Here is a 72089-nt window from a genome sequence, read left to right as displayed (position 1 = left end):
ACGATTGCTGGCTCTTTATAAAAATGCAAAGGTGCACAGACGCCTTCCAGACAGCATGTGAGTGACACTGATCACTGTGCTCCCAAAACCTGGAAGGAACCCACTTGAGGTGGCTTCATACCGTCCACTCTCGTTAGTTAACTTAGACTTTAAGGTACTAGGGAAGGTTTTAGCAAATAGATTGACTTTGATGGTACATACAGTGATCCACCGATATCAGAACAGGTTCATCCCAGGTAGGAACACATTTCTGAATATCCAATGTCTGTCTGGCAACATTGACTGGGCCCACAGAACAGACACTCAGGGCTGGATGACCTCTTTGGATATAGAGAAGGCATTCGATACCCTAGGTTGTAGCTACTTCCAGGGTGTACTACAGAAACTGTGATTTGGTGCTGAGTTTTGTAGATGGATCCAGATCCTTTACAATTCCCTAATGGCACAGGTGCATATGGGAGACATTATATCAAATAGTTTTCCTAATAACTTGGGACAAGGCAGGGCTACCCCCAACCCCTTTTATTTTGCCCTTGCCGTCGAACCCCTGACTTGTCTGCTGTGGACGCGAGTGCTTGCATGGGGATATGGGGTTGCAGATCATCCTCAAATAGTGTTGATTTATGGCGATCATACTCTTATTAATTTGAAAGTAGATCCATCCATTCTGCCAGCGGTCCTGACAGCTCTGAACGATTTTGGAAGGGTATCTGGACTCTGGATCAACCAGGGAAAGTCGTGCCTTTTTCCACTACTGTACTCACCTGGGACACAGTACCCTCAAGATACAAGCTCCCCTTTACCATGGGCACCTGATACCGTCAAATATTTGGGAGTCCATGTTTACCACTGGGAACAAGAGCTTACTGATGGCATCTTTGGTACAGCACTCACCTCAATTAGGCAATCATTATCCTTTTGGACACAGCTACTATTGTCCCCAGTGGGCAGAGTTTTCATTGAAAAGATGTTAGTTCTCCCTGACACCTTTACGTTTTTTGGAGCACTCCCAGGGATTCTGAGAAAACCTTTCTTCTCTGAACTCCGACGATGACTCACCTATTTGATCTGGGGCACAAAGAGGCACAGGGCAGCATTTACGATGTTAACCCCAGTTCTGCAGGCAAGAGGCTTAGGGGCTCCCAATTATGAGCTATGCTGCACTGCTGCCCAACTTCAATGGCCATTGTAATGGCTACACTATAGTTCTTTCGTGAAAGAGATACTCTGGGGCTTGAACTGAGAGAGTGCTCCCCATTAGGGTGGTTTTTGCGTTGTCCCTCCTCTAGTGCAGAACTGAACGTCTTAGTAAAAGTGGCAGTGTGGTGTTGGAGGAGGCATGTGTTTCATGGATGCAAGGGTGTTCCATATGTTCCCAGTTTACCTTTATGGAAGCCGCCACCCTGCAGAGCCTTGAAAGCACTCCACACAGTAGACACTTGGACAGAAGCAAGATACACAAAGTGAAGTAACATAGTAGATGGCAAAATATGCATGTTTGACGACCTAGTAGAGGGGGAGACTTACCCCTAGGACAGTTTCTGTTACATTCTGTCCCCGTGAGGTGGCTGGTAGAATGTGGAACTCTGAGAGATATCTTTCACGAGTAGCGGGCCCACTGGAATTAATGATGACTACCAAAACCTCGAAACGGGTAATATAAGAACTCTGAATTATAATCATTTGGATCCCTATTACAACCCCTTTAGGAGTGGTGGCAGGTTAAGGTATCCACAAAACTGACAGACGCTGGCTGGCAAAGAAGCCTTGGATCCATCAAATCGATAACTCTGAACGCCAGGTTCTGCTTTACCCAATTCAACTATTTACACCACACATATCTCTCCCTTGACAGAATAGGCAAAATGTACCCAGGAGCGAGCCCACAATGTCCCGGATCTCAATAAGAGGGGCCGACCTCCTCCATATGGTATGGGTATGCAGAGTAATCACAGAGTACTTGCACACTGTTACCCCTTGTATATTCACCATAACAAATTCTATTATACCCCCACGATCCTGCTCTTTTCATCCTACATACAGACGTGGTGATCAAAAATGCAAGTGGTGAGCTTTCAGGGTTTAGCACTTATTCTGGCGAAGCATTGCATCGCCATGACCTGGAAGGCAGCGACTGACCCCTCACTTACAGTATGGCAAATGGATATGGTACGATGAGCTTCAGCAGAGCTTTCAGTACGGGCTGATGCATGAGCCGGGGACGGGAGGTGTAGCTTAATGGGGCAGTGGGATGATTACTTGACCAAGTTGAAGGACATGATAGCCCAGAACGTTGATGCTGTGTTCACCACATGTGACAATTATGAGAATGATCAATCCTATTCTGTAAGCTACATAAATCACTTTTGTGCTGGGCAGGGGAGGTTAGGGGAGGGGGGGCAGGGTGAGGTTGAGTTAGGCCTTGTTTTTTAGGAGGACACCGTTGATTCATTGTTTGTTTTGATTCCCAGGATCAGCAACCTGGGTAGTGAAAGAACCACTGATGCACAACATTTTATATGTTTACAGCAATTGTTTGATTTCGGCTGCTTACCAAGGCCCTTTGGCACTAATATGTTGTATGTTTGCTTATATATTGTTGATGGCTTTTTGATCTTGTATATCGATGCATACAGGAGATGGTTTTCTGTAAAGCTAATAAAAAGATTTACAAAAAAAGGATCTTCTGCATCTTGAATGAGAGTGTCTGTGAGACCTTGAATGATGTTGGCGGTGGGATCTCGATCTTGACCTACAGCTGTGAGGTCTGGTGTGACAGAAGCGAGATTTAGGGTGCTTTGATGTATGTGTCACTGGGGCAATAGGCTGTGGTGGAGGAGAGAGTGGAGAAATTGGCTGTGGAGTTGCTGCTTGAGGAGAAGCTGGAGGAGAAGGATGAGGAGAGCACTGTGAAGATGGAGTAAATTCAGTTGGAATTCGAGGTGGTGTTGGTGGCTCCAGAATGGTCACTGGAGAGGTGGACGTGGATGGTGAGTGGGCCCTTGATTACTGCCAATCAGACTCTGAAGAGAGTGTGCACACTTTCATCTTCAAAAGACATTCCGCTGTCTTGGTCAGGGCTGATGTATGATGTCTCAACATTGAAGTTTTCAACATTGCATGGTATCTCAGCATAGAATTCCTCATCAGCGTCGACAGTGTTCTCCTCGACGTCGTATTTTTGACATCGAACGAGTCCTTGAGGGCGAGCAAGAAGGGGCTATAGCTCTTCTCAACATCAAAGTCCTTAACATCGAACGGGAGCGATTTCTTCCCCCTCTTTTTGGAGTTCCCGCTACGGGAGTCTTCAGAGTGTGAGTTAGGAGCACTAGTAGAGGGTGCAGTCTCCTCTTGACCATCAGAAGTCTCACCAGTCAGGGAATCTCGCCATCTGCGGTGCTGCACTTGGCCTTAGAGGCAAATCTTCTCTCTCTCTCTAAAAGTGCACTTTGAGAGGGTCTTGCAGTTGCAACATATCTTGGGTTTGATGGCTGGCAATCATAAGATACAGATCCTGTGTGGGTATGTTTTTGCCATTTTTCTGCCACAGACTAGGCAACTCGCAAAAAGGGATGGCTTTTTGTTAAAAAACATCGTTACATTTCCTGTCAGGAAATAATCTAAAAATGCTTTACTCCCTAAAGGACGTTGAGTGGTTGTGGAAAAAAAACTTTAAAAAGCCAGAGGTCTGCTCCAGGATTCTGTCAGCAGGAGCTGGAAAAAAATAACTGAGTATCCTGACACCTATAGGGCTTGATGGGGCACTGGAGGCCAGAAGACCCTTAAAGGCGCAGTGTTCTGTTTACATTGTTTCAATGCTGCAGTCTATACATGTTACATTGCAAATTAGGATTCCTTAGCTTACTTTAAAAATAAATCAAAAGCATTTCTGAAAGATGTTTTTTTTTAAATCACTTTTTATTTGCTTAAGTGATTTTTAAGGGTCTGACCCTTTTTCCTTCTAAATTGTGAAGCAATTCAACAAACATTGGCAATATAGCCTGTTTGTAAGGCTGAAAAATGTAACGTCTGTCACATATGGTTTCCTGGCCTTTCCAAAGTAATGCAAAGTAGATGTAGCTTTGAAAGAACTGTTTCAGGATCCCTGCATATGGGTGGGACTATTCAGTGTTTATGATTATCAATGGTGACCCTCCCCGCCGAGACAGAACTTCCTATTTCTAAGATTAAAAGTTTACAAGAGATAAGTGTCCTAAATATATGATCATCAGCATGATGTAAAGACCCCAAGACGAGACTACATTTGGAGCAGGCTAAGACTCAATTTTCTCCCTGATCCTCGGCATGACTACCTTTAATGAAGATGCCGTCTGTCCTTATCTTTTGAAGAACCTGTGAAAGTGTCAAATCATTCAATGACCAATAAGAATCCCACTGCAACATCAGCTTCAGACACATGCCTTTTCACCTAGTTTTGCAGGTCAGATAATAAAAATAACAAACAATGCCATCTAAATGGATGTATTTTTACCATACTGGTTTATACTAGTGTGTTTTAAGACTAGCAGATTGATGCATACAGGTTATATCACAAATTCCTTAAAAATTCCTCATGCAAGATAAGATATGTGGTCAACAGTATAAAAGGCTCATCAAGTGACCACTTTCAGAGAGGGGTCCTTCAACTAAGGTTATCACAGAGGATACTGACAGAGATCGCCAGATTGCCATACTGTGGTAGAATCCAGTCCTACGTTGAGAGCTGATACCAAAATAAGTCTGAGTGGAGTTGAACCCAGCTGCTGTTTGTTTTCCTTTCGAGGGAATAGTCTCTCCCTGCTACTGATATTTACAGCTTCTTGTTTCACAGGTATGAATTGCGCTGATTCCTTAGAAAATCTAGATGCAAGTTAAGCTACTTCATGCTCTCTTAGCATAGTGCATGGAAGCAGTCTTTAAAGTGTTAGGTTGTCAAATTACATTTGGACCATGTTAGAAATGTTCATATTATTCTCATGATTAGTGACATGCATTAGTGCTGTTTTAAATTTCTGTGTGGTAATTTTACAAGCAACAGACAGGCCTAGACTGCTGAAATAAAACACTTTTAAATATTAAAGCCCTCATTATGACCCTGGCGGTGAGTGATAAAGTGGCGGTCATACCGCTAACAGGATGGCATTAAGTACCACCATTATGACCATGGCGGTGAGAACTCCCACAGACAGCCAATGTACCACAAAATCCGCTAGGGCGGAACCACACTCACCATGGCGGTAGCCGCCAACAGCCAGGCGGAAGACAAAGTACCGCCCACCATATTAAGACACATCAATCCTCCACCTTTTCCGGGGCGGTACCAACGCCATCAAAACTCTGGCGGAAACATATCACTGAAGAGAAAGGACTCACCACCAGAGGCACAGGGAAGAACAATGCCGCCATGGAACCTGAAATGAAAGTCTTTCTGATGATCTTCTACATAATGCTCCACCTGGAACACCAACGCCGACGAAGATGACGGCGGTGATATTACAGCCACCTAGCACACAAGGGAGGGTGGGAGGAAAACAAGAGTGACACACAAACAAGCACATGCACCACACACACCATCCTCACACACACCACACACAGATCCAGCTGCACACGAAAAACAATTTCTCCCCGAAAAACGGCAGAATAATGCAAGGACAAAAGGAATTGATGAAAGTGATTGTAATCAGATCAACATCAAAATAACTAATTTGATTTGTCAATGAAACAGATGTTTACACATATACACAAAGGGATGCTGCCCAGTCCAATGTTCAAAGGGCCTACATAGCCACAGGGCACAGTCTAAGGCCCAACTCGAATCCTGACCACATAATGATAGTACACTGCAGGGGCATCAGTTTGCAAAAAGGCAGGCACCTCAAGGGGAGTGGGGGGACCTCAGCCGGATGAGGGAACACGCCCACTGGTTCTGGAGGGGGCTCAAAGCCCATTGCTCTGTCCTGGGGAGTGCAAGGCCACAGTCTCTGGAGTGGGTGACTTGCCCACTGGTTCTGGAGGGTGTAACCTGCCCATTACTCTGTCCTGGGGAGTGCAAGGCCACTGTCTCTCTGGTGGGTGACTTGCCCACTGGTTCTCGAGGGGGCAACTTGCCCATTGCTCTGTGCTGGGGAGTGCAAGGCCACAGTCTCTGGAGTGGGTGACTTTCCCACTGGTTCTGGAGGGGCAACTTGCCCATTGCTCTGTCCAAGGAGTGCAAGGCCACAGTCTCTCAGTTGGGTGACTTGCCCACTGGTTCTGGAGGGGGCAACTTGCCCATTGCTCTGTCCTGGGGAGTGCAAGGCCACAGTCTCTGGAGTCGGTGACTTTCCCACTGGTTCTGGAGGGAGCAACTCGTACAGCGGCCCCTGGAGTGTGGCCTACATGGTGTCCTCTGGCGGTGACGGCTGCAGTGTGATGGTGGATGGGGGAGCCCCCTGGTCTGCCTCTGCACTTTCGGAGGGCTGCTGTGTGGTGGTGGTGGATGGAGGAGCCTCCTGGGCAGCATCTGCACTTTCAGATGGCTGCAGTGTGGTGGTAGATGGAGGAGCCTCCTGGTCCGCCTCTGCACTTTCTGATGGCTGCAATTCATCACCCCGTGACAGCTGGTGGTGGTGGAGGTGTCACTCTGACAGCCTCCGCTGGAGTAGAGGGCTTCATCTCCTCCAGTACCTGGGGCATGGATCCCCTTCCCTTCCTGGGAGGGGTGGGCGGGCTCTTCTCCTTCCTGCCTGGTGTTGCAGGCTCCTTCCCCTTCTTGCCTGGTGGTGCAGGCTCCTTCCCCTTCTTGCTAGGTGGTGCAGCCTCCTTCCCCTTCTGCGATGGAGGTGTGGTATCCTTACCACCACAAGTAGGTGGTGCTATCACTGTCCCTGTGAACTGTTTGGCTGAGGTGCTGGGCTGTGTCCTTGGTACCCTGCTCATATGGGCAGGACAGGGGTGGGGGGGAGGGAAGAGGTCAAGTTGGGAAAGGAAAAGCTTTTTAGGGACGTTGGGGTGGGAGGAGGGAGAAGTAATGGGAGTGGATGTCGAGGGAGTGGTTGTTGGAGGTGTATGTCTGCTGGATTTCGGTGCAGGTGCATGGGCTGTATGCTGATGTGAGGTGAGGTGAGGTAGATGGCTGTTGGGTGTGTGCGGGCCTGCGTTTGTGTCCATTAGGAGGGGGGACAGGCAGGATGGGAGAGGACAGAGGGGGGACAGACAGAGTGAGGGAGCATAGAGGGAATGCGTGCATGGCTGTTGTGGAGGTGTCTGCCAGTGAGGTGTGTGTTCTGCATGGTGTGGTGATGCTGGTAGTGGATGTTGATGTAGTGCATGCAGGTATGAGTGTGGACATGAATGGGAGGGAGGTGGTGGATGAGGAGGATGAGGGGGAGACAGTGGAGGCAGTGGATGTTGTGTCTGCAACTGTATGGTGTTTGCATGAGTGCTTGTGGGATGATGTGTGGTGCTTGTGTTTGACTGTGCCACTCTTGGGTGTTGTCTTGTGTGTATGCTTGTCTGTATGTGTGCCTGGGATGGGTTGGAGTTGAGGAGAATGGGACTGGGAAGTGGAAGTTGGAGGGGGGACGGTAGAAACAGGGACAATGGCTGCCATCAGAGAGGAGGCCAGAGCCTGAATCGATCTCTGTTGGGCCGCCAATCCACTGTGAATGCCCTCCAGGAATGCAATGCATTGCTGCATCTGGGATGCCAGCCCCTGGATGGCATTCACAAAGGTTGACTACCCTACAGAGATGGATCCCCGGAGGTCAACAGTCTCCTCACTTAGGGCATCAGGGCTAACTTGGGCAGAGCCTGAGCTGCCTGGGGCGAAGGAGATGTCCACCCTCCTGGGTGAGCGGGCACGGGAAACTCGTTGAGGGGCTGCTGGGAGGGTAGTGCTGGTACAGGGGTGGCAGATGTACCTGCAGCTGGGGTGGTCACAGAGGTGACTGCCACCACCAGGGAGCTCCCATCGGAGGAGGTATCTGAGTCTGTGTTGTCTCCTCCAGTCTCCGCTGTGGTGCTCCCCTCGCCCTCCATCCCACTCGTTCCCTCAGCGTCGGTGGACTCTGTCTCCTGGGTGATGTGGGCTGCAGTTCCCTCTGTCGCTGGTGCCCCTGCTCCTCCATCAGATGATGCTAATGCACACAAGGACAGGATGACAAAACAAGAAAGTGGGGGAGAGAGACAAAGGATACACTGGGTCAATGACTGCACCAACACCACAGTTGGCATACACATCACCGTCACACACAGGAAACAGGCTTAAGCACTATGCATTGCACTACCACTGATATGGCTAGTCACTAAGGCAAGATTAGGACCACACACCGCCAACTGCAGCACTCCTGGGACCCGCGATGCCCTGGCTGAAATGGACTGCTAACAAACTAGGTTACGTCTATTTGCCATACACCCATTACCCTTCAGATGTCTCACGCTGCAATGTCTGGTCTGGTCTCAGGGGCACCCACTAACACATCCACCACCCGGATAGCACCCCACCAGCCAAAATATGTGTTGATAACCACTGTACTCACCCCCTTGTGGCTGCTGTGATGCCCCAAGAGCCCATCCAGCTCAGGGTAGGCCACCGCCAGTATGAGCGCCATCAGGGGGGTCAGTGTCCGAAGGGCACCACATCCTCGTTGGGAGGCCATCCCCAGCTGGGCCTCCGCGGTCTAACGTGCTCAGTGTCTCAGGTCCTCCCACCGTTTCCGACAGTGGGTGCTTCGCCTGCCATTGACCCCCAGGGTCCGCACGTCCTTGGCGATGGCACGCCATATCACCTTCTTTTGATGGGTGCTGACCTGCAGAGGCAATACAGACAGAAGAACACCATTAAACAAACAGTCCAAACTGTCACACAAATGGCCCACCATACCCATTTCGATCACCATTGGCACACACATAGCCCAGCGCACAACATGTACACCGCCAACAGACAATCCCCCCATCCTCCCTTACCCGAAGCTTTAACACACATCTCCATGCATCCTTGCCACATGCATCGTGGCCAAAGTGTACTCACTTTGTTGGTCTGGAGGCCCATACAGCTGTCCGTACTGGGGTAGGACCCCATTCACCAGTCGCTCCAACTCCTCCGAAGTGAAGGCAGGGGCCCCTTCCCCAGTCACACGGACCATGGTAGGTTCCAGATACAGGTTACAGCAGCACACGCAGTGTAGGTCTTCTCCTGTTGAAGGTTAGGAAACAAGTGAGGATTGAGATAGAAAATGGTGGTCACGTCTGCAGTGGTGTACACCGCCAACGCCGGTGTACATCCTCATTGGCCACTGTATTCCATAGAACCCCATATCATCCAATGAGAAATTGCACGGCGGAGCAAGATTGCCTTCCGCCACGATGCCCAACGTCAGCAGAGTTATCTCACTTCCACCTGTCCCTACATACAGGACAGGCAGTCGGCATTTCAGGGTGGAGGCGAACAGGCATATCGACAATTACTGCGTCACAGATTAGACTGGCACATACTTCGCCATTAACACTGTCACAATACATGAGTGCACCATGTGGACTGCTGTTGTGGTTTTGTTGTTCAAATTGTGACAGGCTACTCACTCTTGTGTCCCTTAGATGCCCACCGCTACGGATGAATAGTATATGGAGACATACCCCCGTGTACAGACCCTTTGTGGACTTAGCTACGCTGGATGACAGGCACATTATACTCACCTAGAGACTAGACAGGGCCCAGTTGGAGTCAGACCTGATCTTATCTATCCTTCATCCGACTGGGATCCCCCTATTGTGCAAGTGCTACCAGTGCTCCATTTCCTGGCGACAGGTTCTTTCCAAGTGACAGTGGGCTTGGCAGCAGGAATGTCACAGCCAATGTTCTCAATCGTGCTGGCAAGAGTGTTGTCTGTCCTGATAAAACACATGTGCAGCTACATTGCTTTCCCCCAGGTGGAAGATTTGGCCACTGTGAAGGCCGGATTATATGCAATGGGACATATCCCCAATAATATTGGAGCGACTGACAGGACACATATTGTGTTAGTCCCACTCCACCCCCCACCAGAATGAACAGGTGTACAGGAATCATAATAGTTTCCACTCACTAAATGGGCAGATGGTGTGCATGGCGGACCAGTACATGTCTCATGTCAATGCTAAGTATTCTGGGCCGGTGCATGATGCCTTTGTCCTCAGGAATAGCAGCATCCCAAATGTGATGGCCCAACTACAGAGGCACAGGGTGTGGCTAATAGGTGAGCCATGGTCCCCACCCACTGCATGTTAGTGTATGCCTCTGCTGTTGACCCCATAGGATTTTGTGTGGCTAAATGTTGTCTCTCAATACCTGCAGGTGACTCTGGCTACCCAAAACTATTGTGGCTGCTGACCCCTGTGAGGAATGCCAGGACAAGGGCTGAAGAACGTTATAATGAGGCACATAGGCGAACCAGATGGATCATCGAAAGGACCTTCAGCCTCCTGAAGTCCAGGTTCAGGTGCCTCCATCTGACAGGTGGATCCCTGTGCTACTTACCCGAGAAGGTCTGCCAGATGGTAGTGGCATGCTGCATGTTGCACAACCTGGCCCTCAGACGCCGTGTACATTTTCTTCAGGAGGAGAAGACTGGAGATGCCCCTGTGGCAGCAGTAGACCCTGATGACAGTGAGGATGAAGAGGCTGAGGATGAGGATAACAGAACATCAATTGACACACTGACACACAGGTGAGACAATGCAACTTCACATTTCAATGACTATTTGTGTATTCTGTGTGGCTATGGCATGATGGCATTAACTTCCTTTTACCTCTACATACTGTCACCTATGGTTTATCGTTTTACAGATGTTAGTGCTATGACAACTGTGTACTGATTTGCTGACTATAGCCAGCTACAGGTTATTATTTCTATGCACTCACAATGTACAGTTCATTTGCAATGGATATAACTGTTTCCATAAATACACATTTTCAACACATGACATACAATTAGTCGAGTTGTGTTCAAGGGTGTTTATTTTAGTGCTAACAAATTGAGGGAAATGGAATGTAGTGATGATGGAGGAAAGTCCAGGGTATTGTTCCAGTCTCTTTGTAGCACAGGTGCAGTGTCCAAGTGGCCATAGGAAGGGGAGCAACGGCTGTTCAAGGTGGACAAGGTGACTGCGTGGGACACAAGGTGGACAACCAGGAGAGTCTCATTTCCTGGCAGTGGTCTTGGCAAGCGTCTCAGGCTTCTGTCTGGGTCGCAGGATACATTTGTGGGGTGGTTCACCTTCTGCACGGGGAGGGATGCTGGTGGCCTGTGGGTCCTGTGTCTGGGCCTCCTGCCCACTAGCGGCAGCGGAAGTGGAGGGCTGACCAATGGACTGGCTAGTGGTAGGGGCCCGCTGGTGTGCTGTTGCCTCCCTCATGATGTTGGCCATGTCTGCCAGCACCACTGCTATGGAGATCAGGGTGGTGTTAATGGCCTGCAAGTCCTCCCTGAGCCCCTGATGCCGTCCCTCCTGCTGCCGCCTGTTCTCCTGCAGGTTGTCAAGGATCTGGCCCATTGTGTCCAGGGAATGTTGGTAGGATCCGCGGATCTCGGAGAGTGCCTCCTAGAGAGTCGGTTCCTTGTTCCTGTCCTCCCCTGACGCACAGCAGTCCTCCGAGTGTCCCTGTTGGCCTGTGCCTCTGTCCCCTGAACGGTGTGGCCACTGCCACTGACCCCAGGTCCCTGATTGTCTTGGGGGCTAGGTGTGGCCTGAGGTCCTTGTACCGGTGGACACACTGTGGATTGATGTGTCATGGGGACAGAGGTGTGGGTACACTGGGTGGGTGCTTTGATGTTGGATCCTGATGGGGGAGGCTCTGTGGTGGTCTGTGAGTGGGCTTGGGTGACCGGCTGTCCAGGGGTCTCTGATTGGCCAGACAGGTCATCCAGATCCAGAAGTCCAGAGTTACTGTCATCACTAGGGGCATCTTCTGTTGGGGGACTGGATAGTCGTGGCACCTCCTCTCCACTGACATTGGCTGGGGTACCTGTGGGGATGTAAGTGATGTATTATGCTTCATGTGTATGACATATTGTATATCCCTGGCATCCCCTCTATCGTTGGTGTTGTCATGCCATCTTTTGCTTGTGTATGGTGATGTAATGTGGGATTGTTAGTTTCCCTATGCTGTGCGTGCTTTAGTGATGGGTGTCCATGCAGGGCTGGGAGGGCTGTACATGCATTGGTATGGCATGCAGGGCCTGGCATAGTGGTTAGTCATATGTGTAGGTGCAGTGTGTGGGATGGAGTGGAATGATGGGAGTGAGGGTGTGAGATGGCATGCAGGTATGGGGGTGATAAGTAGTATATATTGACTTACCAGTGTCCAGTCCTCCAGCTACTCCAGCAAAGCCCTCAGGATGCTTTATTGCCAGTCCTTGCTCCTCCCATTCTGTGAGCTTGGGGGGAAGAGATGGGAGTCCACCGCTAGTCCTCTGTATGGCGAGCTGGTGGATTGCTGCAATGGAATGTACCTTCCCCCGTAGGTCGTCCCACCTCGTCCTGATGTCATCCCTTGATCTTGGATGCTGTCCCACGACGTTCACCCTGTCCACGATACTCCACCATAGCTCCATCTTCCTTGGAATGGATATCTGCTGTGCCTGTGCTCCAAATAGCTGTGGCTCTGCCCTGACAATTTCCTCCACCATGACCCTTAACTCCTCCTCAGTGAAATGGGGGAGCCTTTGTGGTGCCATGGGTGTTGTGTGGTGTGTGTTGGTAAGAGTGTGTTGAGTTATGTGGTGGGGTGTGTAATATGCAGTGTGTGAGGGATGTATGGGTGTAAGTGGTGTGTGTGTAGTTGTCACAGTGGTCTTGGTGTCAGTCTGGTGGCTATGATTTGTAATCGTAAAGGGTTGTGGGTAATGTGGGTGTGTGTTTTATAGTGGTGTGGGTGTGGTGTGTGTATGGGTGTCAGGTGTGTGTTCTTAGTATCGGCCAATGTGGTGTTGTTTTGTATGTGGGTGTCCATTCTGAGCGCAGTGGTATGTACCGCCAATGGTTTACTTTCACTGAATGTCCGCCGTGGTGATTCATGGGTCATAATGTGGTGGGTTTGTTTTGTTGGCGTAACGGTATGGGTTTTGGGACCACCAGTTTATCACCTACCTTTGGGCTGGCGGATTTGTGTATGTGGCTGTATTCTGTCGGATTGGTGTGTTTGTGTGTCATAATATGGCGAACTGATATTTGCCACTGCAGCAGTATGTTAGCGGCCATCAGCCGTGCGGTAGGCGCAATTTACCACCAATGCCATAATGAGGGCCTGAGCGTCTTTTTTTTAGTGCAGTATTTAAGTGTGATATGATAAAGTACAAAATTGGATCGGAATTACAATAAAATCCCTGACTCTTTTTAAAGTCACTGTTAGTAACCCTGAAAGCATGGACACCACATTAACTAAGGGGCGGCTCCTACGCTATGGGGCGTTGCCCCACTGGCTGTGCCAGAAGCAGAAAAATGACACAATAGTTTTCTATTGTTCTATTTTTATGCCTCTGGCACAGCAGTGCAGAGAGAGGTGAAGCTGGGCTGTGGGAGGGGGGAGGGGCGAGAGGGGAGTGTACACTTGGGTTTCTCCGGCTCAGCTGCATACACAGCCGGGCTGGAGAAACTGCACAGACCCCAGGCTTGTGTCTGAGCCGCAGTGACTGCTGCTCAGACCATTCCTGATAGAATTGCTGGGGAGCCAGTGATGGTGTCCCAGCAGTGAATGCTGGGACACCAGAAGAGAATCGAGGCAGCAGGTGGCGGCAGCGATGATGGAAAGAGGTAAATAGATTTTTTTATTTGTTTTTATTCCCTGCCAGACTAGCCCTGTCCCTCTCCCCCACCACCCCTCCCCTTGAGATTTGCGGCGGCCACTGCTGCATCATATATGTATTGAGTGGGGTTGTGGTAGGCTATGACAACCTGTATTTGGAAGCTGAAGCACTGGTGCACTGAACTAAGTGAACAGTGAGTGGGGAAACTCAAACCTGGAAGAGCTAAGCCAAAGTCTAATTTTCAACAACAAGTACTTCTCTCTATGATTAAGTACCTTAAGCTTCGTCACTAAGGTCCTCATTATGTCAGTGGCGGTAATGACCGCCTAGCGCCGCGGCGACGACCTCCAAAACACCGTTGCTGAGGCTACCTACCGTCCGCCATATTATGACCGTAGCTGGAATTCTGCCAGAAGACTGGCAGAATTCCATCTACGGTCATGGCGGCGGATGTGGGTAAGGTGGCGCTCCTGCCAGCAGCAGCACCACACCAGTAGATAGCTGCAGACCGTATCATGATCCATGAGACAACCAGGAGGTGGCAGCAGCGTCACGTCCCGCCTCCTGCCGGAGGACCTCCTGCAAGCAGGTAAGTCGGGTGCTCCGACAGGGGAGGGGGGTGGGGGTGTTGTGGGTGTGGGGGGGGTGGGTGTATGTGTCTTTGTGCGTGCATGCAGTTGTGTGGCGTGTGGAATGCGTGTGTGCATAAATGGGTGTGAGTGTGCGTGTATGTTGTGTTGTGTGAATGCGTGTGGGCTTGTATGTATGTCAGTGTGTGTGGAAGTGTGTATGAATGTATGTATGCATGCGTGGGTGAATGTGGGTATGAGTGTGTGTATGCATGTGTATGTTGGTGCATCAATGTGCATGTCGTGGGGGATTAGGAGGGGGAGACTGGGGGAGAACCCTGAGGAGGGAGAGGGGGCGGGGGAGACCCCTATCAGTGTCAGGAAGGAATTCCCTGACACTGATAGTGCCTACCGCCATGGTTTTCGTGGCGGTAGGCGGGGTCAAAATCCCATGGGTGGGACAGTGACAGTCACCTGGCTGGAGAATGAAGTCTCCAGCCCGGTGGCTGTTACCGTCCTGGCGGACGGAGGGGTACATTGGTGGTTTGGCTTGAGCCAAACCGCCAATGTCATATTTTGGGGAAAGGTACCGCCAGCCTGTTGGTAGTACCTTTCTCCAAAATACCGCCGTCCGCCAGGGTTGTAATGAGGGCCTAAATTCTTTGATTTTTATCTAACCAAATCTTATGTGCATTACTAGAACTCTCAATAACTAACACATGATCGTATACATTGCATGTATTAAATAGTTTTCTCTTAATAATTTCCCCTATTTTGAGGCAGGATAAACCTTAAGTACAATTCAACAATCTCTGCACTCTTTAGAAAAGTTCAAGTTAAATGGTTAGTACGTCTCAAAGATTGTTTTCATAACACAATTCAATTTTCAGACTACTGCTCTCTGTTCCCAAATGTCCCCCAAACAAACCCCAAAGCAAACAACTGTGTTTTGCAAAGGGAATCCTAGATCAGAGAAGCAAGCTCCTTGTAACATCAACAATGCGACACAAGTGCCTAGCAAAGACTCTGAACAATGAGGCAAGTTAGGTAATTTTAAAGTTGTTACACCAATTGTATTTGATAATACCTTCTAGGGAATTACTAAAAACTGTATCCAAACTGGAAATAATCAGGACATCAACGACAACGTCCAGTCTTTTTATTCACTCTTTTTTATATATACTCATAGTTTATTATTTTGGAGGAAATCAGTGGCAACACATTCAATACATTGCCAACATAGTAAATGCATATCAATTTAATGGCGCTGTCAAAATAAAACTAGGTATTCATTAGCCTACACCATGATGTGCCCACTATTTTCCCCTTCTTTCTTACATTTCTGAGTGAAACCCTTGGAGTAGTAGATTGGTCCTTTTAATATTGTGCCCTAGTCCATTGCCGCTTGCCAGCTAGCTAAAGTTGGTGGGGATGGGAAGTTCCATTATTTAGCCATGTCTTTTTTTGCCAGCACCATCCCAATCCTTATTTGGGTGCCATCCACTTGAGTTCCCCCAACATCCTCTATGATACCCAACAATGCAACACTTGGGGATGGCTCTACCTGTTTCCAAGCAACTGTGTGAGAGAAGCAAACACAACTTGCCAATAATGCACAATAAGAGGGCATTCCCAGACCACATGGAAAAAGTGTTCCTGCTCCTCTCGTCAGTGATAACGGACTGTTGTGGTCAATGTGTTGGCTCACTTGAATTTCATAGGTATGATAAGGCAACTTAGATTGGATAAGACGAAGTTTTGAGTGGATGACCAGCATTCTAGGGGACATATAAGGAGGACCTACCGAATCTTCTCAGCATGCCCTAAAAGCTGCAAAAAGGTCTGGAGAATTAATAACAAGAGTCAATAGCGTAGATTTGGGATAACTCTCCTTTCCCTATTGGACTTATGCTGGACTTAGGACTCTGTGCACCTTACCCCTGCTAACCAGTGCTAAAGTGCATGTGCTCACTCCTCAAAACACGGTAGTACTGACTTATCCCCAGTTGGCATATTTAATTTACCTATAAGTCTCTAAAAAGTAGCACTGCATGTGTCTAGGGCCTGTAAATTAAATGCTACTAGTGGGCCTGCAAAAGCATACAACAATCACCCTGAGTGATTGCCAGTGGCTAAGATTAATTCAAGAATTCCATCTATAACCTTATCGTTTTTGCATCAGTTGCCCTAAGTGCGTGGGGTAAGCCCAGATGTGGGTCCTGGGCTCACTGTGCCACTGAAACCAAACTATACCTGGCTGAAGAGCCCTAACTAGGGTAAAACAGGTCACAGGTTGCATGTGTTCTGGATTTGGAAGGACCTGGCCTGGCAGTTTGTGCTTTACCAGTCCCATAAAGATCAAAACTGAGTTGCATATGGCTAAGTCCAAACTAAGGCCTGCATTTTGAACACGGCGGGATTTCCAGCCGTGTTCAGGCTGGCGGTCTTTTCATCGACCGCCAGCCCCCTGGAAAACCCACCAGCCGTATAATGTTTTCCCCGCCAGGCCGGCAGGTGGAGACAGTGTCTCCGCCTGCCAGCCTGGCAGGGAACACGGCCGTAACATTGAGGGCAGCTCCATTAGGAGCCGCCGCCAATTTTGGTGTGCGGCGGGTGCAGCAGCACCCGTCGCGCATGTCACTGCTCGTAAATTGGGTAGTGACATGCGCGACGGGGCCTGCACGGGGGCAAAGTGCACGGGCAGTGCAGGTGCCCCCAGGGGTGCCCCAGGGCACCCCCTCTGCCAGCCTTTTCCTGGTGGGATATCCTGCCAGGAAAAGGCTTAGCATATCGCAGCTACCCTGGTGAATGGTGTTTCATCTTGCCACCAGGCTGCCTGGCGGCGGGAGCATGGCGGTGGGTGACAGCTGCCGCTGGCGGCCGTCAACCTGTTCATTATGTGGCGGTTTGGCCCGTCATGTTCATAATGACCGCCTAAGATGGCATGGCCAGCAAAAAACAATGGATTGGGATGCGGCCAAAGCGATTGCCAATGGCTGAGATGAATTCAGGCATTTCATTCATTACCTTGTTGTTTTTGCATCTGTCTCCCTAAGTGCACTGGGTGTGCCCAGACGTGGGTCCCTGCTCACTGTGCTACTGGAACAATGCAACACCTAGCTGAAGAGCCCTAACTAAAGCAAAACTGGTCCTAGGTTGCTTGTGTTCCAGTTCGGGGAGGACTTGGCTTGGCAGTTTGGGTTGGACTGGTCCTATGAGGAGCAGGGTCAAGACTGATATCCATATGGCTGGGTCCAAACTGCGGTAGCATGGTGGGCAAAAAATGATGGATAGGGATACAGTACCCAGCGACTGCCAGTGGCTGAGATTAATTCAAGCATTCCATCCATTACCTTCTTTTTGCTTTTGTTGCCACTAGTGGGCCTTCAGCCCTGATTGTACCACCCACTTAAGTAGCTCTTTAAACAGGTCTCAGGCCTGCCATTGCAGCCTGTGTGTGCAGTAACAAATTGCTATATTGACCTGCCAAAATAAACCTTTTGTCAGGCCAAAACCTTCCTTTTTTATATATATATATATATATATATATATATATATATATATATATATATATATATATATATGTCACCCCTAGGGTAGGCTCTGGGCAACCCAGAGGGCAGGCTGCAGTGTATTTCAAAGGTAAGGCATGTACTTTACGTTTTACATGTCCTGGTAGTTAAAAGTCTTAAATTTATTTTTCCCTGCTGCTGGACCTACCTCTCTCATAGTCTAACATTGGAGTTACTGTATTACATTTATGAAGCTGTAATTTCCAAACGGGAGCAGATACTAGAGTCATGTTTGGTGTCTTTGGAATTGTAATGAAAAACCTAACATGGTGAAATTGGATTTTAAGTGACAATTTTGAAAATACCACCTTTAACAAGTTGGCGTTTTCCTGCCTTAGCCAATTTAGTGCCTTTAGTTGAGCTTTGTGTATTTCTCCTACGCAGCCACACACAACAGAGAGCTTAGGTGTGCCTGTGTGGGTCATCAGTGGCAGGATGGGAGGGAGGAGCTGGGCACAGCCCCAATTACTCTTGACTTGGCTATTTCCAGCCTCCACAAAGAACTGCATACCCCTTGTAGTTAGTCTGGAGCCAGGACAGGGAAGAAAGGATGCCTGGGGACTTCAAGGGGAAACCTATGCAAGCTTCTCCCAACTGCAAAGGCACAGCTGGATACAAACACAGGATCTCAGACACCAGTTCTTCAGTATACTTCTGGACCTGTGGATACTCTGCCAGGAAGAAGAACTGCTGTATTGCTGATGGACTGCCACTCTGCGAAACTGCTGCCCTGCTGGACTACTGCCTTGCTGGACCTGCTGACTTGCTGTGCTGACCTTCTACCTGCTGCCCTCTGCCTGGGTGAGAAGGACTGGACCTGCATTTCTTGGATCTAGAACCCCAGAGTGACTCCAAGGGCTAGATGGCTGGTCTCCTGACTTGAGCATCAGGGACAGAAGGCTCCTGCATCTGGACTCTTCCATCTGTGAGTGTAACTTTCCAAGTGGTGCCAACCCAGTCCTAGACCTTTGGAAGTGGGACTCAGGTACTCTGCCAGCCTCTGTGGATCCAAGCGGAACCAAAGCATGTCCCTTGCTGTGTGGCACAAGCTGAGCAAAACCAATGCATTACTGCTGCTGCGTGGATCAAAACCACCACAAAGACCCACATCGCAGTCCATCAGCCCCCGCAGGCCCTCACATCACTCATCGACACTAGCCTCAAGGCCGGGCTCTGCCTCATAGCTCCTCAGAACCAAAGCATCACCCAGACAGCGCAATACATCTTTGACTCTGGACTCTGCATTTCAAGCCCTCTTCACCAGGATCTTCGGCAACGATGCAGCTGGACCACTCACTGCAGCTCACTGCATCTCAGAACGGATGCCTTGTTTCAGCTGCATGAGGCATGTTTGATGTGGATCCCCCGCAATGCTTTGCAAACCAGGAGTTAAGGTACTCTGTCCTGGTCTGGCATGACCACATATCCAGAGTTGCCACTTTACTCCTTTTGGCAGTACTTTTCTGAAATCCTTAAAAAAATTAATATCTCTAGTTCTCCGGATTAGATATTTGCAGATTTGGGTTTGTTTTATTTATTAACAATTAGTCTATTATTCTAACTCTGTGGTGGCTCTTTTTGTGGTGAGGTTTCACTGTGTTACTACTTGAAGTGTTGCACAAATACTTTACACATTGCCTCTGAGTTACACCTGACTGCTCTGTGCCAAGCTACCCGATGGTTGAGCACTGGTTAATGTAGGGTTTGTTAGTGACTTCATTCTGATAAGAATTGTAGTTTCACCCCTCCCAACCAGTACCCAAATTTCCTACAGTTGGGTATATCATTAAACGCTTCCCAATGGGAATGAAGTGCATGACTTAGTTGTAAATAGAGGTAGAACTAACATTTATGTAATGAGTATTCAGTTTAAAGGTCTTGTAAGGATTTTAAATGGGTGCCCTGCCGAATGTCTCTCACTGTAGAGGTGCCAATAAGATCCCACCTCTGGTATCTCTTGAGGGGTACCAAGGGCCAGATGTAGGAAAATCCGGCATTGCGTCTCGTAAATTGCGAGTCTGAGCGACTCGCAATTTGTGAGTCGCAATACTGGATGCAGGATGGTGTCCCTGACACCATCTGCGAGTCACAAGGGGGTTGAATAGGCCCACCTCATTAATATTAATGAGGTGGGTCACAATTTGCGACCCCCTTGCGAGTCGCAGCACTCACAGGGATGGTGGCCTGCTGAAGCCAGCAGACCTCCATGTCTGTGACTGCTTTTAAATAAAGCAGTTTTTTTTTGTAATGCAGCCAGTTTTCCTTAAAAGAAAACGAGATGCATTACAAATGAAAAAATGAAACGTGTCAGTTTCATTTTTTCAGAGCAGGCAGTGGTCCATAGGACCACTGCCTGCTCTGAAAAAATGTTTTCAAGGCCATTCACAAAGAGGAAGGGGTACCATGGGGACCCCTTCCCTTTTGCGAATGGGTTACCACCAGTGTGACACTGGTGGTAACTGCGATTGCTTTGCGACCGTGTTCGCGGTCACAAAGCCACCTTACATCGCGCTGCGATTCGCAAATGGGAAGAGGAACACCCCTTCCTATTTGCGACTCGCAATCCCATTTTGCGAGTTGGTAACCAGGTTACCGACTCGCAAAATGGGAATGGACATCGCGATGTTGGTTTTGCACCTCACAAACAGTGATTTTTGCTGTTTGTGAGGTGTAACAGCCTTGCTACATCTGTCCCCAAATGTTATTATATGCCTGTCCATAGTGGCCTTTAAAGAATAATCCTCTGATCCTATCTGATACATCTCAATGCAGATCACGTCAGTAGAGCTACTCAAGTAATGTCTGGGAAGGTTAGAGGGCTAAGCTCCTGACACATCAAACCTATGATATTATCTCATCCCATCAGTGCCACTTCCAGTTGAAGGTGTCCGCCATGCCCATTTCTTCGTTGTGTGGTGATTGTCCCCATTTCTCAAACGCCAAACGAGATGGTCCGTTTAGCCACAAAAAAGATCAAATCTTAGTGAACACCTTCTAAAACCAGATTGGAGCCGAGACGGGAGAATTTTGGAGGACATATAGCATTCGTCACAATGCTATAATTTCAAATAGGACTACTCAGCTGAGTACATTGAGAGGAAGTTTGGCCCATGTGGTGAGATCCACAATTTGGTCAATAAAGATTTCAAGTTCAGACTCAAAGTTAGATTAGATTTTAAAGCTATACGAATTCCTAGGTAATGAAAACTAACTGGCCCATTTATGTTTTGGCGGATGGCATGTTGTTTAGCCAGGGGGATGGAGTAGATTACTCTGTCCCCCTGAAGGATGGACCGCCTCTGAATTTATAAATGACCCCCATGCTGGTGGTAATTTCTAAAGCATTGTCAATAACCACTGGCACTGTGGTTCCTATCGATGCATATCGCTGCTTGGTGCAGGATTGCTTCAACATGACGCAACCTGCACCAAACAGATTAATATTTTTGTTTTGAGAAAACAAAATTCCAAAACGAGATTTTCTTTTTCAAAATAAAAAAATAGTGCTCTCCCCTCCATAGGAGTAAACTCTCATGGCAGAGGGAGCATTAGTTACATTTTACTGTCCCTCGTCGCCAGGGTTTGCCTGGCAATGATGGATAGTAAAAAATAATGGTTTTATGTCTGCCATTCTAAACTGGGCGGACATGCAGCCATTTCTCCGATAACCCTTACGCTATTGGGAGAAGATTGAGGATGGCGCTGACACAGTAGTCACCTCCTTAGCCAAACGTATGGTCTGCCTGCAATTAGATTGGGCAGGCAGACCATTATGTTGGTGGTATGTATACTTCATTGGTGTTATGATGTAGTTTACACACCACCAACATATACATTGGCCCCTATGGCTACCTGGAAACCCCAACCACCTAGGGTGTACATATCACCAGCTGTGCAGGCCACAACAGAGTAGTAGGACAGAGTCATGCTCCTCAGAGGACTCGCCACACATATCTCCCTCTTAACCCCTATTAGCAGCAATCCTTCATACCACCCCACTGCAACAGGTAATACATAACATGCCTCTCAGATAGCACAATGCAAACGAATTGGGAACCTCCTTGACAATACAGGTCTCATAGACTCCGATACAGAATAGCTACAGGATTTCAACCCGAGAAATTTGGCACTACAACCCTCTTAAGCACTGGGTCTCACAACCCGCAATTTGTCAATCTGCCAGAAGACCTCTGATGAACTACAAAAAATGGCTGATTACGAGAGTTGGAACAGATGCTTGCTCTCAGACCTCTACTCCATTCTCAATAAAGCACTCGACACCAATAATTCCTCTGCCCAATGGAGATGGGAGGCTGAACTGGAACGCTTATTCCCTCACAGAAAATGGACCAGTATTCTCCATAGGCCATGCATATCTTCATTTAGTGTAGCGGGTAAAGAGGCAATGCTTAAAATAACCCAGTCCTGGTACTATTCTCCAGCAAGGATAGCAAAGTGTAGGCATGGAAACTCCAAGGACTGATGGCACAAATGTGGCCACTCAGGCACTTTGACACATCTGCTATGCCGCTGCCCCAAAATCAAACGGGATAGAGAGGAAGTTCTGCAAGACATCAACGAGACCTTTGGAACAGATATTCCTCACCTTCCAAGTTATGTCTTGCTGAGCCTCCCAAATGTCTTCATCTATCCGCTATACTCTACCAAGGGAAGGGCCATCACTATGGCTTTATGTGCAGCCATGCAGGCTTTTACCTCCAAGTGGGGTACTATCACCCCACCAGAACAAAATGATTTGCTCCACAGACTTTGGACGACTACAGGAATAGAAAAAACTCATGCCATCACTTGACAATAAACTGCAGCAATTCGATTAAATGTGGGATCCTTGTCTTCAGTTTTTATCATGTGACTTCTGTGAACTTTACCTCCAAAAATACCTCCATGTTCTTAGGCTAACAAGGCCATCACCCACACAGGACCACAGCCATGTGGAGAGTCCCTTACCAATCTGAAACACTCCCTTTGCCAAACCAGAATATTTCAAGCAGCATAAGGGGAGGTTACTCGTGAGGTGGGGACCAATTTCCTCCATTTTGTCTTCCCTTATGGTTATGGTATTCTGTCTTCCCGTTGTACTTCCACAACCCCTCATGCCCCTCACAACTTCCTGTTCTTTTCCCTGTGTGTTACTAATTTAAATTAATAAAAAGATATAAACCATACATTGGCCCATATGTCTATAGACTGGTAACAGTGATTGCCAATCCACTACATTCCTGTCACCTTTCAGTGGAACAAGGAGGGAGTTGGACCAACAGATTTGGAGACCAGATGCTTCCCTGTAAAAAGTCAGTATCTAAATCAGGCGGGCTTGTGAGAGAGGGTTGGGAAAGGAATACAAGAACGTTATCCACATAACTGTGATCTAGTCCTCCAGGGCCACCCCCCAGTTGGATCGCCAAATCTGGGCGTCGCATCTGACCCATACTGCTAAGGGTTACAAGGTTAAGCCAAAAAAGAAGAAGGGATAGCGGACACCCCTGTCAGATGCCTCAATTCACATTTTCATTAGTACTCCCTCTATGAAAGATCAACTGAATCAAAGGCTGCCTTGATATCTATAAGCATTAAGGCAGTGGGTCTTTAAGATAATATAGATGTGCAAGGGCCATTTGGACTCTATGGATACATTGTGTAGTGGAGAAAACTACAATGGTCTGTGTGGACCAAATGTGGTAACAGTGTTGGAGTCTGTTCGTCAAGGCCTTATCATCAATCTTTATGTCAGTATTAATGAATGATATCTGTCGGTGGTATGCACAGTGATCACGAGGCATTCAGGTTTGTGTATGACAACAATGGTCTCAAAATCAAGTTGTGGGGAAAAGTGGCAGTTTATGATTGCTTCTTGATAATGTCCAGAAGGGGTCGAGGGGCATATCAAGAGAGATCGAAAGCAGCAATAGTACTCGACGGGTAGCCACCGGGCCTGGGGTTTTACTGGAGTTCAAGTCCTTGAAAGCAATTGCAACTTATTCATGTGAGAGAGGTTTTGTTAAGCTCAAGATGTTTTATAGTCATTTTAGTGATGTCTCTGGGCACGTTATTGTAGCAACTAGGCCTGCTGCTTGTGCCCTTTAGCGTACTAACATTCTGCTTCATTTTATTATTTCAGAATGAGCCACATTTGTGGTGGTGTTTTTTTTTTTGTTTTATCTAGTTGACTTTCGCCTAGGAATGCATTACATTTCCTAGCACACTATTCTTTTCACTCTGTGCTTTCTTCAAGGCTGCAGCGACATAGGATTGCCGGCACAAGTGTTAACCTGCGTCTCTAATGTTCACTGAAACACACGTATCCTTACGTAGGGAATTTTCTCAAAACATCAGCTGTTTTATTATAAAACATTTTCCCTGTCCCATGCACAGTAGAGGGATGTTCCAGCCACATGACCACTACTGCATGCTGGTTGACTTTGTTAAAGCTGCTTGCTGAGACTACCCGTTCCCTCACCTATATGGGGATGGTGTCTCTATAGACAACATGCTTCCTCCCCACTGTTATACTCAGGTATGGGGAATGATATCTTCCCAGGGGGGAATCCTGAAGAGCGGATTAAGGCTTATCCTGCTGTGCTCTAATATAGTTTAGGTAGGAATCACATATATTGTGCATAGGGGCAGTATGGTGGGACTTTTCCTGTGGTTCACTTTCCTTGTCACCATTTTGCTTCTAGTATGTTTCATCATTCTAATTATTGCAGCTTATGCCATTTTATCTAGGACGCAGCTGATTTAATAAATCTTATTAGGCCATTTTCTGCCTCTGTTTGTCTTTGCATGTGTGAGACTGATGTAACTGAGAGAAAAGGATGAGATCTGATCAACCATGATTTTCCTGAGAAGTCATCTTGTCATGCGCCTGGTTGCCACAAAACATCCCTGCTCTTAGGCAGAGATGAGGCGCTAATAGTTGGCCAGACAGTTGTCACATAGTGTGGGACTGGACTCAGTTCCCCCCACAGTTCAGGTGATCCTGCCGCCGTAACCCAGCAGCCTCATTAGGATAATGAAAGCCCACGTGACATGGCACAGCCAGTGTTTGGTCAGGAACTGATTTTTGGATCCTCCTAAGTATCTCTGTCTCTTTATGTGCTAAAGGAACCTCAATATTATATACTGAGTTGTCAGTGGTATTGAGGATTTCCTCCTCAGCTAGGTAGGTAGTACCTATTCGATGGAACCGCTGCAAGAGCAACAAAGTATCCACAAGGGATAATTTTCCTCTGCAACTTCAGCTCCAGCCAGCAACTGCAACAGTTTCCATGGTGTGCATACTCTGAGGACTCCCTGTCTTCACCCTGCACCAGAAGGACCAAAGAAATCTCCAGCTGGGTGACAGAGTCAGTCCCCTGCTCCAGCAGGCACCTTCTAAGACGACGACTGGTACCCTTGGACTCCCCTCACAGCGACGAGCGTGCTCCTAAGGATACAGAGGTTGGACCTCATCAACATAGACTGTCCTGACGTCCTGCTGATGCAATTTGGAGGAGGTAAGACCTTGCCTTCACTGACAGCGACAGTACCCCTGTGTACGGTGTCTTCTTCACTTCCTGAGGCCTCTGTGCACTATTTGCAAAATTCCTTCGTGCACAGCCTGGCCCAGGTCCCCAGCACTACATCCTGCGATGCTCAACTCGCTGAATTGTTTTCCGGCAGCTTGGGACCTTCCTTTGTTGTGCTGCACCAACCGCGTTTTGCACCTCCTTTGTCCCCATGTCCTAGGACTCCCATAGGTGCTGTCTGGCATCCTGAGGGCTCTCTAAAGTGCTGAGAGCCCCCTCTTCCTCCTCACACAGAGCTGAGGTCCTCAGGTCCCTCCTGGGTCCAGCCAGCACCATTTTGATGCAAAACGCACTTCTGTAGTAACCAAGGCTTGTTGGCGACTTCCAACACAAAATCACGTCTGCATCCACCTTCACGTTGTGGGACATCCTTTACATCATGCAGGAACCCGCTGGCATCTTCCTAGGGTGCATTCCTGCAGTCTTCGACTAACCGGGGACTCTTCTTTTGTACCCTCTTCTGGGTTGGCAGGGGCTCCTGCCCTTCCTGGAACTTCTTGCGACTTCTGGACTTGGTCCCCTTCCTTTGCAGGTCTTCAGGTCCAGGAATCCAGCATTTGTTGTTTGCAGACTTTGTTGTTACTGCAAAATCCCAATCACGAGGTGTAGTGTGTCCTAAGGAAACTTGCAGTACTTTACTCCTGCTTTTCTGGGCTCTGGGGTGGGGTCATTTACTTACCTTTTCTGTATTTTTACTCTCCCAGCGATTCTGCGCACACTACCCTTGTCTAGGGGGGAATTTGTGATTCGCATTCCACTTTCTTAGTATAAGGTTTGCTTTGCCCCTAGACCTATTTTCTCCCATTGCCTTCTATAGCATTTCCTATTGTTTGCATTGTTCTATGACTACTTACTTGTCTACTTTGGGTGTCTAGTGTATATATTGTGTATAATACTTACCTCCAGAAGGCGTATTGTCTCTAAGATATTTTCAGTACTGTGTCACCTAAATAAATACCTTTATTTTTGGTAACAATGAGTATTGTCTTTACTTGTGTATAAGTACTGTGTAACTATAAGTGGTATTGCATGAGCTTTGCATGTCTCCTAGTTCAGCCTAAGCTGCTCTGTTATAGCTACCTCTATCAGCCTAAGCTGCTAGAACACTGCTACTTCACTAACAAGGGATAACTGGACCTGGTATAAGGTGTAAGTACCCAAGGTACCCACTACAAACCAGGCCAGCCTCCTACAACATGCAACCTCCCCTCACCGCTCATTTGTTATCTAATGGCCTCACAGCCCTGGGGGGTCCTGTAACATTTTTAGTTGAGGCTCATCCAGCCTACAGAACAGAAATATTCTACTCAATGGTCACTTTTACAGCTGTCAAATGAAACACTAATACATTTCATCATTACACACCTGCTAACATACCTGCACAATACAGAGCATATGCATACTTAAACACACCTCAGTTTTATCAAGACTATAACAACTGGCTTGATGGTACCCTACCCCATAATACTACACATTAGGTTAGGTCTGAGCAATGATAGTCCTAGATGGCATTTATTGGCCACATATACACTGCATCCTTATGTAGCCACCTTAATGGTAGCTGAGGTTCACCGTTTGTACGTTGAGCTAACAGCAATATATAGACTGTTAGTACGGTTTGTAATGCAAACATTAAATACTAATACAGTACGAGCTGCCCCAGCACAACCCCCATGCAGTCTCACCAGGCATTAACCCTCCAACTGTCCATTCGATCATGAGTAAAATACCTGCCAAACGAGAAGACATTCTTTTTTGGTTAGCTCAAAAACTGACTGCTGCCAACATAATGCCGCCGCCGCGGATATCCGCTAACCATATTATGACACACACACACACAAATCCGCCAGCCCAAAGGCCAGTGATAAAGTGGCGATAGCAAAACCCACACAGAACAACGCCCATCACATCATGATCCACAAATCACCACAGTGGACATTCAGTGGCGGCCGTAAACCATTGGCGGTACATTCCGCCACGCTCAAAATACACACACACTAACAAACAGCACCACATTGGACAGTTCAAACTACACACACCTGACACCCATACACACACCACTATAAAACACACACCCACACTACCCACAAACCTTTACGACAACAAACCATTGCCAAAAGACTGACATCACAATAACTGACAAGACCAGAACAACACACACCCCTATACACCACCCACGCACCTTACAACACACACCCCAACACATCACCCTACACACCCTCACACACAACACTCACACCACACTTATGGCAGCACAACGACACCCCAGATTCTCTGAGGAGGAGCTGAGGGTCATGGTGGATAAATCATTCGGGTAGAGTTACAGCTATTTGGATCACAGGTGCAGCAGATATCCATTGCTAGGAAGATGGAGCAATGGCGGAGAATCGTGGGCAGGGTCACTGCCGTGGGACAGCACTCCAGAACAAGGGATGATATCAGGAAGAGGTGGAACGACCTACGGTGGAAGGTACGTTCCATTGCAGCAAGACACCAACTTGCTGTACAGACGGCTGGCGGTGGACCCCCACCTCCTCCCCCACAACTAACAATATGGAAGGAGCAAGTCCTAGCAATCATGCATCCTGAGGGGCTGGCAGGAGTAGCAAGAGGATTGGACTCTGGTAAGTCAACTCTATACTACTACTACCCCCCTGCCTGCATGCCATCACATACCCCCACCCTCACCCTCACTCATCCCAATGCCAAACCCTGCATGCTCTACCAATGCATGGACACCCTTCACAGCCCTGCATGGACACTCATCACTAAAGCATGCACACTAGAGACAATCAGCTAGCCCACCAAATAGCAACTCACACAAGGCAAAGCTGCCAGGGCAATAACCATAGAGGGCAACCCACCCATGCACAAGATGTCACACACAGAAACAATAACACTGCATTTACATCCCCACAGGTATCCCAGCCAGTGTCACCGGAGAAGAGGTGCAAGCAACATCCAGTCCCCTCACAGAAGAGGCCCACAGTGATGACAGCAGCTCTGGTCGCCTGGATCTGGATGACCAACCTGGCCCATCAGTGACCTCCAGACAGTCGTTACCCAGCCATAATCTCACATCACCAAAGAGCTTCCCCCTTAAGAAGCGCCACCACAGCACCCACCCAGCGGGCCAATACCTCTGTCCCCAGGACACGTCAATCAGCAATGTGTCCACCACTACAGGGACCCCAGGGCACCCCACAAACCCAGGACAATCAGGGACCTGGGGTCAGTGGCAGTGGGCCGACGGTTCAGCGGACAGAGGCACAGGACAACAGGGAAGCTGGGAGTACTGCTGTGTGACAGGGGGAGGACAGGCTCAGGGAACTCACCCTCTAGGAGGCACTCACCGCAATCCTGGGAGCATACCAACATTCCCAGGATACGCTGGGCCAGATTCTGGACAAGATGCAGAAGAACATGTGGCTGCAGGAGGGACAGTGCCTGGTGATCAGGGAGGTCTTGAAGGCCATTAACACCACCCTGGTCTCCATTGCAGGGGTGCTGGCAGACACAGCCAACAGTATGAGGGAGGCAGTGGCACACCACCGGGCCCCTGACACTAGCCTGACTACGGAACAGCCCTCCACCTCCGCTGCCACTAGTGGACAGGAGGCCCCGCCACAGGACCAACAGGCCACTAGCACCCCTCCCCGTGCAGAAGGTGAACCACCTTGCAAACGTTCTGTGTGATCCAGGCAGAAGACAGAGACTATTGCCAAGACCCCTGCAAGGAAATAAGACTCTCCTGATTGTCACCCAGTCCACCTCGAACTGCCATTGCTCCCCTTCCTATGCCCCCTTGGACACTGCACCTGTGATACAAATAGACTGGTCTTTATCCTGGACTTTCCTCCATCATCAACCCAGCCCATTGCACTACCTCCACTTCTTCAGAGCACTGCAATAAACACACTTTGAAAAAATACTAGTATGGTGTATGTCAAATGATTTAAAAATGTATTCATTTAACAAGCTTCAAACATTGCAACTCAACTGTACAGTAATGTTTACATAGGAAAGACCTGTAGTTGGCGGTACTGAACACACCAGGAGCAATAGTGGGGCACCAACATCTGCCAACAGAAATGCTAAAGGGTACAGTGAGTGGGCATAGAAGTAGGAATGCACAGCCTTCCAGTGACAATGTTACACATCAAACTGTAAATTAAATGTGAAATAACACTGTCTTACCCTTGTGTAATTGGAAGTATTGACAAATGTTGTCCTCATCCTCATCCTCTGCCTCCTCATCTTCACTGTCCACAGAGTCCACTGTTGCCACGCGGCCATCTCCAGCCTCCTCCTCCTGCAGAAAAAGCACATAGCGGCGCAAGGCAAGGTTGTGCAACATACAGCATGCCACGATGACCTGGTAGACCTTGGGTGAGTAGCAAAGGGATTCACCAGCTAGATGGAGGCACCAAAACCTGCCCTTCAGGAGGCCGAATGTGCTTTCCATTATCCTTCTTGTTTGCTCATGTAACTCACTGTAACGTTCCTCTGCCTTTGTCCTGGGGTTCCTCACAGGGGTCAGTAGCCATGAGAGGCTGGGGTAACCAGAGTCACCTGCAAATATCGAGGGACAACTGTTAGTCACACACTCACCCTTAGGGCCCACAACATACCCATACACCAACATCCACTGAGTGGGAACCAGGGCACACCTATTAGCCACACCCTGTGCCTCTGGAGTTGGCCCATCACATTTGGGATGCTGCTATTCCTCACAATAAAGGCATCATGCACAGATCCAGGATACTTAGCATTGACGTGGGAGTTGTACTGGTCCGCCAGGCACACCATCTGGACATTCATGGAGTTAAAACTCTTTCGATTTCTGAAGACCTGTTCATTCTGCCAGGGGTGCGGGGGGGGGGTAAATGCAATATGTGTTCCATCAATCGCCCCAGTGATGTTGAGGATATGTCCCATTGCATAGAAGCCAGCTTTTACTGTGGCCAAATCCCCCACCTGGGGGAAAACGATGTAGCTGCACATGTGTTTAATCAGGGCAGCCAACACTCTGGTCAGCACTATTGGCATTGGCTGTGACATTCCTGCTGCCAAGCCCACTGTCACTTGGAAAGAACCAGTTGCCAGGAAATGGAGCACAGAAAGCACTTGCACAAGAGGGGGGATCCTGGTGGGGTGACGGATAGCAGATATTAGGTCAGGCACCAATTGGGCACACAGCTCCGTGATTGTGGCCCTGTCAGGTCTATAGGTGAAGATAATGGCGGTCATTCCTACCTTGGCGGGCAGCGGTCGCCGCCCGCCTGGCGGGAACCGCCAGAAGACCGTACCGCGGTCAAAAGACCGCGGCGGTCAGTCTGTCTTTCCCGCTGGGCTGGCGGGCGACCGCCAAAAGGCCGCCCGCCCGCCCAGCGGGAAAGCACCAGCAACGAGGAAGCCGGCTCCGAATGGAGCCGGCAGAGTTGCTGGTGTGCGACGGGTGCAGTTGCACCCGTCGCGATTTTCAGTGTCTGCCAAGCAGACACTGAAAATCAATGTGGGGCCCTGTTAGGGGGCCCCTGCAGTGCCCATGCCAGTGGCATGGGCACTGCAGGGGCCCCCAGGGGCCCCACGACACCCGTTCCCGCCAGCCAGGTTCTGGTGGTGAAAACCGCCAGAACCAGGCTGGCGGGAAGGGGGTCGGAATCCCCATGGCGGCGCTGCTTGCAGCGCCGCCGTGGAGGATTCACAGGGGCAGCGGGAAGCCGGCGGGAAACCGCCAGCTTCCCTTTTCTGACCGCGGCTTTACCGCCGTGGTCAGAATAGCCCCGGAAGCACCGCCAGCCTGTTGGCGGTGCTTCCTCCGTCCCCTACCTGGCGGTCTCGGACCGCCAGGGTAGGAATGACCCCCAATGTGCCTGTCCTCCATTGTTGTCAAGTCCACCAGGGGTTTGTACACGGGGGGGATGCCTCCATCTCCTATTCATCCACAGCGGTTGCAATCTATGTGGCAAAAGAGTGAGCAGCTGGTTATTATCTGCACATAGCAACCACTACAGTTCTATGCATATTGTGATTGTTACATTATTTAGGTGGGTTGGATCCAAAATGTGAATTTGTGTAATGTGACGCAGTTAGGATTCATGGCCTATTCCTCCTCCTGAAATGGCGTCCACCTGTCCAGTGTGGAGGGACAGGTGTAAGTGAGGTAATTCCACTGAAGTTGTGTGCCGTTGCGGGAGATGGTCAAGAACCGCCATGCATCTCCACCATTGGTTGTCATTGGGCCCTATGGAGTACAATGGTCAATGGCGATGTACGCCAGCAGTGACGGGATGCACCGCCGCGGACGTGACCGCCATTTTCTATCTGTTCAGTCACTTATTATCTGTCCTTCAACAGGAGAGAACCTACACTGCATGTGCTGCTGTGACCTGTGTCTGGAACCGACCATGCCTTGTGTGACTGGGGAAAGGGCCCCTGCCTTCACCTCAGCGAATTTGGAAAGACTGGTGGATGGGGTCCTACCCAAGTACCGATTGCTGTATGGACCTCCAGACCAACAGGTGAGTGCACCATGAGTACGATGCATGGGCCATGAATGCATGGAGTGCTGTGTGTGAAGGCCTCGTGTAGGGGGAGTTGGTGGATGGGCCCTGGGCAGCGTGCAGCATGTATGCTGGGCCATGTCTGTGCTAATGGGGATGGGAAGGGGCATGGTGGGCCATAAGTGTAATAGGCAGGACGTCGGACTAGGTCAGCGCCCACTAAAAGAAGGGTATATGTCATGCCATCGCCAAGGACGGGCGGACCCTGGGGGTCTACAGCAGGCAGAGCACCCACTGTCGGAAACGGTGGGAGGACCTGAGATGCTGGGCCCGGGAGATGGCGGAGGCCCAGCTTGGGACGGCCTCCCAATGAGGAAGGGGTGCCCGTCAAACCCTGACCCCCCTGATGGCCCGCATCCTGGCAGTGGCCTATCCAGAGCTGGATGGGCGCTTGGGGGCATCACAGCAGCAACAAAGGGGTGAGTACAGTGCCCTTCATTACAAATTACACCTGGCGGGGTGGTATCCGGGTGGGGGGGTGGGCCTTGTGGGTGCCCCTAGGCCAGGCCTGACATTACAGAGTAGGTCCCATGTTGGGCAGGGTTCTGATTTGAAGGTCCTCCAAACAAGATAGCAGGCATCCACTACTGGGCAGGGATCTGTGGGTCTCGGTTATGCTGCAATTGGCGTTAGGTGTCCCTACCCATGGGTTGGTGACTAGCATTGTGACTGGTAGGGCATTGCCCAGTGCGTCGGGCTGTTCCCTGTGTGTTGTGTGCGCCAACGGTGGTGTTGGTGCCGCCACTGACCAGGTGTATCCTTTGTCTCTTCCTCCCCTTTTTTGTTTTGTCACTCTGTCCTTATGTGCATTAGCATCATCTGCAGAGGAACAGAGGCACTGGCGACGGAGGGAGCTGCATCCCACAGGACCCAGAACTGTGAGGGCACCAGTGGGACAGAGGGTGAGGGGAGCACCACAGCGGAGACTGGAGGGGACAGTTCGGACACAGATACCTCCTCTGATGGAAGCTCCCTAGTGGTGGCAGACACCTCTGTGCCCACCCCAGCTACAGGTGCCCACCACCACTCCCGTACCAGCACTGCCCTCCCAGCAACCCCTCAGCGAGTTTCCCGTGCCCGCTCAACCAGAAGGGTGGGCATATCCATCGCCCCAGGCACCTCAGGCCCTGCCCCAGTTAGCCCTGCTTCCCTCAGTGAAGAGGCTATTGACCTCCTGCGCTCAATCTCTGTTGGGCAGTCAACCACTGTGAATGCCATCCAGGGGCTGGCAGCCCAAATGCAACAGACCAATGCATTACTGGAGGACATTCACACTGGCTTGGCGGCCCAACAGAGATCAATCCAGGCTCTGGCATCCTCCCTGAAGGCAGCCATTGACCCTGTTTCCATCCTCTCCCCTCCAACTTCCTCCACCCAATCCCATTCCCCTCAACCGCAACCTATCCCAAGCTCACAGGCAGACGAGCATGCACACAGGACAATACACAAGAGTGGACATGGTAAACACAAGCATCACACTTCATCCCACGCTCACTCACACAAACACCATCCAGATGCAGACATATCAACAGCCACTGCCTCCACTGTGGCCCCCACCTCCTCCTCGTCCACCTCCGTCCCAGTAGCGTCTCCACTCACACATGCATGCACTACATCCTCATCCATCACCACCATCACCAACACACCTATCTGTTCACACCTCTCACTGGCAGTCACCACCCCCACATCCATGCACACGTCCCCTGTGTCCTCTCCCACTGTGTCTGTGCCCCGTCCTCCCAAAGTACACAAACGCAAGCACTCAGACACACAACAGCCATCCACCTCACAACAGTATCCAGCCCATGCAGCTGCACCCAAACACAGCAGACTGACACCTCCTACAACCACTCCCTCTTCCTCCACTCCCTAACCTTCTCCCTCTTCCCGCCCCAATGTCCCTAAGAAGCTTTTTCTCTCCACCACTGACATCTTCCCTACCCTTCCCCCTGCCCCTCACATCAGGCCAGGGTGGTCAAAACCCCAGCAAGCACCTCAGCCACCCAGTCCACAGGCACAGTAGTGTCCTTAGCAACTCCAGGTGGGAAAGGATCCCGGCCACCAGCCAGCAAGACGGAAAGGGTGCCTGGCCCAAGTGCTTCAAGGAAGGGCAAGGAGCCAGCCCCAGCTGCAAGAAGGAAGGGCAAGGAGCCAGCCCCTGCTGCAGGAAGGAAGGACAAGGAGACAGCCCCAGCTGCAGGAAGGAAGGGCAAGGAGCCAGCCCCAGCTGCTGGCAGGAAGGGCAGGAAGGGCAAGGGGCCGGCACAGCAGGCTGTAAGGACAAGGGGCCTGGTGCTGGGACTCAGTCGGAGCCCCCACCACCAACCATGGTGGTGCAGCCGTCTGAGGCTGCAGGGGATGGACTGGAGCCTCCCACCACCAGCAGCACCGCCACCAGAACCACCACCAGCAGCAGCCCCAGTGGGCAGCCGTACGAGGCTGCAGGGGATGGGCTGGAGCCTCCCCCCACCACTACCAGCGGCAGCACCACCACCACTGCCACCACTGAACAGCCGTCTCTGCCGGTGGTTAATGTGTAGTCCTGCCTCCATGGGTTATTGTGCGGCCTGGCCACTGCAAATCCTGTGGGTATGACACCCAGCTGAGAGACTGTGACCTTGCACTCCTCAAGATCTGCATCACTGGGCACAATGCCCCCTCCAGAACCAGTGGATAAGCCATATGTATATACTTTTTTATTGGATGCACGTATTCCTACAATATTTATCTTATTACACTCACTTTAATCTATTGGAGTTGTCCTTGCATTATTCCTGAGGGGTACGGGGTAAATATGTTTTATTACTTCATCTGATTGTGTGTATGGTGTTGGGGGTGTTGCGTGTTGCATGTGTGTCACTCGTTTCCCCCCGTGTGCTAGGCGGTTGTACTCACTGTGGTCGTCTTCGCCGTTGTTGGTGTTCGTAGTGGAGCAGCATGTAGAAGAGCATGGGGAAGACATGCAACTTGGGCTCCATGGTGGCGTGGTTCTTCCTTCAGTCTCCACAGGTGAGTTGTTTCCCTTCTGTGCAGTGTTTCCGCCAGGCTTTTGATGTAGTTGGTACCGCCCCGGAAAAGGTGTCGGATTGGTATGTTGAAGAAGATCATCTTGAAGCGAGGGTAGAGTAGAAGACTCGTTTATTTAGTCACAAAGTAACAAGGCTCAGCCATAAACGCGGAGGAGGCATTGAGAGCTCCGCTCCGACCACTTCTCTTGCTCCTTCTCCCACCACGGCGCACCTGCATTCCACGCTGATGTCAGTGTTGACATCACCGTGGAATACAGAGAATACCACACCCACCCCCCTTTATATACCAAAACAAAATATTTACATAACGATAATGACAAATGGGTGTACACGTAGCAAGGACAAAAAAACATTGACACTACTGATGGCCTTAGGGGGAGCCCCAAGAAAATGGAAACACAAGTTACATATAGGCCCTCATTACAACTCTGGCGGTCGGTGTTAAAGCGGCGGTAAGACCGCCAACAGGCCGGCGGTAAAAAAAATGGAATCACGACCATGGCGGAAACCGGCAACATAGACAGCCACTTTAACACTCCGACCACCACGGCGGTACAAACAAACACAGCGGCGGTCACCGCCAACAGACAGGCGGAAGACAATGTACCGCCCACACTATTATGACAGGCCAATCCGCCACCTTTTCCGGGGCAGATTCAATGTGAATAAAAACACGGTGGAAACAGGACTTGGAAGGGAAAACACTCACCTCTACACAAACCATGAGGAACCAGGACACCATGGAGCCTGAACTCCAAATACTCCCTGCGATAGTATTCCTCCTCCTCTACCAGGAGCACGAACGACGGCGGCGACCACCACGGTGAGTACTGCACCTACAACACAGGGGAGGCGGGAGGGAAAAGAGAGTCACACACACACGCAACACGCAACACCCCCACCCCCACCCTCACCCACAACAACATACACACCAATACATGCTGCAACATTACATTTACAGCCTCCCACCCCCCTTTCAAGAACACAAGGACAAAAGGAAATGAGTTGAACGATTGTAATCAATAAAAATCCATTAGTCAAAAGTTTATATACAGTATAAACAATTATGTACACCAACCAATCAAGTCCAGGTAGTGCACCATTCATAGCCCGTGGACCACTGGGCCCAAAATGCATATGCGAGGCCCACACTCAATACCAGACTCGAAACGGAGAGAACACTGCTGGGGCATCAGATCGAAATGAAACAGGCACCTCAGGGGGAAGGTAAGGGGAGCACCTCAGCCGGATTAGTGCACAACGCCAGCTCCACAAGGGGGCTCCATGCCCATTGATGTATCTTGGGGAGTGCAAAGCCACAGTCTCTCAAGTCTCTCCAGTGGGTGGGTTGGCCCACTGTTTTATCCTGGGGAGTGCAAAGCCACAGTCTCTCAAGTCTCTCCAGTGGGTGGGTTGCCCACTGCTTTATCCTGGGGAGTGCAACGCCAAAGTCTCTCAAGTGGATAACAGTCTCCACTGGTTCTGGAGGGGGCTTGGTGCCCAGAGTGCTTCATCCTGCCAAGGACTGAGGTAGTGGATGCCTTTCTCTACTGGTTCTGGAGGGGGCTTTGTGCCCAGAGTGCTTCATCCTGCCAAGGACTGAGGTAGTGGATGTCAATCTCCACTGGTTCTGGAGGGGGGTTTGTGCCCAGAGTGCTCCATCCTGCCAAGGACTGAGGTAGTGGATGTGAATCTCCACTGACGGTGGTGCAACATGCAAGCTGCCCAGGCCCCTGGAACTGACCACCAGCCTCGTACGAATGACAACTGGGGATGGCAGCCATGTCTGCAATGGTGCCACTGGCTCAGGATGTTGCAGGCCACTGGCAGTGCTGGCTGCAGGGTCAGTAGCGGCGATGCTTGCGGCGAGTTCTGTGGCATCGGTGCTGGTGGCAGTCATTGTGTCACGGTGCTGGTGGCGGGCTCACTGACTGCGGTTCTGGTGGCGGGCTCACTGACTGCGGTGCTGGTGGCAGGCTCACTGACTGCGGTGCTGGTGGCGGGCTCACTGACTGCGGTGCTGGTGGCGGTGTCAGTAGCGGCGGTGCTGGTGGCGGGCTCACTGACTGCGGTGCTGGTGAAGGGCACAGTGTCTGAGGTGCTGGTGAAGGGCTCAGTGTCTGGGGTGCTGGCGGCGATGCAGGTGTCGGTGGCGGTCTTGTCCGCCGTACAGGTTGGCGTCGACGTGGACTTGCCTTTCATTTTCAGGCCCTTCCCCACCTTGGATGGTGGCGCAGCTGTCTTGCCACTATCAACTTTTGTCTTGCCTGAGCCATTGGTGGCAGGTGTTTTCGCCTTCTCCCTCCGGGATGTGGGCAACTTTTTCTGTTTTGGAGGTGGCAGACTGTCCTTGCCCTTGCCCTTGCTCCTTGGGACACTGGCAGCCCTGTTGCTTGGCGCACTCCAAAATCCAGCTATTGCTGGCACCACTGTGCCCGGTGATGTGGTGGCTGAGGTGCTGGGTTGGGACCTGGAAAGGGGAAGGACGGGGGGGAGGTGCAGGGAAGAGGTCAAAATTAGATAGAAAAAGCTTTTTAGACACACTGGGACGGATAGATGGAGGGGGTTTGGGAGTGGAGGAAGAGGTAGTGGTTGTAGGAGGTGTTCGCTTGGTGACTTTAGGTGAAGGTGCATGGGCTGTAGGCTGTTGTGAGGTGGATGGCTATTGGGTGGTTGTGTGACTGCGTTTGTGTACTTTGGGAGTAGGGCTCACAGACACACTGGGAGAGGACACAGGGGATGTGTGAATGGTAGTGGGGTGGTGAGTGCACGTGAGCGGTGTGTGGTGATGGGCGTGCTGGTGATGGAGGTAGTGGCTGAGGATGTAGTGCATTCAGGTGTGAGTGGAGACGTGACAGGGAGGGAGGAGGGAGACGTGGAGGAGGGGGACACAGTGGAGGCAGTGGATATTGGTATGTGTGCATGGGCATGATGCTTGTGTGAGTGCCTGTGGGATGTGTGGTGCTTATGTTTGCCAGAGCCACCCTTGTGTGTTGAGGCGTGTGCATGTTGGTCTGATGGTGTGCTTGGGATAGGCTGAGGTACTGGGGATTGGGTCTGGGTGGAGGAACTTGGAGGGGGGAGGCTGAACACAGGGACAATGGCTGCCATCAGTGCTGAGGCCAGAGCCTGAAATGCTCGCTGTTGGGCTGCCTGGCCAGAATGAATGCCCTTCAGGTATGCATTTGTTTGTTGCAACTGCCTCTCCACACCCTGGATGGCATTCAGGAGGGTAGACTGCCCAACAGTGCGGGATCTCAGGAGGTCAATGGCCTCCTCACTGAGGGCAGCAGTACTGACTGGGGCAGGGCCTGAGGTGCCTGGGGCAAAGGAGATGCCCACCCTCCTGGGTGAGTGGCCATGGGACACACGCTGAGGGGCTGCTGGGAGGGGGATGCTGGTAGGGGGGGTGGCGGCTGTACCTGTAGATGCGGTGGGCACAGAGGGGCCCGCCACCGCAAGGGAGCTCCCATCAGAGGAGGAGTCGGTGTCGCTGGTCTCTGCTCCTGTCCCCGCCGTGGAGCTCCCCTCCGTCCCACTGGTGACTTCAGACTCCGTTGTCTCGCCCTCCAGGACCATGTGGGATGCAGCTCCCTCCTGCTCCGGTGGCAATGCTCCTCCGCCTGCTGATGCTACTGCACACAAGAACAGGGAGACCACAAAAAGGGGGAGAAGAAAGAAGAAAGACATGTTCAGTGCATGCAATACTGCTACCGTTGGCGGACGCTACAGACACAGCAGCCCTCTGCACTACGCCATGCACTTAGAGTTCCCTAATTAATCACAGGGACATGGGGTACATGGCCTATGCCTGATTGCTGCACACATGGAAGTCACAGAAGCCTGACTAGGTGTAGATGGCACTTACCACTGGTGGGGTTGGGGTGCCACTTAGCCTGTCTCACAAAGGGTCCTTGCCTACAAAGCTCACCCTAGCCTAAGGGAAACCACTGCCCACCTCCCCCAACCAGACACCTTCTAATGCGCGCAGAGTCAGATGGATGTGACGGTACTCACCCCCTTGTGGCTGCTGTGATGCCCTCATGCGCCCATCCAACTCCAGATAGGCCACCGCCAGGATCCGGAACATCAGGGGGGTCATGGTGCGACGGGAACCCCTCCCACGTTGGGAGGCCATCCCCAGATGGGCCTCCGCTGTCTTCTTGCTACAGCGGCGAATGCCCTCCCATCTTTTACGGCAGTGGGTGCTCCATCTGTGGTGGACCCCCAGGGTCCGGACGTCCTTGGCGATGGCACGCCAAATATCCTTCTTCTGGTGGGCGCTGACCTAGAGGAATAGTGCAGGGGAAAAGGAAAAACTTTAACCGTCCGGACCATCACAGTCATTGTCCCACGTTCCCACCCTTGCCCTGACGCACATACACTCACCTTCTGCTCATGCAGGCCTCATCCCCCGTATCTTCCATCCACACCACTCCAAACAGGCATTGCCCATACTGCATGCTCCCTGTGTACTCACCTGTTTGTCTGGAGGACGGTAGAGTAGCGTGTACTGGGGGAGGACCCCATCCACTAGTTTCTCCAACTCCTCCGATGTGAAGGCAGGGGCCCTTCCCCCAGACACATGAGCCATAGTCGCTTCCACACTGAGGTCACAGCAGCACTTGCAGTATAGGTCCTCTCCTGTCAAAGGTCAGGTATCAAGTGAGTGAACAGACAGAAAATGGCGGTCACGTCCGCGGCGGTGCGTACCATCACCGCCGGTGTACATCGTCATTGGCTCCTGGGAACCATAGGGCCCAATGTTAACCAATGCAGGATTGCGTCGCGGTTTTCGACCGCCTACAGCAACAGTGTACAACGCCAATGCAGTAACCTCATATCCCCTTGCCCCACATTACAGGTCAGGCAGCCGCCATTTCAGGGGGCCACATGGCATTATTTTTAAATGCGTCACACATATCTAGGCCTTGCATACACACAGAGACAGGCACATAGCGGATTGACAAATGTGTGCAATAAATTCTTTTTTCACTACCTCAGTGTTGGCTGACTCTATGCTCGCTGTTCTCGTCCATAGGGCACGTCCACTGGGGCAGGTGAGGAGATGGCGGCATCCTCCGGTGTACAGACCGCTAGTGGACCTGTCGACAATGGAAGAGAGACATGTAATAGTTACCTACAGACTTGATCGTGCCACACTCCAGGAACTGTGTGCCCAGGAATTCCCCCTCTAGTGCAGGTCCTGTCAGTACTCCATTTCCTGGCAAGTGGGTCTTTTCAAACTACAGTGGCCATAGCATCGGGATGTCCCAGCCTATGGGGGTTATTACAACTTTGAAGGAGGTGTTAATCCCTCCCAAAAGTGACGGTAAAGTGACGGATATACCACCAGCCGTATTACAAGTTCCATAGGATATAATGGACTTGTAATACGACTGGTGGTATATCCGTCACTTTACCGTCACTTTTGGGACAGATTAACACCACCTCCAAAGCTGTAATAACCCCCTATGTCTTCAAACGTGTTGTCCAGAGTGTTGTCTGCCCTGCTTAAACACATGTGCAGCTGCATCGTTTTCCCTCAGGTGGAGGATTTGCCTACAGTGAAAGGTGACTTCTATGCTCTGGGACATGTCCCCAACGTCATAGGTGCCATTGATGGGACACATGTGGCCTTGGTAACTCCCCGCAGGAGTGAACAGGTGTACAGAAACCGGAAGAGCTACCATTCTATGAATGTGCAGATGGTGTGTTTGGCCGACCAGTACATCTCCCATGTGAACGCCAAGTTTCCTGGCTCAGTGCATGACGCTTACATTCTGAGGAATAGCAGCATCCCTTATGTGATGGGGCAACTCCAGAGGCACCGTGTGTGGCTAATAGGTGAGGACAAGGACACTATACCCTGTGAACAGTTGTCTGGGTATGGGGTTGTCCCTAATGGTTAGTGTGTGTCTAACAGTTGTCCCTCGACATTTGCAGGTGACTCTGGGTACCCCAACCTGTCATGGCTACTGACCCCAGTGAGAAATCCCAGGACAAGGGCAGAGGAACGCTACAATGAGGCACATGGGCGAACTAGGAGGATTATAGAAAGAACCTTCGGCCTCCTGAAGGCCAGGTTCTGGTGCCTCCATATGACAGGTGGTTCTCTGTACCACTCACCAAAGAAGGTGTGCCAGATCATCGTGGCCTGCTGTATGCTACACAATTTGGCTTTGTGACGACAGATGCCTTTTCTGCAGGAGGATGATCCAGAAGGAGGTCTGTGGAGAGTGAAGAAGAGGAGGCAGAAGAAGAGGATATCGACAACAGAAACAACGTGATCCAGCAATACTTCCAGTGAGACACAGGTAAGAAGACATCACTGCCTTCTACATCTCATACAATTGTTAGACCTATCATATGTCTGTCACTTTCACCCAGTGTATGGACCCTGACCTGTCACTTTGCCTTTCCATTTCATAGATGTGGGTCCCACTGTGTGACCTCTGCTATGTTACCTCATGGACTAGAGCTGTGTGACATAGGTATGTTGACAATACAATGGGCATTGCTATTTTCCTCAGTTATTGCAAATACACATTTGTGAAAGCACAGACTGACTCCAGATTGTTTTGTGATTAAAGGGTGTTTATTTAAGTGCAAAATAGTGGAGGGGGTTGTAAAATGGTCAGGGGTGATGGTGGAGGAATGTCCATGGCAGAGTCCAGTTATTTGTCTCACAGGTGCATTGTCCAAAGGGGCACAGGAATTGGAGCTAGGGCAGTTTAAGGATGGACAGGCTGATGAAGTGGGACAGAAGGATGACATTCAGGGTGGTCTCATTTCTTGGCGGGATCTTGGCATTGTTCTCTGTCTTTGTCCTGGATCTCAGGGACCGTTTCTGGGGTGGTTCTCCATCTGCAGGGGTTGGGGTGGTGGTGTTGTGGTCCTGTGGCATTCCTCCTGTCCACTAGCGCCGGCGGAGGTGGTGGGCAGTTCATCGTCCAGGCTAGTGTCAGGGGCCCCTTGTTGTGCCACAGTGTCCCTCCTGGTGTTCACAAGGTCCTTCAGCACCTCTACAATGGTGACCAGGGCGATGTTGATGGACTTGAGTTCCTCCCTGATCCCCAAATAATGTTCCTCCTGCAGCCACTGGGTCTCCTGAAACTTGGCCAGTACCGTTGCCATCGTCTCCTGGAAATTATGGTACGCTCCCATGATGTTGGAGAGGCCTCGTGGAGAGTGGGTTCCCTGGGCCTATCCTCCCCCTGTCGCACAGCAGTCATCCCAGTTCCCCGGTTTTCCTGTTCCTCTGTCCCCTGAACCGTGTGCCCACTGCCCCCAGGTCCCTGCTGTTCTTGGGTTTGTGGGTTTGCCTGGGTTCCCTGTAGTGGTGGAAACACTGCTGCTTGACGTGTCCTGGGGACAGAGGGATGGGCCCGCTGGGTGGGTGCTGTGCTGGTATTTCCTGTGGGGGGAGGCTCTGTGGTGGCATGTGCCAGTGTGTGGGGAACCGACTGCACCGAGGTCCCAGATGGGCCGGGCTGGTCATCTTGATCCAGTTGGACAGAGCTGCTGTCATCACTGTGGGCCTCTTCTTGTGGGGTGGGGGGACAGGTCTGGAACCTCCTGTCCGGTGACGTTGGGTAGGGTCCTGTAGGGGTGTAAAGACATGATTATTGCATCTGTGTGTGCCATCATGTGCAATGGGTGGGTGACCCTGTACCCCAGTGCTTACATTCTTGTGTAGGACCTTGTGTGATAATTGTTTTGGGGTCTGTGTGGGTATCTGTAGTGGACATGCTTTGGTGATGGGTGTCCATGCTTTGTTGTTGCATGCAGGGCTTGGTGTTGGGATGGGTGGTTTGTGATAGTGGGACATATGTGAGGTGTTGGAGTGATGGGGGTGAGGGTGAGGGTGGGGGTATGTGATAGCATGCAGGTTGGGTGGGGGATATAATAGTAAAGAGGTGACTTACCAGAGTCCATTCCTCCTGCTACTCCAGCGAGGCCCTCAGGATGCAGTATAGCCAAGACTTGCTCCTCCCATGTTGTTAGTTGTGGGGGAGGAGGTGGGGGTCTGCCGCCAGTCCTCTGAACTGCAATCTGGTGTCTTGACACCACGGAACGCACCTTCCTCCGTAGGTCGTTCCACCTCTTCCTGATGTCATCCCGTGTTCTTGGAAGCTGTCCCACTGCGTTGACCCTGTCCACGATTCTGCGCCATAGCTCCATCTTCCTAGCTATGGAGGTGTGCTGCACCTGTGATCCGAATAGCTGTGGCTCTACCTGGATGATTTCCTCCACCATGACCCTGAGCTCCTCCTCAAAGAACCTGGGGTGTCTTTGCGGTGCCATGGGGTGGTGTGGGTGATGTGTGAGGTGGTGTGTGTTGTGATGTGTGAGGGGATGTGTTTGTGTGTGTTGTGTGAGGTGTGTGGCTGTTGTGTGAGTGATGGTGTTGTGTGCCTGTGGATGCTAGTTTGTTGATGGTGGTGTCTCTCTCTGGCCTTCTTTAGCAATTCTGGTCGTAAGGGTTTGTGGGTGATGTGGGTGTGTGTTTTATATTGGATTGGGTGTGTGGGAGGGGTGTGTGTATGTGTATCAGGTGTGTGTAGTTGGAAATTGTCCAATGTGGTTGTGTTTTGTAAAAGTGTGTGTATTTTGAGCGCGGCGGTGTGTACCACCAATGGAATACCACGGTTGAAAGACCGCAGCGTGGATTCGTGGGTCGTGATAGTGTGGGCGTATTCCTGTTGGCGTGACGGTGCAGGCTTTGTTTTCGCCAGTTTATCACTGACCTTTGGTGTGGCGGACTTGTGTGGGTGTCTAGATTTTGGCAGATTCCAAGCTGTGGGTCGTAATAGCTGTGGCGGAATTCTTCAGCCGCACAGGTGTGTTGGCGGTCTTCGGCAAGGCGGTAAGCGGGATTTACCACCAATGTTGTAATGAGGGCCATAGTCTTTTAGATAAGCAGGGCTTCGCGTTTTATGATCAGATCTTCTTAAATACCCACCAGTGGGAATGTTATCTTCTTTCATTGGTGAGTTGTCATTCTCTTCCGCATCTCGCAACTCCTTCCCTTTATACAGGACCACACATTGTTAAGATTCCATACCCAATGATCATCCGTTCTGATGGCATTGTTGAAGATTTTAACGACTTTCATTGGTTTAGATAACCTGTTACCACCAGACTAAAAACCTGGACATTTTATCATGACTCAATCACCCACATTTACCTTGGTTACTTTAACAGAATGTTTGTGATCAAAATAAATCTTGTGACTGTTCGCTTTGACATTTTCTCTTTCCTTCCTGATATTATCATCAACAGCTCAATTGTCATTCCCCAAAAACACAGTAACCCACGATGGTTCAAGTATAGTATTGGGGCGTCTACCCCTAAATAATTCAAAAGGTGAAAAACCTGTGGTAGTATGAGGCGTGAATCTGTATACACTAACTCTTTTGATTATTTCCTCCTGCCAATTCCTACCATCACCTTTCGCCAAGGAAATTGTTTCCTTCAGCCCTCTATTGAATCTCCCAATCATCCCATTGGATTGTGGATGATACAGGGCGCACTTTTTGTGCCTTATGTCACACTCAGCAAGAAACTGCTCAATTTCTTTAGAAATTAGCTGTACCCCATTATCAGTAAGCAACGTCTCAGGAATGCCCTCCCTTATGAACAGATCTTTCAAAAATGTTACAACATGTCCAGTTTCAGTACCTCCGGAGAAACAAATTTCAGGCCAACGTGAAAACATATCTATTACAACAATGACATAGTTTTCTTGCCCACCTTTCTGCATGGGCCCTAAAACGTCTAAAGCAATGTCTTTCCATTGTTTGTCCGGGCGATCATCAGTTGAACCTTAGGCTTCCTGGTTTCTCACTCATGGCACATTGCATACATTCCCTTACCAGGCGTTCAATTTGTGCATCCATACCTGGCCACCAATAGCTAGCCCGTAGCCTCTCCTTTGTCTTAGAGATACCCAAATGACCTTCATGAGCCATGTTGAGCAAGTCCAGCCTCAGTTTAACCGGAGGAATCAGCCTCGTACCACGAAGAAGTAAACCCTCCCTAGAGGCTAATTGATTCCTGACCATGCAAAAATCCTTGCACAGATCTCCTCCTTGACTCTTGTGCGACCAACCGTGACTTATTAGGTCAATTACCTTTTGTAGGGTGACATCGTCTCCGACCTCTTCAAGCCATCTATCTTTTGAAATAGTTTCATAATCAAGTTCATACACATCAATTATGTGATCCTCAAAAGTATCACTGTCAGTGTGATTAACCTTGCCCTCATCCACTAACCTGGACAAGGTATCAGCAATTACATTCTCCATACCAGGGATGTATTTTTTATCAAAGTTATACTCCTGCAAGTCAATCACCCATCTAGATATCCTAGAAGATATGGAATCAATGCCTCTCTTATTGAAAACCTCGCACAAAGACTTGTGATCAGTCTTAATTATGAATTTTGTACCCCATAGAAATATTTTAAGTTTCTTAACGGCCCAATGCACTGCAAGGGCTTCTCTTTCAATTACCGAATACCTAGATTCAGCACCTTTGAGACTTCTAGATGGAAACATAATGGTGTTATCTTGACCACACCCATCTTGCTGTAAGACCGCGCCAAGGCCTTTGAGGCTGGCATCAGTGGTAATAATTGACTTCTTCTTTGGATCAAAATGTTTAAGTTTAGGGGCTAAGGCCAACATGTTCTTGATCAATTCAAATTCCTTCTCACACTCCTCGCTCCATACAAAGTTTGCACCCTTCCGCAACAAACATCTCATATTATAAGTAACCTCAGCGAAGTTCTTAACGAATTTATGATAGTATTCCACCATCCCCAGAAAACGCATAAGTTGTTTGTTAGAGGTGGGAGGAACCATGTTTTGAATAGTGCCAACCAAATCAGCTTTGGGTATGACCCCATCACCCGTAATGATGTGGCCAAGATAGTCAATGGTTTCCATGCCAAATTTACATTTCTCAAACTTAACGGTTAAATTGTGATCACACAACCTCCTCAAAACCTGCCGGACTCTCGCATCATGTTCATTCCTGTTCCTGCCATGCACCAAAATGTCATCTTGGTATACACAAATCCCTTCTAAGGTTGTCAAAACTTTTTCCATGACCCTTTGAAAAACTGAGGCAGCTGAAATTAGCCCAAAAAGGGAGACGACTGTATCTAAATGTGCCAAAGGGGCTGATGAAGGCAGTGAGATCCATAGACTCTTCATCCAGTTGAATCTGATGATAGGCAGATGCTAGGTCAATGGTACTGAACACCTTGGCATCACCCAACACCATGAGCAATTGAGAAATGTTGGGTAGAGGGTACTTATCAACCACAAAACACTTATTTAGCTGTCTAAAGTCAATGCATAATCTAAGAGACCCATTAGGCTTTCTAGCGGTAACCACAGGGGCCAACCAAGTAGTACCTTCCACTTCCTCAATGATACCCTGATCCCTGGTTTTGTTCAGTTCAGTCTGCACTTCCTCTCGTATGTTTACCGGAACACTTCTTACCTTGCTACAAACCGGCACAGAACCTGGACAAATTTTTATTTTGTGCTTATAACCCTTTAAACAACCTAATTTACTTTTAAATACATTAGGGAACTCAAAACGCAGGGCTTGTTGTAAATCCAAATCTGTTTGCTGTGCCATTGCATTGACAGGGGTTGCCTCTTTCAACACAATGGGATTATCTGAAGTGGGATCTAACATAATTCCTAAATCCCTTTGATGCCACCAACTAATAATACTATCACCCTTCTTTGAAACATATATCTTGCCGGAGACGTGACAATCCGTATATTCAGGTAAGCCTATGAAATATCCATGCAATGGTATGAGTTCAACTACATAGGTGCAGGGCTTAATATCAGGTTTTAGTAACACAACCGTGTCTTTTAAATGAAGGTTGAAAAAATCATTAGTGATAATTGTGATCTTGGCACCAGAATCAAATAAAACTCTGGTTATTTTGCCTTCAACCTGAATAAAATCAAGGGGACCAACACATTTACCAGTTTCTATTTGGAAGACAATTTGCCCACAATCGATACCTCCTCACTATCCTTGGTACTAATCTCATATAGATTGCTTAGATTTTCTCAACTTGCAAACTGAAAAGAAGTGACCCGTTTTCTACAATAAGTACATATTGCATTAATGGCGGGACAGCTCTTATCATTTGCAAAGTGACCCGACTTGTCACACCTGAAGCATCTTTTATCTCTAGTAGATCCCTTGTTATTCTTCTGTTTAACATCCAAAGAGGTACCAGTATTTTTTGCAACCACACACACCACCTCATTAGGAACATCATTCTTGAGTGCATCCACAGCACTTCTTCAAGAGGAGGGTCATCTCTAAGCCATAGCTCCTCACGTATTTTCTCAATGTGACACCCTAACATGAATTGATCTCTAATTCTCTCATCAGTAAAAGCTCAAAATTTATAGGATGAAGCAAGACGTATGAGATCTGTAACATAATTCTCAATACATTCACCTTCTCATTGTAAGCGTTTCCCAAAGTAGTAACGTTCTAAAATTGTGCTGACCTTGGGAAGATAATGAATACCCAACTTGAGTATAAAAGTTTCATACTCATTAAGATCTATTGCCTCACTGTCAGGAATGTCCGGCAAAGGATCAAACACCTCTTGACCCTCTGAGCCCAGACAGCGAAGCAATAGAGTAGTTCTCCTTTCAGACTCAAAGAGGTTCCACAAACTTTTGCATACCGCTCAAATACTTTTTTCCACTTAGCCCATTTAATGGGCGGCTCCCCAGGAGATGACAGAAAAAACAGAGGTGCTAGTACATTTTGCACAATGGAGGGAAAATAGTATGCACGAAACGTTATAAAGTTGAAAGTGGTATCAATAAACAAAAAAAACAAAAAAGAGGTTCGCAATGTACATAACAGAGTAAGAGTGCTGCAGAAACCAATACGAAAATCAATAATGAGTTAATAGTTCAAGTGCAGTAGCTACACCCCAGAAAGCTGTGCACCTCAGTGAAATCCTTAAGCTGTGCACATCAGCGAGATCCTTAGTAACGGAACTGGTGCATAATCCACGAAGAAAACAAGTCAGAAACTGTGCCCACCAAAAAGATTATTTGTATAGCACAGTGGGAAATTGAGGTCAGCACTGCAACAATGTATGCAACCAGGCAGAAAGAAAATAATGGTGTGGTGATCTCTATAGACTGTCAAGAAGAAATTTTGGAGAAGAGACAGAGTCACCAACACACGAGAAGTGGAATAGCTCCTTCCACAGCCTCCATTTTTTTTTATTTTTTACCAGTAGTTGAGAAAAGCTAACAGCGTAGAAATCAAATTAAAGTCAATGGTTGTTGTGGTAATACTGAAACATAACCTTGAAAAGTTGAGCGTTTAGGAAGAAAACGTTCCTGGAGTCAGCTGTTAGAGAGCGCAGGGAGCACGTGGTCTGGTTTCCAAGGAGATGCTTCACGCGCCTGGGTTGAATCCAAACAAGCAGTCAACCGTGAATGGATAATGAGGCACACGCACCTGGGTTGAATTAAAATAAGCAGTCAACCGTAAAGGTATAATGCGGCCACCCAGAGCGCTAAAAACCTCGAAACAACATACTGTGTCGGAGCCGGCTTAGAAACATGCACGCATCCGGAAGAGTCCGTTCCTTTGAAAATGAGAGCGCTCACCGAATACCCGAAGAAACGTGGTTATGTTGAGCCTCTTGCATCCCACCTTCGTCGCCAGTGAACATCATCTTGAAGCGAGAGTAGAGTAGAAGACTTGTTTATTTAGTTACAAAGTAACAAGGCTAAGCCATAAACGCAGAGGAGGCGTTGAGAGCTCCGCTCCGACCACTTCGCTCGCTCCTTCTCCCACCACGACGCACCTGCATTCCACGCTGATGTCACTGTTGACATCATGGTGGAATACAGAGAATACCACACATGTCTTAATACAGTGGGCGGAACATTGTCTTAGGCCTGGCTGTAGGCGGTTACCGCCGTGGTGCCTGTTGTTTCCGCCCTGGCGGTCGGTGTATTAAAGTGGCTATCTGTCTGAGCTGTTTACGCGGTCATATTTTGCCACTAATTACCACCGGCCAATTGAGGGTATTAACGCCACTTTATCACCGACCGCCAGGGTTGTAATGAGGGCTTAAATGTGCTGGAAGCAGTTACTCCCCATATGGGACCTCAGGATAAACATAGAATTCTCACTATGTGCTTGCCATTTGGAATGGTTCCCACAGTAGATAACTGCAATACATGGGGGACGGTTTTTGCCATGTTCTATACTACCTCACACGGAACACCAACATTTGCCAATATTCCAGAAGTGTTAAAACAAATTCATGATGAATACACGGATGCCCCAGCCCTGGATTTGGGGATGCAATTAATGGGCAATTTTGCCATTGTATCTTCAATAATATGAAGCAAAGTGAAAGGGGAAGCAGTTGCACCAGCAGTGCGCATGCGGCTGCGGGATGTTCCAGTACATGTACTGTGAGCTGCCAAAGATTATCGCAGAGACCTACTCTAGTATTGGTCGAGATATTCTGTGAGCCAGACCTATTAAACCACAATTACCGGGTAAATATAATAAGGATTCTACTAAGAAGGCACCAGAAGGTTCTAAAAAACTGCTGGGATAAACAAAAACAAACATCTAAAACAGAAAGGGGAGAATCTCTGCATTCTGAGACTCCTCAAAACTGCTATAATCTTAGAAAGAGATAACATAAAAATGCCTGATAGATATCAATATACTGATACATGCCAATCTTGTTCCTTTCAGGACTCACCGGATAAACACAGTGAGAGAGGTGGGTGGTCAGAGCAGCGAACTGAGTATGTGAAACCAAGAAAGGAATCACAAAGCTCATCAGAAGTTTCTGTTAAGAAAGAAGAGAAACTTCCACAACAAAAACCTCAATTCAAAAAGAAAAAAGTGGCAGCAATTTCTATGCGAAATGCCACTCAGGATAAGAGCTTTGCTGAAGAACAGGAAGTGGGCATTGGCTCTGCTAGACAGCGCGGCAGAGGTCGCAATAAGTCGCCGGAATCTGAGGTGAAAGCAACTGATGACTTTTTACAAGCCGAGACTGCAGACTTGCGTGTCTCCACACTCGATACGGTGTTTAAACTAAAAGTACAATTAGAAGGAGTCCCCAAAGCCAGCGTTACCAATGCTAAGGCACTGCGTCCACATTGGACTCAATGGGCAACGTCTCTGACAGCCACTGATGTTGACTATGTTTTTGACCCAAAATTGCAAGCTCAAGAATTGCTACAATATGAACTTGAATACCCTGTTCCAGCAAACATATTTGCCAATTGAACAATATCAAACAATTAGGTTAGGTACACTGATGGCTCTGCCCAACCCGCAGTATGCACTAAACATCAATACTCCACCACCTGTGCGGTCGTGAGTGGCTACGTGAAAGATGGTGAATTCTATCCACAACGTACCTACATGCTGACCTTAGGGGCCTGCACTGCACAACTAGCAGAGCTCAAGGCTCTGTTAATGGCACTGGAACATACAGATACAGGACAGTTAACATTAATCGTCTGTGATTCGTATTACTGTGGCCTGTCCTTCAATGAATATCTGCATTAATGGCGCCAGAATGGGTTCAGAGATTCAAAAGATAACATCATTAAACACAAATTACTGTGGGGGGAAAGAAGGAGATCTGAAAGAAACGCTACCCAATGTCCATGTAGTTCATACATTTGGACATCAACATCACTGGCACTTCCTTGGCTGATGAAGTGGCCAAGTCAGGAGTAGCTGTGGTGTCTGTTGCTGCAATAACTCGTTCACAGAAGACGTTGGATGATGAAACACTGGCTGCCCCTGAAAGCTTTGGGTGAAGGCAAGCGGATGCCAAAGGCATATCCTGCCAAATATTCCTACAGCATATCTAGCTTCAATAATGCCCTAGTAACAATACCAGGGGTGGGTAATCGCTAACCAAGATCAAAGACCTGAGTTGATTAAATTGATGTTTGATTAAAACAGTGCATGAGGGAGCTGCTTCTGTCCATGCTGGTGTGGCAGCTACAATTTCATTGTTACAAGCGCGCTACTTGTGGCCATACAAACAGAACAAGCAGTATGTAAGACATCTGTCAGCAAATAAAAGGGTCCATCATTAAACGCCCACCGCAGACACACCTCCTAATCTCCAATAAACCTCCATAGTGTGTATGCCTGGACCACTGTGGTCCCCTGATACCTGAGGGTGAATACAAATACATCTTAGTCGCTGTTGGCTGATGCGCCATATTTCTATGGGTAAGGCCACAACGCTTGGCTGACACTCAAACATTTATTAATGATTTGCAAGTCTTAATCAGCACTTATGGAGTTTTGGCTTTCCACTCGGATCAGAGCCCTGCTTTCGCCACAAGGGCATACAAGGATACCATGGCTTTGTTAGGGGTCCAACTGTGTTATTCATCTCCATATCATCCAAAGGGAAGCAGTGTTGTGGAGTGAAGAAACTGGAATTTAAAGCAATCCTTAACAGCTAGAGTATTAGGCATGAGTCATAGTTGGCTTAATCACCTGTATGAATGTCTGTTCGGAACACAAATGTATGTTTCAGATCTTGATGGTCCTGGCGCAGATGCGGCAGATTCACCTTTTGACATAAATGAGTGTGTCACTGTCTTTCCAGGACTTACAACAGTTCAGTGACAACAACACATCTGCCAGTGCTGCCTCCTTGGGTATAGGGGATGGACCAATAACACCAACTGGCTGGATTCCAAAAGTTGGGGATTTAGTATGTGAAAAGATTGCTGTGAAAAAGGAGTTTGGGCCTTCTAATTGTGCACCAGTTCCAGTCCTGGCAATACACGTTACCAGAACGGTTATTCTACTACTGCTGCCTGGTTCCAAAGAAAATCGCTTTGTCTCCAAATGGCTTATCCTGCACAGCAGATCTAGAGGACTCCTGGGTAGTACCCGACTCCCTCTCACTACAGACCAGAATGTTCCTCTACAGGTTTTAAGCAGCAACGTTCCATCCTCTCCAAGCTTTGCCTTTCATTAGTCCCATTAACTTCTTCTGCGACAAGCAATGTCAACAATATTGAGCGATTTTACTCAAATTCAACTCAAGCGGGTGGAATATCTACTATGAACCACCAAGGGAGACTTCTGCCAGTTCTCTTCCAAACACAGCTCCAGGTTTTGCACAAACTGCTTCTGGAAATAGCAAGAGTCATGTTGTGCAAGAACATACAAAGAACAAAACCAACAACAAGTGTGTCACCCTTCCAACAAAAAATAGGTGTTAGTTTAACTAGAATCTCCCAACTTGACTCATGTAGGATCATCATAAAGAAGACAGATACATTGGTGCTGACAGGTGAATGATATCCGGTCATATCGGAAGACGCCTCCGGATCTGTGTTTTGGAGAAGCGAAGGTCATTGTAGTGAGCCAGAAGCCCAACAGTGAACAGGATTAGGATATGTGTCCTCAGACTCCTAGAATGATCGTGACTTCGAGGTCAGTTGTCTTTGAATTCAGAATTTCCAGTGGCATGTCTAGCTTTTCCCCTGTCCTGGGAGATTATGTGAAGCTGTTGATCTTTAGGAGAGAGTATGATTACTTTGGAGTGATTTTTCCTCTATCTCCCAGTCCCCTGCAGCCTCCAGGTGTTGAAGAAAGGGATTTGAAATGATAAATCGCTTCATGTTTCACTGGGTATACAAGCATGCATTGGAGTTTAAGAACAGTGAGGTTTTGCTTAATTTTGTCATATGATTTCAGTAATTGTTATACGTAACAAATGTAGTCAGGGAAAGTCATGATGTGATGTGACTGAAATGAAAGCTCACCCAATTTGTGTGCTTTCTGAATGACCACGTCTGTGTCCTTGTACTCCAGTATCTTTGCAGTGAGAGGATACAGAGGGGCCAAAGGGGTGCCCTCTGTGTAGAGGCCAGTTATGAAACAGGTGGAGAGCCGATCAGTGGGCATCCATGTTGTGATCCATCGTTCTAGGAAGCAGTCCATTGCAGAGCTCTACATCCATTCAGTGACAACCACAAATCGGATGTTATAATGTCATCTGTTGTAAGGCTCGTGCTAGATCTCCATTTTAGATTTCAGCTTTAGCTTGACACCATTTTCTAATTTTTTTAAACGTATTTTCCCATTAACACGAAAAAGTGCTGCATGCACATTTATTCTTGGTAAGCCCTGTAGTCTGCCCATTTAGTCCAGGGTTGAACAGTCAGAACACAATGCCCTTGTTTTCTCTTTCTGTACTCGTAAGAAGACGCCCTGTTTGTGCTAGCCAAACCAAAGTATCTATTTTGCACCTCTGTCACATTGTGATAAGAAAAGTGTTTTAAACACAACATCCATGCTACACTTATTGAGAGGAGCACTTCATTCTGGATTATCATGGAATCGCTGTGACTAAGATGTATCCCCGCTGACCTGACCATCATTCTGCGAATGAAGACAACCTGTAAACTTAGACTGGCTTCCCAACACCTAAAACCAAGGTATGGTGGTTAGACTATCCCAACTGATCTGGCAGATGGTATTCCTGCTATGCTCTCTTTAGTATAGCATTAGATACAGATAGGAGTTCAGCAACATTAGCAACAATTAACATGGTTGAATTGCTTATATTGTTCACCATTCTAATAATGCTGATGACAGTATCATGTCTCATGTGTCTTATAATCGCAGCGCATGCTTTCTTTACAAGAATACAATCTTTTCAACAAATGTTTTGAAAATGCATTTTCGTATCTGTCTTGTGTATACCTTGGGCATGCGAAAGTAACAAAATTAAAGGGTTAAATCTGCTTATACAAATTCCTTGAAAATCAGTGTTCGTGTTTGAGGTTACTAATAACATCTATTACCCTGGTAATGATAGGGTTAGATGGAGTACTGTGAGCTAGCCAAAACAAACCAACATTTATATGATGATATGTAGACTATGGCCTGATTTAGAGTTTGGCGGGTGGGTTACTCTGTCACTAATGTGACGGATAGCCCGTCCGCCATATTACGATGTCAGGACATAATGGACCGTAATACGGCAAACAGGATATCCGTCACATTTTTGATGGTGTAAGCCCATCCACCAAACTCTAAATCAGGCCCTAAGCCTCTGTATTGTTAAGTTCTTGTTGACATATACACAGTCCTACTAAACTTGTAGGAACAGTATAACGTGAAGCCATCAACGTTCTAGGTCAGGTACTTATTTAATGTGTCTCCTGAGTAGTTTTCTTGGATGTTCCCAAGGCTCCTTTTTCACCTCTACATCAGTGTTAAAAAAGATTTATCTTCCCCAGCTTAATAGGAAACACCTATTTATGCCTGTAGGTTGTTCAAGCTTGAACGTTTTAAAAGGATTACCCTAATATAGAGTTTCCTTTCTTTGAATTCCATTCATTAAATATAGTCCAACCAGTGAATATTGGTGTTAATTGTAAACAGGAAGTAACTGCACATTTAACTGCACATGGGCTCGCCAATGGCGTGGGAGATAATACCTTTGTGGTGGAGGCACACAAAGCTTATCAATGCAAAGTTTTTTATTCCTCGGTTAGTTTTCCTGCAGTCGATGCTAACACACAGACATTCCACACATACACTGGGGCTACAGTCCCAGCTGCCTATAGGCCATATGACTATTTAGAAATAGAATTAACATATCAGGAACATCAAAATTGGTTCTATTGCGCACTCCCACATGCTCTTCAAAATGTCAAACTTGGTCCTCTTAGCAATGAAGGAGTGACCTGGCCAGCCTTGGCACAATAAATAGAATATCCAAATACAGGACGATTAAATCAGCGTGAAATCACTTGGACTTCTTAGATGTCTATTGCACTTTATTACGCATACATTAACGACTGCTCCAGCAATGGCTCTTCAAGCTGAGCAGCCACAGTTAGCTGTGCCTGCGATTAGTCCAGTTACTATTAATGCCATGATGAGTAAAATACCCACCAAATGGGAGGAAATTCCATTTTGGATTGTACAAAAAACAAATCAGCCTGAAGCTGTGTTTCCCCGTACGAAACCCCAAGATAAATTTAGAATTCTCACTGTGTGTCTTCCCCTTAATATGGTTCCCCAGCTGAAGATTGCGCAACATGGGGGTGGAAGCTAATGGTGTCCAATAAGTTCAGAGGCAGACTGTAGAAAATGTAAGATGATTTATTGGCAAGAAGAAACTCCAACCACAGCGTCTCTAGGAGAATCCCTAGTCAACTGCCTTCAAAGTCTCCACTTTGCAAAAAACATTATTTAAAGAACGCTATGAGTGGAACAGTCCACTCATACAATACATAGTAACCATAGTAACTTTAGATGCAACATACAGAACATGTAAAGCAAATAAGATAAACTACACATTACAACATTGTAGGAAAGTACCATCTTGCCTGGCATGTTACCCCAAATTTCACTGTATGTATGTTTGTTTCTGCCTATGTGTCACTGGGATCCTGCTAGTTAGGACCCCAGTGCTCATAAAGTATGCCCTGTATGTGTTCCCTGTGTGGTGCCTAACTGTATCACTGAGGCTCTGCTAACCAGAACCTCAGTGTTTATGCTCTCTCTGCTTTTAAAATTGCCACTGCAGACTAGTGACTAATTTTACCAATTCTCATTGGCACACCGGAACACCCTTATAATTCCCTTGTATACGGTACCTAGGTACCCAGGGTATTGGGGTTCCAGGAGATCCCTATGGGCTGCAGCATTTCTTTTGCCACCCATAGGGAGCTCAGACAATGCTTACACAGGACTGCCACTGCAGCCTGAGTGAAATAACGTCCATGTTATTTCACAGCCATTTTACACTGCACTTATGTAACTTATAAGTCACCTATATGTCTATCCCTCACTTGGTGAGGGTTAGGTGCAAAGTTACTTAGTGTGTGGGCACCATGGCACTAGCCAAGGTACCCCCACATTGTTCAGGGCAAATTCCCCGGACTTTGTGAGTGCGGGGACATCATTACAGGCGTGCACTACATATAGGTCAATACCTATATGTAGCGTCACCATGGTAACTTCGAACATGGCCATGTAACATGTATAAGATCATGGAATTGTCACCCCAATACCATTCTGGTATTGGGGGGACAATTCCATGCATCCCGGGGTCTCCAGCATAGAGCCCGGGTACTGCCAAACTAACTTTCCGGGGTCTCCACTGCAGCTACCGCTGCTGCCAACCCCTCAGACAGGTTTCTGCCCCCCTGGGGCTTGGGCAGCCCAGTCCCAGGAAGGCAGAATAAAGGATTCCCTCTGAGAGAGGGTGTTACACACTCTCCCTTTGGAAATAGGTGTGAAGGGCCTGGGAGGAGTAGCCTCTCCAGGCATCTGGAAATATGCTTTAAAGGGCACAGATGGTGCCCTCCTTGCATAAGCCAGTCTACACCGGTTCAGGGATCCCCCCAGCCCTGCTCTCGGGCGAAACTGGACAAAGGAAAGGGGAGTGACCACTCCCCTGACCATACCTCCCAAGGGAGGTGCCTAGAGCTCCTCCAATGTGTCCCAGACCTCTGCCATCTTGGAAACAGAGGTGTTGGGGCACAATGGCCTGCTCTGAGTGGCCAGTGCCAGCAGGTGATGTCAGAGGACCCTCCTGATAGGTGCTTACCTCTTTCAGTAGCCAAGCCTCCTTTCTTAGTAGCCAAACCTCCTTTTCTGGCTATTTAGGGTCTCTCCTCTGGGCTATTCCTCAGATAACGAATGCAAGAGCTCACCAGAGTTCCTCTGCACGTCCCTCTTCGACTTCTGCCAAGGATCGACCGCTGACTGCTCCAGGACACCTGCAAAACCACAACAAAGTAGCAAGACGACTACCAGCAACATTGTAGCGCCTCACCCTGCCGGCTTTCTCGACTGCTTCCTGGTGGTGCATGCTCTAAGGGCTGTCTGCCTTCACCCTGCACTGGAAGCCAAGAAGAAGTCTCCTGTGGGTCGAAGGAATCTTCCCCCTGCTAACGCAGGCACCAAACTTCTGCATCACCAGTCCTCTGGGTCCCCTTTCATCTTGACGAACGTGGTCCCTGGAACACAGGAGCTGGGTCCAAGTGTCTCCCACAGTCCAGTGGCCCTTCTGTCCAAATGTGGTGGAGGTAAGTCCTTGCCTCCCCACACCAGACAGCAAACCTGTGTACTGCGTGATGTGCAGCTGCTCCGGCTTCTGTGCACTTTTCCAAGGATTCCTTTGTGCACAGGCTAGCCTGGGTCCCAGCACTCCGTCCTGCAGTGCTCAACCTGCTGAGTTGGACTCCGATGTCGTGGGACCCTCCTTTGTGACTCTGAGTTGACCGCTGTCCTCAGATCTTCCAAGTGCCTGCTCCGGTACTTCTGCGGGTGCTGCCTGCTTATGTGGGGGCTCTCTGAGGGGCTGAGCACCCCTCTGTCTCCTCCTTCAAGGGGCAACATCCTGGTCCTTCCTGGTCCCCAGCAGCACCCAAAATCCTCAACAGCGACTCTTGCAGCTAGCAAGGCTTGTTTGCGGTATTTCTGCCTAGAAACACTTCTGCAACATCCAGCACGCCGTGGGACATCTTCCATCCAAAGGAGAAGTTCCTAGCCCTTTTCGTTGTTGCAGAATCTTCGGCTTCTTCCACCCGGAGGCAGCCCTTTTGTACCTTCATCCAGGGTTTTCTGGGCTCCTGCCGCCCCTTGACACTATTGCGACTCTTGGACTTGGTCCCCTTCCTTTACAGGTCCTCAGGTCCAGGAATCCGTCTTCAGTGTTTTGCTGGTGCTTGTGGTTCTTGCAGAATCCCCTATCACGACTATTGTGTCTTTCTGGGGTAGTAGGGTAACTTTACTCCTACTTTCCAGTGTCTTGGGGTGGGGTATCTTGGACACCCTTACTGTTTTCTTACAGTCCCAGCGACCCTCTACAATCTCCCATAGGTCTGGGGTCCATTCGTGATTCGCATTCCACTTTTGGAGTATATGGTTTGTGTTGCCCCTAGACCTATGTCTACCTATTGCATCCTATTGTGATTCTACATTGTTTGCACTACTTTTCTTACTGTTACTTACCTGTTTTGGGTTTGTGTACATATAACTTGTGTATATTACTTACCTCCTAAGTGAGGGTATTCTCTGAGATACTTTTGGCATATTGTCACTAAAATAAAGAACCTTTATTTGTGTTTTCTTATGATATTGTGTTATATGATATAAGTGGTATAGTAGGAGCTTTGCATGTCTCCTAGTTCAGCCTAAGCTGCTTTGCCATAGCAACCTTCTATCAGCCTAAGCTACTAGAAACACCTCTATTCTACTAATAAGGGATAACTGGACCTGGCACAGGGTGTAAGTACCACAAAGTACCCACTATAAGCCAGGCCAGCCTCCTACACGGCCCAGGCTGCGTTGTGAGCAGGCGATGCCGGAATGCAGGGCCCACAGGTCGCGGTGCGAGCAGCGGCAAGGAGAAGTCATCTGATGACTGCGTCGGTGAGACCAGGGTCACGGTGCAAAGCGGGGCAATGCAGCTCTGTGCGGCGTCAACAGGTCACAGTGCGGCCAGCGGCTTCGTTGGTGTCGTCGCAGTGGTTTCTCCTCTTGAACAGCACAAAACACAGAGTTCCCAGTGCTGCAGGTCGAGGAAACTGAAGTCTTTGGTGTCCCTGAGACTTCCAACAGGAGGCAAGCTCTACTCCAAGCCCTTGGAGAACTTTCTCAAGCAGGACACGCAGCAAAGTTCACCCTTTGCAGTCTTTTGGGGCAGAAGCAGCAACTGCAGGACAGTCCAGCAAAGCAACACAGCAAAGGGACAGTACTCCTCCTTCAGCTCTTCAGCTCTTCTCCTGGGCAGAAGTTCCTCTTGATTCCAGAAAGATTCTAAAAGTCTGGGGTTTTGGGTCTTCTTCTTATACGCTGTTCTGCCTTTGAAGTTAGCAAACTTCAAAGCAAAGTCTCAAGTGTTTGCAAGATCCTTCCTTGTCCAGGCCAGGCCCCAGACACACACCAGGGGGTCGGTGACTACATTGTGTGAGGGCAGCCACATTCCTTTCAGGTGTGAATGAGCACTCTTCCCTCCCCTCTAGCTCAGATGGCTCATCAGGATATGCAGGCTACACCCCCACCCCCATTTGTGTCACTGTGCTGAGAAGAGGTGTGAACAGCCCTACTGTCAAACTGACCCGGACGAGGAATCCACAAACAGGCAGTCACAGAATGGTTTAAGCAAGAAAATGCCTACTGTAGGAAGTTGGCTCTGTATATACTATTTCAAAGTAAGAAATAGTGTGCACAGAGTCCAAGGCTAACCCTTAGGGATAAGATAGGGGCAAAAGTAGATAATTCCAATGCTCTATTTTGTGGTAGTGTGGACGACCAGTAGGCTTATCAGAGGGTAGTGTTAAGCATTTGTTGTACACACACAGGCAATAAATGAGGAACACACACTCAAAGTCTTATTCCAGGCCAATGGGTTTTTATATAGAAAAATATATTTTCTTAGTTTACTTTAAGAACCACAGGTTCAAGATTTACATTAAACACTTTAAATGTGAGGTACTTCACTTAGATACTTTAGGAACTTTGAATAAAAGCAATGTCATACACAGTCTTTGTAAAAATGGCAATAATCTATTTTCAAAGTGGACACAGTGCAAAAATCAACAGTTCCTGGGAATAGGTAAGTAAAGGTTAGATTAGGAGGTAAGTAAAACACTTACAAGTCTCAGTTTTGGGGCATAGGCAGCCCACCATTGGGGGTTCAAGGCAACCCCAAAGTTACTACACCAGCAGCTCAGGGCCGGTCATGTGCAGAGGTCAAGGAGGTGCCCAAAACACATAGGCGCCTAGGGGGAACAGGGGTGATCCAGTTCCAGTCTGCCAGCAGGTAATTACCTGCGTCCTCGGGGGCAGATCAGGGGGGTTTTGTAGAGCACCGGGGGGACCCGAGAAAGCACAGAAAGTACACCCTCAGCGGCACAGGGGCAGCCGGGTGCAGTGAGCAAAGCAGGTGTCGGGTTTTAGGTTCAAAACAATGGAGAGACCCGGGGGTCACTCTAGCGTTGCAGGCAGGCACAGGGGGAACGTCTCCAGACAGCCACTACCTGGGCTAGGGAGAGGGTCACCTGGGGGTTGCTCTTGCACTGAAGTTCGGTTCCTTCAGGTCCTGGGGGCTGCGGGTGCAGTGCTGGTTCCAGGCGTCAGGTCCCTTGTTACAGGCAGTCTCCGTCAGGGGGAGCCTCTGGATTCTCCCTGCAGGCGTCACTGCGGGGGCCCAGGGGGGTTGTCTCTAGCTACTCACGGGCTCGCAGTCGCCGGGGAGTCCTCCCTGTGGTGTTGGTTTTCTACAGTTCGAGCTGGAGGCATTGGGTGCAGAGTGTAGAGTCTCCCGCTTCCGGCGGGAAACGTGAAGTATTTGGAAGTTGCTTCTTTGTTGCAAAGAAGTTGCTGGTTTTGAACAGGGCCGCTGTTCACTGCAGTTTCTTGGTCCTTTAGTTCAGGGCAGTCCTCTGAGGCTTCAGAGGTCGCTGGTCCCTGTCGGATGCGTCGCTGGTGCAGGTTTTTGAAGTTGGAGACAGGCCGGTAGGGCTGGGGCCAATGCAGTTGTCGTCTTCCTCCTTCTCTGCAGGCTTGTAGGTCAGCAGTCCTTTGTGTTTCTTCAGGTTGCAGGAATCTGATTTCCTCGGTTCAGGGGTGCCCCTAAATACTAAATGTAGGGGTGTGTTTTAGGTCTGGGGGGCAGTAGCCAATGGCTACTGTCCTTAAGGGTGGCTACACCCTCCTTCTGCCTCCTCCCTGAGGGGAGGGAGGGGCACATCCCTATTCCTATTGGGGGAATCCTCCAAAATCAAGATGGAGGATTTCTAAAGGCAGGGGTCACCTCAGCTCAGGACACCTTAGGCGCTGTCCTGACTGGTGGGTGACTCCACCTTGTTTTTCTCATTATCTCCCCTGGACTTGCCGCCAAAAGTGGGGTCTGTGTCCAGGGGGCGGGCAGCTACACTAGCTGAGGTGCCCTGGGGCATTGTAACACGAAGCCTGAGCCTTTGAGGCTCACTGCTAGGTGTTAAAGTTCCTGCAGGCGGGAGGTGTGAAGCAGGCTTTTGTTTCTGTCCTCAGAGAGCATAAAGGCTCTCACCCCAGGGGGTCAGAAACTCGTCTCTCAGCAGGAGGCTGGCACAGACCAGTCAGTCCTGCACTGAAGGATTGGGTAAAATACAGGTGGCCTCTCTAAGATGCCCTCTGTGTGCATTTTGTAATAAATCCAACACTGGCATCAGGGTGGGTTTATTATTCTGAGAAGTTTGATACCAAACTTCCCAGTATTCAGTGTAGCCATAATGGAGCTGTGGAGTTCGTTTTGACAAACTCCCAGACCATATACTTAATATGGCCACACTGTACTTACAATGTCTAAGAATAGACTTAAGACACTGTAGGGGCATATTGCTCATGCCGCTATGCCCTCACCTGGGGTATAGTGCACCCTGCCTTAGGGCTGTAAGTCCTGCTAGAGGGATGACTTACCTATGCCACAGGCAGTATTTTGTGGGCATGGCATCCTGAGGGGGATGCCTTGTCGACTTTGTCTTTTTCTCCCCACCAACACACACAATCTACAATGGCAGTGTGCATGTGTTAGGTGAGGTGTCCCTTAGGGTGGCACAACATATACTGCAGCCCTTAGGGACCTTCCCTGGTCACAGGACCCTTGGTACCATTGGTACCTTTTAAAAGGGACTTATATGTGTGCCAGAGGTGTGCCAATTGTGGAAACAATGGTACATTTTAGGTGAAAGAACACTGGTGCTGTGGCCTGGTTAGCAGGGTCCCAGCACACTTCTCAGTCAAGTCAGCATCAGTATCAGGCAAAAAGAGGGGGGTAACTGCAACAGGGAGCCATTTTCTTACACCTAGTTTGTAAAAGTGTCATTTTCAAACATACAATGTAAAAATCAACTTCAATAAAAGATGTATTTTTACATTATGAGTTCAGAGACCCTAAACTCCACATTTTTATCCGCTCTCAAGAGGAATCTGCGCTTTAAGGATATTTAAAGGCAGCCTCCATGTTAACCTATGAGAGGGCTAGGCCTTGCATAGTGAAAACTGAATTTGGCAGTATTTCACTGTTAAGACATATAAAACACACTAGTATATGTCCTACTTAAACATACACTGCACCCTGCCCCTGGGGCTACGTAGGGCCTACCTTAGGGGTGCCTGAAATGTAGTAAAAGAGAAGGTTTGCCAAGTCGAATTGGCAGTTTAAAACTGCACACACAGATACTCCATTACCAGGTCTGAGCCATGGTTATAGAGCTACTAATGTGGATGGCACAATCAGTGCTGCAGGCCCACAAGTAGCATTTGATTCACAGGCCCTGGGCACCTCTAGTGCACTTTACTAGGGACTTACAGTAAATCAAATATACCAATCATGGATAAACCAATCAACAGTACAATTTCTATAGGGAGCACTTGCACTTTAGCACTGATTAGCAGTGGTAAAGTGAACAGGGACAATAAACCAGCAAAAACAGACCTGAAAAAATAGGAGGAAGAAGGTAAAAAGTTTGGGAATAACCCTGCAAAAAGGGCCATTTCCAACAGGCATGATGCATATGTGCTCACTACAATTCATGATGAAACCACTTCCCCCATCACGGTTTGGGGTCAGATGGCCGAAGTCCACACCCCCATTTGTATACTTGATTACAATAAGTACATAGGTGGAGTGGACCAGAACAACCAGGTTCTTCAACCATACAATGCACGTCATAAAACTCACACTTGGTACAAAAAACTGTTCACCTACCTGATCCAGATGGCAACATACAACGTGTATGTTGTTTACCATCATACAACCACAGGAAGACTCATGGCTTTCCCTGACTTCCAGTTGTCTGCAATTGAAAGCCTCACTGCTGTTACACATGTAGCAGCAGCCTCCACCTCATATGTGCTGGAGGGTGTGGCAAGGCTGCAGGAGTGACACTTTGCTGATAGCATTCCTAAAACACCCAAAAAGGATCGTCCATGTCGTTGCTGTAAAGTGTGCTCGAAGCAGGAGAGTCGGTATTACTGTCCCCAGTGCCCTTCTCAACCAGGCCTCTGTGTCCCTACTTGCTTTACGTTGTATCATATTAAAGTAAAGCAAAACTCTGGGAAATCGACTGAGGTGGAGCTGCCTTTGAGTAATTCTTTCAGTGGCTGTGCATGGATACTGAATGTCCATGGGCCACTGCTTCGTTAGGCAAACAGCCACAGAATTTTACTTCATCTACTTAAGGAAATAATGGACTTCTTTATGGCCTGCCTGGCACCTATATCCACCGTCATAACGTGGTAGGTGTTCTGTTCAATTAACGTGCAATATAGTTCCTATACTCCACATACTAGTGAATAGAACATTTGCCACATTGTCACGGAGTAGCCTGTGTGGCAAAATGTTAAAGGCATTACTGAATTTTGAAGTGCTTGTTAGGGAACTTATGTTTGCTACACAAGAACCATCACGATTGCCAACGAGAACCAGAGTAAGTGTAATAAGTCAAACAAATGTCCTGTCTGACATATTCACCAACATTTATACTTGTTTGAAAGTGTGCAAACTCAATTTGTAGCTTCACTTTCAAAGCAAAAGTAGGAGTGTTGGTGAATGAGTCCCACGGGATACTTGTTTGACTCTACGCTAGAGACCTTAGGATTTCTTCACCAGCATATCTGCCTTAGTTTCAACGGTAGATATGCTCGCTCAGTTCAAGGAATAGGCCTCCGAAGGCATACTCGGACTCCCCCAACTTGCATCCACAAACTAGTATAGGTTCACTTGGCAATTATACTAGAATAGTCAGGACTCTGATGAGGAGACAGACATAGTAGGAGTGCCTTCACAAGGATATTGCACAGGTAGAAGGCAGATAGTGAAGGTAGTACAGATGTACATCATCTACACCTATGGATGCAAACCCATTGGTGCCATCCCAGCACTAAAAGACACTGACACGTATGGGTCAGTGTTTGACCTGCTTTTCATGTTCATCCTCCATCAGAACTTAGTAGATGTTCAATTTGCTGTTTAAGTGCATTACAGTCACAGCACTGCACATAATGTTGGCTGGGGCATATGCTACGTTCACACGGACTACCTTGTGTGCCAAACACTACCCTTTTTCATAGCCTTTGACCTTCTCTTTAGGGAACATCGCAATAATTCCCCAGCATGTCTGCCTTAGTGTCAAAGGTAGATATGATGGGTCAGTTCGAGGAATCGCTTTGTATGGCATACTCGGACATCCCCAACTTGTATCCACAAACTGGAAGGAGTGGATTTAGCACAGTGAGTGCGCTAAAGGCGCATAAAAAACATGTCTTCCTGAGCCTCAGGTGGCTGTCATGGGAGTCATTAGTAAAGGTTCGTTACACATGCCTTCGGTAATGTTCAGAAAGAAGGAGGCGATACTTGACAGGTGGTAAAATGTAGTCAAACGTATTTCCTCCTGCGGTGTATGAATTGTGACGGGCCTTTGTCTGGCAGCAGTAAGTTAATGTGAGTTCAGTGATTGGTTGGATTGGGCCTGTGGCCGGTGGTATGAAAGGGTTGTTTGTTGTGCGTGAATGGCGTGTGAATGGACCTTAAAAAGGTTGGTGTCTGGACGCGGCTTTATGGCCCACCTTCAGAAGGCTTGGTTTCAATATCAAGATACTTTGATAAGTATTTGTGCTTTGCAACCATAATTTCTGGAGGTGCTAAAGCCAACCAGTGTGAGTGGAAGATTAACTTCACCATACTAGTACCAGGAGAGTCCCAGGGTGCAGGACTTGTGTGGCTCTCACCAGTTTTCCGTCACCCAGAATCCCCTTGAAATCACAAACTTTGCTTAAAAAACACTTTTGCCTTGCATTTCAGAGAGGGGAAGTCCTGGAATCTGTAGACAGCCACACATTTTCTACCACCCAGCATTCCACTAAGACTCCAGAGAAAAACACTGCCTCACTTTAGTGGTTGGGCAAGTGACTGCAACAGGGAAGTACCCAAAACGGATCGGGGAGACATCAAAATTACCTACCACAAAACAGCCTGGTTTTATAAGACAGTCACCTGAGTATTTGGTACTGGGCTCAGCGGCGATATAGGGAAACCTACCAAACCCAGACATTTCTGAAATCTAGACACCCTGGGCAGTCCACGGAAGTGTGGCGTGTTTGGACTTCACAAGGTTTTCATACCCAGAATACCCTGCAAAAGTGAAACGTTGATCAAAAACACTCTTTTTCCTTGCTTTTTCATCACAGAAACTACAGGAATCACAACCTCACTTGTGTGTCTTTGCCTAGTGCCTGCATCAGGAATGGATCACTCCAGTAGCCCTCATGCAAGGATTACCATTGACCCTTTGTGATGCTATTAATTGTGTTTAACCAATGACTTTGTGTTTCACCACTGCGCATATCAGTTGCTCAATGTTCACCAGTAGCACATTACGTGTTGTGTTCAGTTTAGCTGCCTATTGGCTTTGACATGGCATTAGCCGTTACATTCTGTATTCCGTTTAGCTGACTATTGGCTTTGACATGGCATTAGCCATTACATTCTGTATTCAGTTTAGCTGCCTATTGGCTTTGACATGACATTAGACATTACATTTGATATTTAGGTTAGCTGCCTATTGGCTTTAACGTGGGGTTAGACATTGCAGTTGAGACATTGCAGATGAGCTGTGTTTTTCCAAGCTGTGTTTTTCCACGTGGTAGACCAAGCAGTGTTTTTCACACCAGACCTTAGCTGATAAGAGCACGTAGATTTTGTGTTTACCTCGCAATCCAGTCTGAGAACGAGTGAGCTCGGGAGAATTGGCCACTCTCCAAGTTTCTTCGGTTCTCTCACTGAGTTTGCTTTTAAGGATGACTCTGGACTACAGCAGAGGTAGATTGAATCTGCTTGACTTCAGACAGGAACGGAGACGTCAGTTGCCTGTCTCCTGTTTGGGTAGAAAATCTCTTTCTCGCAGTTGACCGGAATCATCAACTTGCAGACCCCAGAAAGATGAAGCTGAGCTATAGGCCCTAAGGTGATGAATTTTGACTTTTATGCTTTGCTTTGAAGTTATGCTATAATATAATCACATGTATTTGCTGTGTACATTGCAACTGAGAAGTACTTTGATGTATTTTGCTTTCATTGCTGCGACTACTTTTGAACGTGTGCTTCCAATCTACTCATTTCGTCTCTCAAGAACCTCGTGGTGAAGTACTAATAACAATACGGCCCATATTTATACTTTTTGACGCTAAACTGCGCTAACGCAGTTTAGCGTCAAAAAGTTTTGCGCCGGCTAACGCCATTCTGAAGCGCCATGCGGGCGCCGTATTTATTGAATGGCGTTAGCCGGCGCAAGCAGACCGGCGCTGCCTGGTGTGCGCGAGAAAAACCACGTACACCAGACAGCGCCGGCGTAGGGGGAAAATGGCGCATGGGCGTCTTAAAATGGGGCAAGTCAGGTTACGTCGAAAAAATCGTCGTAACCCGACTTGCGCCATTTATTTTCGACGCCCATCCCCCATCAACATGACTCCTATCATTGTAAAGATAGGAGTCATGCCCCCTTGCCCAATGGCCATGCCCAGGGGACTTCTGTCCCCTGGGCATGGTCATTGGGCATAGTGGCATGTAGGGGGGCACAAATCAGGCCCCCCTATGCCAAAAAAAATCATTAAAAAAAAATAAAAAAATACTTACCTGAATGTGCCTGGGGTGGGTCCCTCCAGCCTTGGGTGTCCTCCTGGGGTGGGCAAGGGTGGCAGGGGGGGTCCCTGGGGGCAGGGGAGGGCACTCTGGGCTCATTTTGAGCCCACTTGTCCCTTAACGCCATGCCTGACCCAGGCGTTAAAAAGCGGCGCAAATGCGCCGTTTTTAGCAACGCCCACTCCCGGGCGTCTCTTTTGCCCGGGAGTATAAATACCACGTAAAGTCCTGGGAGTCATTTTTTAGACGGGAACGCCTCCCTTGCATATCATTAACGCAAGGAAGGGGTTCACGCTAAAAAATGACGCACATTCCGGGAACTTTGGCGCTATTCGCCTCTAACGCCATAGTATAAATATGGCGTTAGTTGGCGTTAGTTTAGCGTCGAATTTGCGTCGAAAAAAACGACGCAAATTCGGCGCAAACGGAGTATAAATACGGCCCTAAATGTCTTCTTTAAACTCAGAAGTGCATTCCAAAGAGGTTCTGTAAGCTCGGTTATGAGATAAGAGCAGGAAAGCAGAACATTTTGGCGTGAGTCAGCAGTCTGGGAGTCAAATTGGAGATTTCGAAGTGCACGATTTAAAAGTGTAATTGTTTTTTGTTGTTTAGAGAATGGCAGAAGCACGGCAGACCATGTTTGAAAATGCATGTGAAGTTAAACTGCCTTATGGTGCTGTGAGAAACATGTTTTCTTGTTTATCAGGACTGTGTGAGTCTTCGGATGAGTGCTCCGATAAAGCATATTTAGAAAATGTGCCTTTTGAAAAAAATAATGTTCCTTTTGTTCTTGATAGAAGGGTTTGGTTTTCTTTTATCTGCTTACAGAAAAATGCAGGAGAGATGTAGGCAGTTAGAACATGAAAATAAGAATTTACGTGAGCAAATTAGCCAGAACACATTATTGCAAGGTAATGCTGAAATCTATAAAACTGCTGTTTTAGAAGAATCTGGCTTTTCCCATTCCAGAAAATGTGCCTTTTGAAAAAATAATGTTCCTTTTGTTCTTGATAGAAGGGTTTGGTTTTCTTTTATCTGCTTACAGAAAAATGCAGGAGAGATGTAGGCAGTTAGAACATGAAAATAAGAATTTACGTGAGCAAATTAGCCAGAACACATTATTGCAAGGTAATGCTGAAATCTATAAAACTGCTGTTTTAGAAGAATCTGGCTTTTCCCATTCCAGTAATGAGGGGGTTATAACAGCTGTGGGCCAGTCTGAGCCTCCATGTGAGCAGAGCATAGAGCAAAACACCCCACAGTTTTTGGCAGTCGAAGAGCATTACTTAACAGATAATACTGAGAACAGAGCTCAGAATGTTATTTACAGACCGCTTCTGCAAAGAAAAATTAATTCGGACATGGCAGAAGTACGGTTGCAAGATGTGCAGTTACTGGCACAAGTAAAACAAAAGATTTTAGAGTTTCTTACTATTTGCACTAAGCAAGAGAAACCGAGTTTCATGAGCTTGTTTGATTTTTGGAAACAGTATAGCCCTCACCTGAGTGAAATCCTAACACTTTGGTATAAAGTAACTAGAGAAAAACATGGGCAGCTGCGCGCTTTTAATTTGGCAAATTAAATAATTCAGACTTTAGGCTTCTGCCCAGTGCAAGAAGGAAACACTGATTTACATGTAAATCAGGAACAGGGGAGGACAAGAGTGCCCCTGGAACTTTGGAGTAAGCTTTTGACTTGTTATCTGTGGGTGATGAGTTCACCTAACTCTTACAGTATAGGACAGGCACAGGAAGCTAGTATCATACACTGGATCTGGTACTTGCAAGACAGGGCTAGAGTCACTGCAGCCCTACATGAACAGGTGTCACAAGCCCCTTTTCAGGATGTGGAGAGGGTGCAGGGAGTACCACAAGTAAAAGAGTCACTAGTGAAATTGAGTGCACCATTTGAATTTGTGTCCCCTGATGATAAAAAGCATGTTTGTTTGACTATTGATTCAGATTTTTACAAAGTGTGTCAGACTTTAAAGCAAGAGCTGCTTGAGATGTGTCATTTTTACAATGATTCTTGGTACACTGCCAATGGTTTAGCCGTTTGGTTTTCCACATGGCTTGTACATAACTGGTTCAATTCCCCATGCAGATGTTAAAGAGAAAAATTAAGAGAGAGAAGTGTCCACCCAGAATTATGACTTAGTGGGGATGGCTAAGTGGGTGCACACGAAATGTGGACATCTGGGAGAAAAAGCCACTTACAGGAGGGCAGAGATTAGAGAGATGCACATTCACATAGATTTGATACAAACTGTGATTTTACCTATTTGTCAGCACACACAACAGCAATCTGTCCCACAAACAGCCAAAGATCAGTTGGGGAGAGGAAAGTTACCAGGACAGATATGGCAAATTGATCAGGTTTTAGGGGGAGTGATTGCTGCAGATTACCAAGGAGAAATCAAAATTATGCTGATATCTGGAAAAGAATCTGAATCTGATTCATTCATACAAATTGGAGACAGACTGGCCCAACTTGTCAAAAGTGCAGTGAATGGAGGATAGGTAAAGAAGGAGTCTGCCCCAGCCCTTCTGACAGTGCAAGGAAAGGGAAGCTGTGGTGCACCAGATAAAAACCTCAGTGCTAAGGTTTGGGTTGAATCCCCAAATTACCCTCCAGAACCTGCAGAAATAATAACAAAGGGCCCCAAGATTATAAATCAAGGAAAGGAAGAGTAAGGGCACATTTCAGATGACAAATGTTATTTGCAAGAAAAGTCATACTTTTTTCTTTTGCAGATCCTATCACGTTTCGCCACTAACTATGAGTGTGCTGTGTGGTCTCCCTTCGGGTGTGTGCGTGTGGGGTCGGGGAAGGGACTGAACCCCCAACCTGAACCTATTTGAGTAAAGTACCAACCCCATGGATCCATTTTGCGCAAATGGCGCCTTCAGTTCAAGATCAACTTGTTTGATTACATTCTTCCACTGGAACTAAGCAACCTTAACAGTTAACTGTCTGTGTTTTTTTGTGTAGAACTCTGACTTTCGCTTACATTCCAGCAAACCTTTCATGTGGACCGTGCACCTTTACATGAGTAGAACTCATGCTACATCAAATTGCTATTTTAGAGACACTGTTCAATCAGTTATTATCTCAATCAGAGTATATAAGTTTCAGTCTTTTCCGTGTAGATGTATCTGATGTGAAAGGTTATGAGATCAATATGTCACTTCCATTGCTTTACAGTGATTGCTTTTAATCATTCAAATCTGATTTGCTTATAATGTTTTTTTTGTGTTGATGTTTTTGTTTTTTGTTTTTGTTTGAAATAAGAGGTATGAAACAAAAATTAATTGGTCATAGGGTGGAATGTGATGCTATTAATTGTGTTTGACCAATGACTTTGTGTTTCACCACTGCGCATATTAGTTGCTCAATGTTCACCAGTAGCACATTACATGTTGTGTTCAGTTTAGCTGCTTATTGGCTTTGACATGGCATTAGCCATTACATTATGTATTCAGTTTAGCTGCCTATTGGCTTTGACAAGACATCAGACATTACATTTGATATTTAGGTTAGCTGCCTATTGGCATTAACGTGGGGTTAGACTTTGCAGTTGAGACTTTGTTGATGAGCTGCGTTTTTCCAAGCTGTATTTTTCCACATGGTAGACCAAGCAGTGTTTTTCACACCAGTCCTTAGCTGGTAAGAGCACTTAGATTTTGTGTTTACCTCGCAATCCAGTCTGAGAACGAGTGAGCTCGGGAGAATTGGCCACTCTCCAAGTTTCTTCGGTTCTCACACTGAGGCGGTCATTCTGACCGCGACCGCCGCCCGCCATGCGGTCCCCGCCGAATGACCGCCCGCGGTCAAAAGACCGCGGCGGCCATTCCAACTTTCCCGCTGGGCCGGCGGGCGACCGCCAAAAGGCCGCCCGCCGGCCCAGCGGGAAAGCCCCTGCAACGAGGAAGCCGGCTCCGAATGGAGGATTCCCTGGGCCAGGGGAAAACCAGCGGGAAACCGCCGGTTCCCCTTTTCTGACCGCGGCTTTACCGCCACGGTCAGAATAGCCCTGGAAGCACCGCCAGCCTGTTGGCGGTGCTTCCGCGGTCCGCCAGGGTCGGAATGACCCCCTGAGTTTGCTTTTAAGGATGACTCTGAACTACAGCAGAGGTAGATTGAATCTGCTTGACTTCAGACAGGAACAGAGACGTCAGTTGCCTGTCTCCCGTTTGGGTAGAAAATCTCTTTCTCGCAGTTGACCGGAGTCATCAACTTGCAGACCCCAGAAAGATGAAGCTGAGCTACAGGCCCTACGGTCATGAATTTTGACTTTTATGCTTTGCTTTGAAGTTATGAAATAATATAATCACATGTATTTGCTGTGTACATTGCAACTGAGAAGTACTTTGATTTATTTTGCTTTCATTGCTGCGACTACTTTTGAACATGTGCTTCCAATCTACTAATTTCGTCTCTCAAGAACCTCGTGGTGAAGTACTAATAACAATAAATGTCTTCTTTAAACTCATAAGTGCATTCCAGAGAGGTTCTGTAAGCTCGGTTATGAGATGAGAGCAGGAAAGCAGAACACACTTGTGTGATCCATTCCTGTCGCGGGCACTAGCCTACCCACACAAGTGAAGTACCATTTTTATCAGGAGACTTGGGGGAATGCTGGTGTGGATGGAAATTTGTGGCTCCCCTCAGATTCCAGAACTTTTCGTCACCGAAATGTGAGGAAAAAGTGTTTTTTTTTGCCAAAGTTTGAGGTTTACAAAGGATACTGGGTAACAGAATAACAGAACCAGGTGAGATCCCCACAAGTCACCCTATATTGGGTTCCCCTAGGTGTCTAGTTTTGAAACATTTGTGGGTTTGGTAGGTTTCCCTAAGTGCTACAGCCCAAAATCCACAGCTAGGTACTTTCCCAAAACCTGTCAGTTTTCAATGTAAAAAATGTGATGTGTCCATGTAGCGTTTAGGGGCGTTTCCTGTTGCAGGTACTAGGCCTACCTACACAAGTGAGGTACCATTTTTATCGGGACACTTGAGGGGAAGCTGGGTGAAAGGAAGTTTGTGGCTCCCCACTGATTCAAGAACTTTCCATCACCAAAATGTGAGGACAAAAGTGCTTTTTTTGCCAAATGTTGAGGTTTGCAAAGGATTCTGGGTGACAGAACCCGGTGAGAACCCCACAAGTCACACCATCCTGGATTCCCATAGGTGTCTAGTTTTGAAAAATGTATAGGTTTGCAGTGTTTCCCTAGGTGCCGGCTGAGCTAGTAG

Source organism: Pleurodeles waltl, chromosome 5, assembly GCF_031143425.1.
Source record: "Pleurodeles waltl isolate 20211129_DDA chromosome 5, aPleWal1.hap1.20221129, whole genome shotgun sequence".
Lineage (NCBI taxonomy): Eukaryota > Metazoa > Chordata > Amphibia > Caudata > Salamandridae > Pleurodeles > Pleurodeles waltl.
The sequence above is the reverse complement of the archived record's forward strand: the minus strand, read 5'-3'. Positions refer to the sequence as shown.